Source organism: Martes martes, assembly GCF_963455335.1.
Source record: "Martes martes genome assembly, chromosome: 4".
Taxonomy (NCBI): domain Eukaryota; kingdom Metazoa; phylum Chordata; class Mammalia; order Carnivora; family Mustelidae; genus Martes; species Martes martes.
The window spans coordinates 158,649,019-158,718,042 of NC_137891.1; the positions used below are offsets into that span (position 1 = coordinate 158,649,019).

Sequence of the window (69,024 nt, forward strand, 5' to 3'; positions counted from 1 at the left end):
AGCCAACCAAGTGAGCCTGCAGACCAGTTTCCACGCCCTCTGTCTGTACCCCTTGCCTATAGTGCAGACCTCCCTCCAGCCCATGTGGTGAATTCTATTCTATTCTTTTTGAATAAAAAAGAACGCTGGGGAAAGGTAACCCTCTCACCCCCCAGGAGTAGCCCAGGGGGAGAGGGTCCCTGACGGGTAGAAAGCCCAGAAGAGATGGCTATGGAGTCAGCCTCTTTTGTCCCGCCAGCTGCGCTCACTCCCTCAGGACAGAGCTGCTGTTGGGGTGCCCCAAGGTCCTGTTCTAACAGGCCTCAACCAGAACAAGCAGGCCCAGCTCCCACAGAGGAAGAGGTGAGAAACAAGAAATGAACGTGGACAGCATAGAACGTGGACACCACACAACGTGGACAGCATAGTGGATAGTTCACAAGCCCCTTCCACTGTGTTCTCTCTCCTGATCCTGACAACCTCAGAAGATGGTGCTGTCATGATTTTATGGATGAGAAAACTGAGGTTCAGGGAACTGAGACATTGGCTCAAAGTCACGTGCTAGGTGCGTAGAAGGTAATCCTGCCGCTGGGTTCTTAGTCTGGTGCTTCCTCGGCTCAGGGCACAGCTCTGGGCAGGAGGAGCTTTGTGGGGTAGGAGACCAAGGAGGAGCTGGGTTGGCCAGCCCTGGAGGGCAGCATCAGCCTCCCCCTGTGGGAGCAGCCCGGCCCAGGGCTTCTCACACCTCCCAGGCCCTCAGAGCGGTGGGGAATCAGCTGGGCCTGCCGATTCTCACAGCCTGGCTGGCTCCGCTCTTCCTCTAAGACCAAACATGCACTCAGTACACACAGACTCCTTGTGACACGAAGTCTCTTTGGGAGAAAGAGCCCCGGGGCTCTCTGGAACAGGGAGGCCCTGCTGGTTGCTGCCAGCATGCTACCCACAAACAGTAATCCTGCCCCCCGAGGAAAATATACAAGTTCCAAGGTGTTTTCAGGACCTCTTCCTCATTTAATCATCAGTCATTTGAGAGGGGAGGAAGTTGATCCTCTGCCTCCACTCAGCCCGTGTCTAGCCCTGGGCCCTTCTGGTCTGGGCAAGAGTTAAGACAGAGTAGGGTCCTTTCCCATAAACCCCGTCACCGAGATGTTAGAGGCTGGGAGGGGCTGGGTTTGGAGTTTGGAACTGGGAGTTTTTCAGGGCAGCCTGGTGGGACTCACTGCTCCCCCAGGCCAGTCTCATTCACCAAGGCCCTCCGGACTCCTGAGACCCTTTCACTTCAGGGCCCCTCCAAACGCGAGACAGGAAGAATGCTGCCTGAGAAATCAGGGAGGGGAGGGAAGGAAAGGAGCCAAGGGCTGGCTGTGAACTCCCTCCCCAGGAAGCGCCTCTTCCCGGGCTCTCCTGGGCCTCTGGGCTGACCCCCACAAGAGGAAACACCTCAGCACCCTGCCCAGCCCAACCCTGCCTGGAGAGCAGCAAGCCAGCCTCTCTGCCCCCGAGAGGCAGTCAGCACATACCTGGGGCACTTCTGCCAATTACCAGACACACCTCAACAGCACTACTTTGGTTACTTTTTTAAGTTAATGGTCAATTATCTACTATATTATCCCCTTCATTCAGGAAGCACTTTCACATTCATGGCTTCCATTGGCTTCATGAGGTTGACCAGGTGAGGGTTACTATCCTTACTCACAGGGTAAGGCAAAGAAGACTCAGAGAGGAGAAGAACCTTGCTCAAAGTCACACCAGAAGTGGCAGAACAGGACTTACAATGTCACCTTAATTGTTCTTTCCCTCCTACTCTGCACTCTGCTGTCTACCAACCAATAGAACAGAGCATCATATTCCCTGTAAGCTCAGACAAAGCTAGGTCCTGGGGAAAATGTTCATGGCATGTCCAGTCTACCCAGAGAAACAAGACTCATGCATGCATGTGGGGACTCCCTGACTGTTCGTCTTACAGGTGAGGAAACTGTTTTCAAGATAGTCAAGTGACTTGTTCCAGTGAATGATGGAGCCAGGATTTGAATCTGGCCTCCTCTTTTCCAATTAAATGCCATTTTCAGCATACTGCACAGGTCTTGGGTATGAAAGGATGTGGACCTCAGAGTAAGGGCTCTAGAAATCCAGAGAAAAAAGGAGAAATCCATTCATTCAGCAAACATTTGGTCATGAGCAAGATTCAGTGCCTGGTGCTTGGGACACAGAGGAGATTAAGACCTGGTCTCAAGTCCCAGGGAGCTACGGAAGGCATTCAACCCCTGCACAGAGAAGGAGAGGTGGACAGACTGCCAGGGGAGCACAGAGGAGGGGTCCAGCCTGACAGGGGGCTTAGAGAAGGCTTCTCGGATGAGGGGGTCTGAGCAGAGGCATTGCTAGAGAGTGGCCAGCGGGACTAGATCATGTCACTCCCCCCACTTTGTGCAAGCTGTCCGTGGCTCCCCGGGCGCCCGGGATGGAGTCCATCTCTGTCCTTTGATATATAAGCCCTTATGATAAGGTTGGCTCCATTGTTAGCCTCCTCTCTTGACTGCCCCTTGCACTGGCTCTCCCTCTGCTCTCAGGGAAGCCTGTGCCCCTCCCCTCCCCGGAGCCAGGCGCCCCTCTACACTGCAGCGTCTCTGTGTGCTCACCGTGTGACCCCCGGCACTCTGCATTGGCGCAGCCTATCCTGTCTTCCTCCTCTACTACAGGGGAAGCAACTGGAGCGCAGGCTGAAGTCCCCTGTGCCCAGCATGAGGCCTGACAATAGAAGTTGTTCGATGATTGTTAAGTTAGTAGAGGATGTCCCTCTGGTGCTCCCCCAACATCCTCTGGCTGCACCAGGTCACATCTCTCCCCTGCCAGAGTCTGTTCAGTCTATCCTCCAAGAAGCCTTCTCAGATGAACTCTCAACCATCCAGACCCTCAGCACACCCAGCATCTACCCAACGCTTACAATCTTCCATTTACTCATTTTTAAATACATGTGTTCATGCCTGCTCCGAGCCAGGACTGTGTTCTGGGGACAGAGAGAACAGAGCTCGGCTGCATCCTCAAGAGGCAAGGAGTCTGGTAAGGGAGGCAGATCCGTGTAGGAAAGTCAAGGCAGCGTGGCAAGGCTCCTGTGGGACAGGGGACGTCCCCTTGCTGCGGTGCGCCAGGGAAGACTAGCCTATGTCTGCTGTGGCAGCAGGGGAAATATCCAAGGACGAAGGGGGGCCCCTCCTGGCAAAGCGAAGAAAGGTGCCAAAGCACAATGAGGAGGCTGGATTCCGGGGAGTGGGGGGTGGTGACTGGAGGTGCAGTGGGCAGGGAGGCCGCAATTGGGGATATGCCCATATCACCCTGTATCGTCGCGATGTCTGGCCAGGAGGTGTCTGGGTCAGATATGGCTGGGAGTGCAGGGGAGAACGGGAAGAAAAGGAAGCCAGCCCCGAGGGCAGCGAGGGCGGAAAAGCCAGCAGGAATGGCAGACCGCGAAAACTGTGGGCACCAGAGAGAGGACAGGCGTACTGCCCCGAGGCCCTGCAGCTACTGTGCCTGAAAGCCGGGCGCAAACTGGAGTGCGCATGCGCCCGGCGGGCGACACAGGGCGCAGCCACTCCAGTTAGAGATGCGCGCACGCCCCGCCCCGCAGGCCGCCTCTCGCCACAGATAGCCACGCCCCCTCCCCGCCTGCGGTTCCGCCGGCGGGTCCCGGCCCCACCGGGCTATGGCGCCAGCCCTAACGCCACCCCGCGCCGGAAGATGGAAGAGAGAGAGCCAGGCTGGCCTCCAGGACGGTTCCCCCCCCCCCCACACACACACACCCCCGGGGGCCTGGTCTCTGGGGAGGGACCTGCGCTGCCTCCGATGCCTACCTGGGGACCAGACATCCCTGGAGGGGGGTGAGGGCAGCACTCTTAACCCGCTTCCTGTGCGGTGGAGCAGGCCAGCCGGGGCCTGGAGGAGCCGCACAGGTCCCAAGCCTCATACCCCTGGCTCTTAGCTCACAATCCCCGAGAGGCAGGGGAGGGGCAGGGGGCTCTAGTTGGCAGAAAGAGGGGCTTCAATTTGCAGAGGAGCCTAGGCCACCCTGTGGGCGCTTTGGGGAATGGAGGGATCGGGGAGGAGGGGACTGGTCTCTCTATGGTGGCCAGCAAGGGGAGGCTTGGGAGGTGAAAGCCCAGAGTGCAGGCAGGGCGTGTGGCAGGCGGGCTGGAAGGGCTTTGGGGAAGGTAGGTGTCTGGCTGGGGTCCAGACCGTGAAGGGCCTCCAGGGCAGGGCTTTGGTTGTCTGGTTCAAGGCTGTATCTTTGCACCTGTAAGAACTGCTTAGGCATATGGTAAGTCCCCCTTCCCACTCCAGTATTTGTCGGATGGATGAATGACAAGCCAAGTAATTTACACTTAGTCCTGAAAGTAGTTTAAAGTAGGGAAGTGACATGGTCGGGATGGTTCAGAAAGATGACTCTGGCAGCTACTGTGGACGCAGGCTCTGTAAAACTACAGGAGAGTTGAGGCAGCCCAGAGCAGACATACTGCGGGACCGCAACAGAAGGGAATGGGAGGAAGTAGCTGGACTAGGAGCGATTGTGAAAGCATCCCAAGGGTGTGGGAGAGAAATGAGAGGGAGAAGGTAAAAGCCTCTCTGAGGGGTCTCAGTTTGGCAGCTGGATGAATAATGTGCTACAGGAAGAAGCTTGGGTAGGTTCCCAGACACAAGTTCTGACACCTGCCCCACATCCTCCCACCTGCCCTAATGCCGAGTTAGCGCAGCAGTGGCTTCCAGGACCCCACAGGAGAATACGCAAGAGAAGAGATGGAGTTGGGTGGTCAAGTGACACTCTGCTTCTCCTAGCAACCTGGAGGGGAAAGAAGAGCGTGCTCTGAGTGGCGACTAGCCACCTGCACTGTGCTCAGTGCTCTGCAGACATCATCATCATCTTCCTGGCCGTTCTCAAATGCTCTCGGCATTAGTGTTAGCACTCCTGTTCTCCAAAAGAGGAAATAGAGGATTTGTTGATTTTCATAAATGATGGAGCTAAGACCTGAACACAGTCCAACACTAAAGTCAGACCTAAGGTGTCTGAGAAAATAAAAGAGAAAACGAGGATGGAGACGAGAACAAGAGTCAAGTCAGCTTCTTTCTACCCTTTGTACTTACCTTAATTTGTCCATGCCACATGGACCATTAGTGGCAGATTAAAAATTACAGCATATGCATTCTAATGCTGGCTTTAATGATTAATCAAGTTCATGTGGCCACCCTAACACCACCAGATGTGTAAATCTGAACACGTTACTTTGCTTTCCTGAACCTATTTCCTAATCTGTAATATGGGATTGTTGTGTGAACTAAGCAAAGTGCTCGGGACGGAGTAGAAGCTCCATCATTATCATCATTATTACTATTCTAAGGACTCGATCATGCCTCTGTTAGCCTGGACATCACCAAAGCTTCCTTCTGAAGAGGGAGAGGAAGCAAGGACAGCTACAAAAGACATGTGTCCCCAGCTGTCAGAAGTTTCTAGCTTCCTTCTGTTCTGGATCTCACAAGGAAGTAGAGGACAAGAATGGTAAAGTTAGACTGGTTACACTTGTACTAATATGGTCGCCACTAGCCACACATGGCTAGTCCGAATTGAGATGTGCTGTAGGTGTAAAAAAACACCAGAGTTTGAATACTTAGTTCATATATACATACATACATATATAAAAATTATATATAAATATAATTTTTAGTATTATTTGTTGAAATGTTAACATTTAGGATATATCAGGTGGACATCAAATATATTATTAAGTTCACCTGTTTATATATTTTTTAATTTTATGTATTTACTTGACAGAAAGAGACACAGCGAGAGAGGGAACACAAGCAGGGGGAGTGGGAGAGGGAGAAGCAGGCGCCCCACTGATCAAGGAGCCTGATGTGGGGCTCAATCCCAGGACCCTGGGATCATGACCTGAGCCAAGGGTAGATGCTTAATGACTGACCCACCCAGGTGCCCCACCTGCTTGTATTTTTTAATGTAGCTACTAAAAATTTAAAATCGTTTATGACTTCCATGATATTTCTATTAATTTCTATTTATGACACTGACTTAGATCCCTTGCAGGATATAAGTACACAGACATAGGTGTCCATGCACTCATACATTATTAGAGTATTTTTTATGTCCCAGGCACTATTTCAGGTGACAGAGCTGTGGACAAGACAGGCACTGTTTCTGTCCTTACAGAACTTGTGTGGAGAAAAGGCAAGCAGTATGTCTGCTCAAAAAGGGCGATGGAAAACAAAGCAGGCCAAGCAGTCACTCCAACGTGGGAAGGGTTGGTATTTCTGACAAGGTGATCAGTGAAGTGATATGCGAGCAATGACCTAAATGACGAGAAGCCGCAAACTATGCAAAGATCTTGGGGGCAACTTTCTAGGCAGGAACGCAAAGCCTCAGAAGCAGAAATGAGCTTGATTTGTTGAAAGGACAAGATCATCGGGAACAGGGCGGGTACGGAGAATGCCCCCACAGAACCTTGGCCAGAGGCTTGGATTCTATTCAAGTGTAATGAGAAATTGTTGGGTCATTTTTAAAGAGAGGGGTTATGCCCCGAATTCTCTTTGTAAAGGACGATGTCTCCAGTCTCTGTGGAGCTAGACTGAAGCAGGGGGAGAAAGAGGGCAGGGAGCAGAGCTAGGAGGCCGCTGCACTAGTCCAGGCCAGAGTTACCGGTGGTCTGGCCCCAGGGGCCGGGGTGGAGGTGGTGAGAAGCTGTCAGATTTGGGATAATATTTTGAAGACGGCTGAGAAGACCTGCTGACTACTGTGGGAAGAACAAGCAGAATCGAGGATAACTTAGACTTCTGGCCTCAAAAAACAGAGGGAGCTAGGTGGTGATGGCAGGAGAGGGGCTCGTGATGAAACACGTCTGGGGCAGGATTCAAGACTTTGGGTTTGGACACGTTGGGGTTGTAATGACGTCAAGTGGCGCCGTTGATAGACAAGGCTGCGTGAAGCTGGGGAGAGACGGGGCTGGAGGCAGGCTAATGAGTCAGCAGGATAGGGGTGGCGTGTGATCCCTGGGGACGGATTAGATCACCCAACAGGGAGAAGAAAAGAGGGCTAAGGAACAGGCCCCAGAGCAATCCAAAAGCTAGGTGTCAGGAGACAGAAAAGGTGTAGTCAGCAAAGTGGGAAAAAAAGCAGGAGATCCTAATATCCCAAATGAAAATGAAGAAACGAGCTTTCAAGTAGAGGTTGGTCCACTGAACCAGAAACCTCTTTAGAAATAATTACTCCAGACACTTGTAGCTCCTTCCTCCCAAGCCCCAGCTCCTTAAGGGCTGAGCCCCATCTTGTGCGTGAGGGTTTTGCACAGGCTTTAGTGCCAGAAACATGGGCTCCCCAGCTTAGGAGTTGCATGACCTTGGGTAAGTTACTTAACTTCTCTGGGCCTTGATCTACAGCCCATCCATGCTCATCACTACACACCCAAGGCAATGCCTCCAATAGCATCCCATAAGCACAGCTTACTGTCACTTTTGTGTTTTAACTTCCTTACATGACTATGTTGGGATCCCCTAGGACTGGTTATAGGCAGACTTGAATCAAACAGGACTGTTCAATCTATATAACCATGGGCCTGTTGCTTAATCTTTGGGTAGATGTTCCCACTTTTTAAAACAGAGATACTGGGGCGCCTGGGTGGCTCAGTGGGTTAAAGCCTCTGCCTTCGGCTCAGATCATGGTCCCAGGGTCCTGGGACGGAGCCCTGCATAAGGCTCTTTGCTCAGCAGGGAGCCTACTTCCCTTCCTCTCTCTATCTACCTGCCTCTCTGCCTGCTTGTAATTTCTGTCAAATAAATAAATAAAATATTAAAACAAAACAAAACAAAACCAGAGATACTATTGGTGCCTGGGTGGCTCAGTCAGTTAAGCATATGCCTGTGGATCAGGTCATAATCCCAGGGTCCTGGTATCGAGCCCCATGTCAGGCTCCCTGCTCTGTGGGGAGTCCACTTCTCCTTCTCCCTCTACCCTTAGCCCCCATTTGTGCTTGCTCTCTTGCTCTCTCTCAGGCTCTAATAAATAAATAAAATCTTAAAAGTAAAACAAGGACACTATATACCTCATAGATGGTTATTATATGAAAATTAAATCTGATAATGATATGCTTGGCAGAATAAAAGCTCACTAAGCTGTATTTATCATCTTGGTATCTACAACACCAATATTCTCAATGCCTGTGGACTGACAGGTAACTTGAGAAGGTAAGGACATAGCAAACCCTCCTTCCAGACAGCTAGGATGGAGAAAGGGAGGTGTGTAGTCAGCTGCTACTCACACCCAGTGAGCCTGGACAGGGCCGGCATGGTGAACTAATAAAGCAAATATAGATCGCTCATCATTCTGGGAAATATCAGGGATGTCTCCCCCTTCCATATTTTGTTGAGTGGAACCCCACCATCCATATCCGCATTCAAGCTAGAAATTCAAGCATTATCTGAGAGTCCTTCTTGTCAGTCATCCCCCACCATCTTATTAGTTAACAAGATGCAGTCTATTGTGGCTTCAAAATGCCATACTTTGGGGTGCCTGGGTGGTTCAGTGGGTTGGGCCTCTGCCTTCAGCTCAGGTCATGATCTCAGGGTCCTGGGATCGAGCCCAGCATTGGGCTCTCTATTCAGCAGGGAGCCTGCTTCCCCCTCTCTCTGCCTGTCTCTCTGCCTACTTGTGATCTCTCTCTGTCAAATAAATACATAAAATCTTTTAAAAAAAAATGCCATACTTCATCAAATCCAAGACGCCAACCCTTCTAAGACACGTGAGACACACCATTATGTTCTGCGGTTCTAAGAAAGAAAAAAAATGCTGCCACTGAAACTGTGACACGCCACTGACTTTTAGAAGCATCCAAGTTCCAGAGATATTAAAATGTGGGGGAAGAAGAGTACATCTTACAGTTGATGAAATTGTACGTCTCATTCCATCACTGCTCCCTTAGCTCAGACCTCCACCATTGCTTGCCTACTAGGGATGGAAGCTCCTACTCATCTTCCCTCCTATCATCCTCTGATGTCAAAAGAAGTTTATACAAGGCCAATATTACCAACTCCCTACCCCAAATCTTTCAATTAAGCCTTCTCCTGTGGCCCCTGGCCTGCATTCTTCACTTTAAATTGGCTGCAGTTCCCCAGATGTCATATTGCTTCTAGTCTGGAATCCCTTTCCCTCCCATTCTTCAACTACTTCTCTCCTAGCTATTAGAAGTAAGAGTTTCCTAGCCAGGGCTTACCTCACCCCAACCCTCCTGCCTGCCGGGACTGGTTTGGTTAACACGGCTTGTTAAATGGAGATCCCTTTCTTCACTCACAAATAAATGAACCCTACTCCAAACTCCAAAGACAACTGTCCTGCAGAGGACAGTCAGGGTCTCCAAACAAGCTCTAACTCTTGTTTTTCTTTCTTTTTTTAAGATTTTCTATTTATTTGACAGACAGAGATCACAAGTAGGCAGAGAGGCAGGCAGAGAGAGAGGAGGAAGCAGGCTCCCTGCTGAGCAGAGATTCCCGATGTGGGGCTCGATCCCAGGACCCTGGAACAATGACTTGAGCCGAAGGCAGAGGCTTTAACCCACTGAGCCACTCAGGCGCCCCTCTTGTTTGTTTTTCAACACCTATGGCGTCTGCTCTTCCAAGAAGTCTTCCCAGATTCTCCAAGCTGGGTTAGGTACCCCGACGTGGTGCTGCATATCCCATGCATACCACTGTCATAGCCCTTTTTATTCCACATTGTAATTGTTGACTCGGTTTCTCCCCCACTAGGCTGAGAGCTCCTTGGACACAGGTGCCTGCTTTACTCAGCTGTGTTATTCTCCAAAACCTGGATCCTAGAAGGCACTTAATACTTATAAAATGGCTGAATGGGGCGGGGGGTGGGAGGTGGGGCGCGATGCCTGGGTGGTTCAGTTGGTTGAGAGTCTGCTTTGGCTCAGGTCATGGTCCCGGGTCCTGGGACTGAGCCCCATATTGGGCTCTCTGTTCGATGGGGAGTCGGCTTCTCCCTCTCCCCCTGCTTGTGCTGTCAAATAAATACATAAAATCTTAAAAAATAAAAATAAAATGGTTGAATGGGTAGATGGTTGGGTGAATGGAAAATGTTTACTGTCTATAGCCGGTGGGTGCTAGTTCCTCACTCTGAGATGCTACCTCCAAAATCACTTCGCTTTGCCATGGACTTTGCTGAAGCTTGGTAACTGGCGGAAAAGCAAAGAGCAATGGCACTACCTGGTGGTCAGTGCGGGAAGCGCACCTTACTGAACGGCAGGATTTTTTTTTTTTTTTTTCTCCTCCAGTAGTTATGAAATGTCCAGTGAGGAGGATTTGTATTTTAAAAAGCTCAAGCTGATGACTGTGTGCAGAATGGATTGGGATCCATGAGGAAGCGGGGATGCCAGCTGGGGAGGTGATTTTGTCAGAGCTGAGTCCAGGTCCAGATCTGTGACTTGAACACTACCATGCTTAGCCACTTGGTAATACTGCCGCTTTTCCCCAGGACTTTCTTTTCTTCCTCAACTGAGCACTGTGGCAGGGTTTCCAATGATTTCTGCCTTCTGGCATTCCTGCCCTTGTGTAATTCCCTCCTTCGAGCATGGGCCTGCCTGTGACTTGCTTCTAACAGACAGAACACAGCCAAAGGATGAGCTGTCACTCCCGTGAGGAAGACTACACAATACTGGCACTTCCGTCCTGCTGGCAGACTCGTCCTTGTTGGTTTTCATCAAGTTGCCATGTCAGGGAGACCCATGTGCCAAGGAACTGAAGTCAGTTTGGGGTTAATAAGAGTCAACAACCTCAGTCCAACACCCTTGAGGAACTGAAATTCTGCCAACAGCCTAAGTGAGCTGGGAGACAGACCCTTCTCCAGCCTTCAGATGAGAACCCAGCCCTGGCCAACCATGGGATTGCAGTCTATGAAAACCTTGAAGCAGAGGGCCCAGGGAAGTGTGCCTCAACTCCTGATCCAGAGAAACTAGGAGATCATAAACATGTGCTGGTTTGAACTACCATGTTTTCGGTCATGTGTGCAGCAACAGACGACTAATAAGCACCGGCTCAAAATGTGTCATTAGCATGCAGGTCAGGAGCTTATGAAAACCTCGGGAACCTTCTGCAGTCAGAATCAACTACTGTACCACTAATGTGTGTGTGTGTGGGTGTGTGCGTGCGCACACGTGCACATGTGTCCTCAAGGCCATACCCAACAGAGGCTTTTCCAGCTGACTTGTCAAAGCGTTGTCCTGTGAAATGAGTGACAAGAGTATTACCTGGGTGACCCTATCAGGTTCTAGCCCCATCCTGGGCCAGAGCTGCACTAACGGCTAACTAGCCTTGACCCAACTTTTTTTTTTATTTTCAAGTTTCTTATTAAATTTTAGTTAGTTAACATATATGCAATATTGGTTTCAGTAGTAGAATTTAGTGATTTATCACTTACGTACAACACCCTGTACTCATCACAACAGATGCACTGCTCGGTCCCCAACACCCATCTAGCCCATCCCTCCCACCTCCCTCCAACAACCCTTAGTTTGTTCTTTTTTTTTTTTTTTTAGATTTTATTTATTTCTTTGACAGAGAGATATCTCTATCTCTCTGTAGGCAGAGCAGAGGGCAGAGGGAGAGGGCAAAGGAGGCCCCCTGCCGAGCAGACAGCCTGATGCGGGGTTTGATCCCAGGACCCTGGGATTATGACCCAAGCCGAAGGCAGCTGTTTAACCAACTGAACACCCAGGCGCACACCTACCTTGTTTTTTTTTTTAAGATGTTATTTAGCTCAGTTTGTTCTTTACAGTTAAGAGTCTCTCTCATGGTTTGCCTCTTTTTTTCCCCCTATGTTCAACCTCAACCCAAATTCAAACACTTTCAGGTACAAAAAGATTAAAAAAAAGTCCTTTCTGGAAAATGTCTCACCAAACTTTATGTGAGAAAAAGAAACTCTTCTTTTTCTAATACTCTGACTTGGGGGAGAACAGCTAGAGATAAAGGAGAAGGAAAGTACATTGGCCAATACTCTGAAAGTGACTTGCTGGGTACCTGTGACCCAGAGAGGATCCCAAGAGACTGACAGGATTCATTACCATCCTAACTAAAAGTAATAATGATAGCATTTATATTCACACAGGGTCTCTTTTCTTTTTTTAATTTTATTTGAGAGAGGACAGGTGAGAGAGAGCGCGCGCAAGACTGAGTGAGTGCACGCGTGAGATGGGGGAGAGGCAGAGGGAGAAGCAGATTCCCTGCTCGATCCCAGGACCCCAGGATCATGACCCGAGCCAAAGGCAGACACTTAACTGCTTAACCAACTGAGCCCCCCAGGCGCCCCACCCAGGGTCTCTACTCAACAAGTTCATGATTCACCCACAACACCTTAATGTGCATGCCACCTCCCATCAAGGTGGAGAGTAAGGGCAACCAGGAGGTGACAGGACCTTGCCGTGAGAGCTGTTTATGAGTGTCCACTCTCAAGTCAGTCCCTGGAAGGTGGGTTCAGTGCTTGGAGGCAGAGCTGCTGACTGGCTTAGCAATTTGTTCACTGTGTTGATTTTGGCATCATGTTTCTCAATGTCCTCATACGGAGTCCAGGACAAGTCATGCTGTAGCTTGTAGGCACCAAGGAAGTCATGTGGACAACCCATCCCCCATTCCTAGAGAAGGCAAAGGAGTCAGTTCTCATCAGGGTCGGAGGTAAAGAAATTAGATTCGTTTCCTCATTTTATGCCACGAATATCTTTTTTGGTTTTTCCCTTCGGACCAGTCAGAATCATCCTCATTGCATCACACATCAGATACCTCTCTTAACAGAGATAATGACTGTAAAATAATTTAAGTGTATTTTTCATGTATATTTTTTCTAAGAGTCATGCCTGGGCTCACAACACCTCTAATTTTCTAGAAGACATTTATTAACCCTATGCCTACATTTTCTCAAAAACCAGAGTAGATTTTTATGTAAAAATAAACTTTTTTTAAAACCCTTGAATAATTCATTTTATTTCTGCTTATTAGGAAATTAATGGTCATTACTGGTTAGCCTGGACATATTTTGTTTCAAAAGTATATGCCATCCAGTTATAAACATGGCAGGAAAACATGAGATTTTTATATAACTTTCAATATCTCAATTGAAAAGTTTTGAGATTATTTTATAAATATGTAGACCCATATGCACGTGATCCTTTTGGATAATTCTCAATATATTCCAATCATCAGTTAGTTAGCAAGATGAAGCTTTTTTTTTTTTTTTCCAAACAGACACATCACCAGTTAGCAAGATGAAGCTGTTATTTTTTTACAAACAGAAACACTGCCTGATATTTTCCAAAGTTGAGAATATATATATTGTCAAGTAAAAATGTACTTTATTTCATCCAAATTTAAAAGAATCTTATTATTAGTTGTTTCAAAATATTCACTGTAAAAAAAACCAAAAACCAAAAAACAAATAGGGGGGTTATTTTTTTTCACAGACAGTAAGAAAAGAAACATCCTCTGCCCTCAATTTGATGTATCATATTCATTTGAAAAAAATAATAGCTGGATTCCTCAGTAAAAAATTCAATAGTATTCAAACCCAACTTATTTTATTAATTGTCTTAAATACTGTCTTACTATCTAAAAAAAATCTTTGAAATATAAAATGTCACTGGGTACTTGTTGATGTTTCAACAGTGACAAGTTTCTCATAATGACATATTAATACTGTGATAAACAAAAGCTAATGACAGGGGCGCCTGGGTGGCTCAGTGGGTTAAAGCCTCTGCCTTCAGCTCAGGTGGTGATCCCAGGGTCCTGGGATCGAGCCCCACATCGGGCTCTCTGCTCGGCGGGGAGCCTGCTTCCTCCTCTCTCTCTGCCTGCCTCTGCCTACTTGTGATTTCTGTCAAATAAATAGATAAAATCTTAAAAAAAAAAAAAAAGCTAATGATAGCCATTTCTACCAGTAAAAAAATAAATGTTCTTACCTTTGGAGAAATAATAGAAAAATACTGCTGACCACTGTCCCGTTTATAAAGGTAGTAAATGTTGCCAGGTTTTTTTACTATATTACAAGCTACGTGGTGTAAGTCGGCGTCTCTCTGAGCATCTTCCAGTATCTAAGAACCGCAGGGATGTAAAAAGTTAAGTATTAGCTGTATCAGGCACTCACACTTGGTGATTATCCCAGCCAAAATCTGGAAATTCCTCAATGCTTAGGAATTGCTCCCCCATAGCAATTAGTCACTACTAGGATTCAGATGGTTCTGAAGACACAAAAGTTAAGACTGCTACTAAACTGTAAAAATGCCTTTAAAAGAATTATATTTCAAAATGTCAAACATGACGGGCTATGAATGGCTTTTCCATTTCTTTCCTATTTTTCTGTGGTAAGTACATTTCTTTTATAACTGAGAACCTATCTTCCCCCTCAAAATGCTTCATCTCACTGAAACTGACTCCCAGTGAAAAAGCTTATCTTGAACATAACCTCTTGAGCCTGTTCTAGTTCACTCAACACTTCTCTATTTCTAGAAGGTACTGAAGACATAAATAAGTTAAATGATTATAAGCGAGATCAGTCAATCCTGTGAATTAAATGAAGAAAATGATTGCCTGCCTAAAAGCTGTTACTTACCTTCCTGGCTTGTTCTTGTAAATGTTGGATTTGTTCAGCTATGACTGTCAGTTTGTTGGTGGCATTTGCTCGGATGAATTCATCAGCCTAAAGGTGAGACAAAGGCAAAGGGTGGGTGGAAAAAGGATAAGACTTCTACAATGTTCTTATTTAGAGCCCAGCATGGAAAGTCATCTCAACATCTTCGCTTATGCCTCGTATTCTTCCTGTCCTCCCCATTACCCCAGAAGCGCCTACCCCTCTCTTTCATCAGCACTGCTTATGAGAAGTCTCCCCTGACATGGCCCCACACCACAGAAAGGGCCTCCTTCTCTTCTATGTCCCGTAGCTTTCTCCCGTCTTCACTCTGTATTCTAGTCACCATTGCACTTCAGTCCTCCTCCATGTCCTACTCCCATGTGCTACCACATATACTGAATACATGTAACATGTTCTCCTCCTTACTCTTTGCCTGATTAAACCCACTCATTCCTCAGGCCTCCCTCTATTTGCTCATGTTTAAGTGTTTCTGAAAGCAGGGACAGGTCTTACAATAAAAACCCAAAGATACTTGTGCTCTTATCACCTCTTATGTAGTAATTTATATACAGAAACTACCTATTAATCTGACCATTACCTCGGCTGAATTATTTACATCAAACCTAGTTATATTTTAACTTATATTTGAATTCCTAATTGTTACTTCAAATGTATTTTTAAAGACAGCACTAGTATGTAGACCTGAAACAAAGTTATAATGTACACAGGAGACTGCCTGTCATGTGCTAGGAAATGCAACTGAAGCCAACTGAAATTACTTAAAATAAATAATTTTCAAAGCCAGAGAGACAGGTGTGACCAGTTTATGTACTGGGAAGGGTCATCACTCAGGCATCAGAAATCTGTCAGAATTCCAGTTTACTTTTAAAAAAAGCTGATTAATGTCCAGTGGTATACAATTAAGTTAAGGAGAAGAAATTAGGAGGTTGAACTTGAACTAAAAACTATCAAGAGAATTTGCTGGTTAGTTAGGGACGCTCAAGGTAAAAGTCAGGTATAAGGCAGTACCTGACTTATCATGCGAAAACACAACTTAATAAACAGGGTCAATCATTTATCTGTTCCACAAATACAGATTGAGCAACCACTGTGTGTCAGACACCATGCCAGGCCCTGAGTGCACTGGCAAATCAGAGAAAGAGGGCCCACCTCTGACAAGATTACAGCCTAATACACTAGCCTTTAGAATATGAATCAAGTAACATATGTAATTTTTAATTTTCTAGCAGTTGTGTTAAAAGTAAAAATAAGTAAAATTAATTCTAATGATATACTTAACCCAATATATCAAACAACTTTATCATTCCAACATTTAATCAGTATAAAACAATTTTAATGAGATATTTTATTATTCATACTAAGTGTGTTTTTTACACCATACTATGAACTCAGATGCCAAATTTTGATTAGAAATCCTCAATCTGTATAAAATTATAGTTAAAAGAGTAAATTCACATACTCAGCTTGTTCCAAATATACTTAAGAGTGTCCAATAACTGAATCAATTATCAGGTTTTAAAATGCAAATTAGTTAAAATTACATAAAATTTAAAATTCGGTTTCTCAGCTGCACTAACCACACATTCCAAGTGCTCAACAACCATATGTGGGTAGAAGCTACCATAATGAACACCACAGTTCTGGTGAGTAATACAGACACCAACAAGAAAGACAATTAGAGCTAATATTATATGGATTCAGAATAATGATACACTATTATGAAGGAAATAACTCTAATTATGTGGTAGAAGGAGATCAAAGGTAATGAGTGAAGTAACTGGTTGAGTAACAGGGAGTGAAGAGGACTGTAGGGATTGGAATATATGTGTAGCCTAGAGGCAAATTCAATTTAATAATACTTCATTTGGATGGGGTGGGGTAGAGCCATTCTACAGACAAGGCCTCACCAAGGATGTGACATGTGACTTAGGTCTGAAAAAAAGGAAAAGGCCAGCCAGGCAAAAACTGAAGATGTGTCTGAAGAGTAGTTAGTGAGGGGGATGTCAAAAAGGGGGGGGGGGCCAGGGGGGAGCCTGGGTGGCTCAGTGGGCTAAAGCCTCTGCCTTTGGCTCAGGTCATGATCTCAAGGTCCTGGGATCTTTGCTCAGTGGGGAGCCTGCTTCCTCCTCTCTCTCTCTGCCTGCCTCTCTGCCAGCTTGTGATCTCTGTCTGTCAAATAAATAAAATCTTTTAAAAAAAGGGGTGGGGGGCAGGGACCAGATCACACAAGACCTTAAGGCCCATGGTGAAAGTGCTGCATTTTGTTCCAAGGAGAATGAGGCACCTTATGGCCAAGTCGAGAAAGTAGGTGGTTTCTAGAGCTAAGACAATTCTAGGTTATGAGTCGAGTGGCCTCATTATTAGTCTTTTTCTTAAGGGGGTTAGCAGCAAATCTTTTCCTTGTAAACAAAAGAGCCTAATTCAAACAGAAATGAAGAGAAAAGTACTGATAATTACTAAACACAAACTCTGGTCCCAATCATTGTGTCTCTTCAAAAAAATTATCTAATTTAGTTTTTTTAACACCTTATGAAGTTGGAGATTATTTCAGTCTCATTTTAGGAATTATACTCAGAGAGGTGAAGCAATCTGTCCAAGGGTTCACAGCTAATAAATGGCAGTTGAAGATCTGAACACAGATCAGTCTGATTCCAAATTTCATGCCTTAATACCAGACCTTGAGTTTTCTGAACACACATTAATACCAAAATGGCGTTATCAGCTGTCAGTCCTGCTAGAAAGTACATTTCAAGAAACAGTAAATATGCTTGATTCAACCTGTTTGTCTCTAGTGTTTTTAATTCAGCAGCTCAATATCGGTAATATTGGAAAAAAACAGGCAGCAGAATAATGCAGCCTCTGTATTTCACTACATTATATGCTGTAGGGCAAAAACAGTGTTCCGTCTCTGCTTTGGGCTACTCTAATAAACACGATGGTCACTGGGTAACTTATGAAAATGGTTGCCTAAGCTTTGGGCCTGGTTGCCTCCCTCCCAATAAGTGATCTAATTAAACAGACACACGAAATTCTCCTAATCCATCAAAGTTATACTTTGCTCCCCACTTATATAGATAAGAGAAGTTTGAGTCAAAGGCACTTTCCTATGCATTTGAATATGTCTTAATTAAAAACAAAACAAAAAACAAAACACCCAGGGGGTACCGGGGGGACTTGGTTTCAGCTGACTGGTTTCAGCTGACGTTGTGATCTCAGCGTCATGAGATGAGCTCTGCGCGGGGCTCCAGGCTCAGTATGGATGGAGCCTGCTTGAGAGTCTCTCTCTCCTTCTCCCTCTGCCCTTCCCACTTGTGTACGTGTGCTCCCTCGTGAGCTCTGCCTCTCTAAAATCAATCAATCTTAAAAGACAAAACAACAACAACAACAACAACACCCTGAAATACAGAGATGTATATGTGAGGGAATTTGAGCACATTAGTAATTAAATATTTTTAAGACTTTATTTATTTATTGAATAGAGAGAGAGAGAGATCACAAGTAGGCAGAGCAGCAGGCAGAGAGGGGGAAGCAGGCTCCCCGCTGAGGAGAAAGCCTGATGCGGGCAGATCCCAGAACCCTGAGATCATGACCTGAGCCAAAAGCAGAGGCTTAACCCACTGCGTCACCCAGGCACTCCAGTAATTAAATATTTTTAAGCAAAATAAAGATCTTTGAATATAACCAAGGCCAAATACAATAGTGCATACAAGGATGAAGGGATATCAGAAGCATTAAAGCAGCAGGCCTATATCTCTACATTCTAAAGTGGGTTCTACAACTAAAAGTTTTGACAAAAATTAGATGAAATTTGTTTTTTCACAGTTTTGGCTCTAGAAGTTCTCCTAGTTGAAACCCTGCATTTTACAGATAAACTGAAGTCAAAGGGTGCATGGGTGACTCAGTAGGTTAGCATGAGATGCTTGATTTTGGCTCACATCATGATCTCAGGGTCCTGGGACCCACAATGCACTCAGCCAGCCACCCACCCCCGAGGAGTCCCGCTCACCCAGCTCCGTCCCTCCCTTGAGTGGAGCCCCACCCCCCACTCACCACCCCCCCAGCCAGGCAGCGCATGCCCAGGAAGCTTGCACCACCTTTTCGGCCTTCCACAAGCCTGGACCCCACTCCTCAGCGGAGCTCTGGGCCTTGGCCAGGGCCCCGCCCCCAGGCCAAGTTTAGGTGTTACATGCATAGTTTAACAGACCTTCAGTTCCATCTAAAGATTCTCTCCCTCTCAAATAAATAAATCTTTTTTTTTAAAGATTTTATTTATTTATTTGACAGAGATCACAAGCAGGCAAAGAGGCAGGCTGAGAGAGAGGGGAAAGCAGGCTCCCAGAGCCTGATGCCGGGCTTGATCCCAGGACCCTGAGACCATGACCTGAGCCAAAGGCAGAGGCTTAACCCACTGAGCCACCCAGGTGCCCCTAAATAAATCTTTAAAAAGAAGGTGAAGGCCAAGAAAAGTAATTTGCTTCAAGTCACATGCAAGTTAATATCAAAGCAGAGGGTAGGAGGCAGGTAGCGCCTGTGTGGCTCAGTTGGTTAGGAGAAAGATTCCTGATGTCAGTTCAGGTCTTGATCTCAACTCGGTGAGTTCAAGTTGCATGGGACTCCACACTGGGTATGGAGCCTACTTAAAAAACAAAAAACAAAAAAAACAAAAAGAAACTCTAAAGTGGGATTAACACTCATGTGTCCAAACTTCCAATGCTTTTTCTGTTATTTCACATTACCTCTTTTTTTGTTTACTTTTGGCAATGAATGTCTAAGCACTGGGCTTGGGAATGTTGTGTCCAGTGAATAACAGCACAGGACAAAACTTAAGAGTCCTTGTCCTTCTAGAAGATGTTACGTTCTAAAAGCATTCAGGTCACAGATAAAGATTTTACGGGAGGCAGTTTAACGTAAGTGGACTGTGCATCCCTGCAGAATCTGCGTTAGAGTGATCCCGAAACTTCCACGGAAACTTCTCTTCACCCGTAAAATGGGAAGAAGAACCTATGTACTTCTTACCTTCCAGGACTGTCCTAGGGCCCAAATGAAATACTGAATATTGGAAATGCGTGCAAAACTTCCCGCCAAAGATTACGGGCACTCATGTTGCAGCTGAAGGAGCCTTTGGTCTCAGTAGTTCAGAGTTCGAGTCAAGGGCAATAGATTTTCCCGTGTTGTAAAATGCAGACAAAACAAATGCTACCCCACGCTAGGTGGCTGTTGAGGTCCCAGTCCTAAGACGCAGGGCCAAACGTGAACGAAGACGGTAATTTACTTCCCCAGTCGCACTTCCTCACCTTCTGCACCTGCTCTGCGAGCGCCACGAGGTCTAAGGGGTCCCCGACCCGGTGGGTGTGGTAGGGGCTCACCAGGGCCAGGCCGCCGGGGGTCGCGGTGCGCTCCACCAGGGCTCCTGCGACACATACCCAGGAACACAGCCCGTGAGCGCCCGCCCTCGGCCTCCCGCGCAGCCCGGGAGACTAGCTGCTCCGTGAGGGCTTCTTTCCCCGGCCGGACTCCCGCCCTGCCTACCTCCCCGACCTGTCGCCGGCTGAACTCTTTGGTTTTCGGGGACCTCCTCCGCCTTCCCCAGCCTCCCGGCGTCCTCCATGACAACACCTCAAAGCTCCCTACCACCCTCTCGTCAGGAGGCGGAAGAGCATGCGCATAAAGGCCCGTGGGCGGAGCTTCCGTGTTCACCGGCCATTGGACATCACGGCCGAGGAGCGCCTCCTGAGCCTTGGGGGCGGGGCCCCGGCCAAGGCCCAGAGCTCTGCCTAGGGGCGGGGTCCAGGCTTGTGGGAGGCCGAAAAGGTGGTGCAAGCTTCCTGGGCATGCGCTGCCTGGCAGGGGGGCGGGGCTCCACTCAGGGGCGGGACGGGGCGGGGGGGGCGGGACGGGGCGGGGGGGGCGGGACGGGGCGGGGGGGGCGGGACGGGGCGGGGGGGGCGGGACGGGGCGGGGGGGGCGGGACGGGGCGGGGGGGGCGGGACTCCTCGGGGGTGGGACTCCGGCCTCCGTGGCGGGTGGCCGGCTGTCCCGTTAGGTCAGAGGAGGCAATGGCTGCACGCGCTTTGAGGCTGCTGACCACACTGCTGGCCGTCGCCGCCGCTGCCTCCCGGGCCGAGGTCGAGTCCGAGGCGGGATGGGACATGGCGGCGCCTGACCTGCTCTTCGCGGAGGGGACTGCGGCCTACGCGCGCGGGGACTGGGCGGGAGTGGTACTGAGCATGGAGCGGGCGCTGCGCTCGCGGGCCGCCCTGCGCGCCCTCCGCCTGCGCTGCCGCACCCGCTGTGCCGCCGACCTCCCATGGGAGCTGGACCCCGGCTCGTCCCCGAGCCCGGCACAGTCTTCGGGAGCCAACGCCCTGCACGACCTGCGGTTCTTTGGGGGCCTGCTGCGCCGCGCCGCCTGCCTGCGCCGCTGCCTCGGGCCGCCAGCCTCCCACTCGCTCAGCGAGGAGCTGGAGCTGGAGTTCCGCAAGCGGAGCCCCTACAACTACCTGCAGGTCGCCTACTTTAAGGTGCAGACCTGCGGGGGCCTGGGCGGCGGGGATCCTTCTGGGCGCGGTTCCAGATGACCCGGGCGAACTTGGGGGGCCGGGGAAGTGTCCGCGGAGAGGGAAGGTAGCCTCCTGGCCGGAGACCTCCCCTCGGACCCGGGGAGAACAGGGACCCTGCCGGGAGACCTGCTTCGCCCGGTTCGCATAGGCAGATGGTAACCCCAAAGGTCCAGCTTGGGGTTAAGGCATGGACCAGGCAAAACTTGGCCTTGTATTCCCGGGGAGGCCTCCTAGAGGTAACTAAAGCGGCAGCTTGGGCCTCTCATCCAGATTTCATTGTAAGTGCCCGAGTGAGAAGCTAGGACCTTTCTACAATATCTTCCTTCCGGTTCGCTGTTCAGTGATGCTTTTCCTGCTGCCCGAGTCCAGCAGCTCTTTCAGGACGTGAGGTTGCCACGTCGCCAGTAGGGGCTGTCTAGCCACTCCCTGTAGCGGGACCCTCCAGCTATTGTCAGGTTTTCAAAGAAAATGAGTATTTTTAGGAACTCCAGAGTGGCTTAAGTCCAAGTGCGTACATAGATTTGGAGTGCCCCTGGCATGCATGATGATGATGATGATGGTGATGGCGATGGTGATAACCAGCACATACTTCCAGGCACTATTTTAAGTACTTTGTGTTTATTGATTTATTTGCCCAGATCCTGTTAATGTCCTGTAAGGTAAGTGCTATTATTAGCCCCATTTTACTGCGGGTGGGGGGGTGGGGGGTGGGGGGTAGGAAGAAGGAGCTGTGTTGCATATTGTTACATCCATAGTTTAACAGACCTTCAGCTCCATCTAAAGAAAGACTTAGGGAACTGTGGGGACCACAGACTTCCGCCTCTGCACAAGCATTTTGCTTACACAGTTTGCTTACATTCCTCCTTGTTCCTGGAAAAAGTACCGTATTTGAGACCAAAACACATGGGTCATGTCTTTGATCTTGTCACTTAACAGCACGCTCTCAGATTCTTTGACTAACGTTTCCTGAATACCTGCTACATTCCAATTCTTGTACAGGTCATTAAAACACTTGACTTTATATTGTTTTGTCTTATATCACTTCCCTAGTAAGAATCACTGTAGAAAAGGCTATTAAAAGAGTGTGTACATAGGCTGTGGGAGCACAAAGGAGGGAGAATCTAGCTTCGTCTCAGAGAAACAAGGGAGACTGAAAGAAGAGGTGACAATTGAAGTCGATCCCAAATATCACTAGAGGAGAGGAAGGATGGCCATTCCAGGTAAAGTGAGGCCAGACTGCTAAGAGAGTTCTGCAGGCTTCAGTAGCCTGTGTCAGACTCAGCTTTTAGAATGCTAGTTCTGGAATGTGGACTAAGCCTTGGGAGAAGGAGAAAGTGGTGGCAGGGCTAACCATTAAGAGATGAGCTGGTTGTCCGTTTGAGAGAAGGAAATTTGGTGCCTCGGTGCTTAGGGAGTAAAGAAGGACTAGGGTGCAGAGAGAAGGTGGGAGAGACCAGGGAAATGCATGAGCAATGCACAAAGATAAGGGCAGGAGAATAAATCCATGAAAGAGACAGACTTGTGAGGATTTCTAATTGTACAGTTAACAAAACAGGTACAGAGATGGGGATTATTGATGTGGGGTCACTTAGCTATTCTAGGGTCATAGCCAGGGCTGACTCCTTGTTTAGCATGCATTTACTAGTACTGATGGAAAAAGGAAAAGGAAGAAATTCTTTTTTTTTCCTTGTTTTTATTTTCAGCATAACAGTATTCATTGTTTTTGCACCACACCCAGTACTCCATGCAATATGTGCCCTCCCTAATACCGACCACCTGGTTCCCCCAACCTCCCACCCCCCAAAGGAAAAAATTCTTGGCATATTAGTAATACCAGCTAAGATTCGTTGTGCACTTGTAGGTGCCCAGGACCAGGTGTTAGAAGCTGCATGTCTATTGCCTCGGTTTAACATTACAAACAAGCCTGTGAGGCAGTGAGTGCTCCAGATGGCAGATTAGGGAACTCAATTTAGAGAGTAAGCTTTAAGTATCTAAAGCCCCAGCAAGTGACTAATTAAACCTAGCTTTGCCACAGGTCTGTCTGACACTTAAGCCCGTGTTAATCATTAGATCATCAGTGATTTATTTTGGCTTCTACCTAAAGAACCCGTGTAACATTGATAGGCTGGAGTCCATTGCTGAGGTCATTGTGGCGGGTGGGATGCTTTTTTCTCCTCAGATTTCATAACCACTTGTGGGGTTTTTTCCTTTTTAATTGACATATAATGTATTTGTTCCAGGGGTACAGGGTTCCAGGTCTGTCAGTCATCAGTCTTACACAATTCACAGCACTCACCATAGCACATACCCTCCCCAATGTCCATCACCCAGCCACCCAATCTCTCCCAGCCCCCTCTCCTCCAGAAACCCTCAGTATGTTTCCTGAGATTAAGAGTCTCTTACGATTTGTCTCCCTCTCTGGTTTCCTCTTGTTTCATTTTTCCCTCCCTAACCCTAGGATCCTCTGTCTTATTTCTCCAATTCCTCATATCGGTGAGATCATATGATAATTGTCTTTCTCTGATTGACTTATTTTGCTTAGCATAATACTCTCTGGTTCCATTCACGCCATTGCAAATAAAACCACTTGTTTTAACCTCATGAGCCCTGGGCTTTGAGTCAGAAGATGCCATATCCCGGGGCACCTGGGCTGCTCAGTGGGTTAAAGCTGCTGCCTTTGGCTCGGGTCATGGTCCCGGCGTCCTGGGATCGAGCCCCACGTCGGGCTCTCTGCTCAGCGGGGAGCCTGCTTCCTCCCTCTCTCTCTCTGCCTGCGTCTCTGCCTACTTGTGATCTGTCTGTCAAATAAATAAATAAAATCTTGAAAAAAAAAAAGATGCCATATCCCGATTTTGTATAAGACCTTAGGATTTTTCCATCACCCATCCATCTTTTCCTTGAATGTGTCAAAAACACTTGATTATATTTTATGCAAAAATTAAAAAAAAGTATCTTCTAGGGAAATCCTTAGGCACAGTCTAATCATTAACTGCTCTTTCCTCCCTATTTCTTAATTTTTAAAGCCTTAGACTTTTTTCAGTGGCTCAGTTGCCACTTCTTAATCTTGAGAATATATTATTTGGGCAGTCAGTCTTCTATAGCGTTCCCCCCAACAATATGACCTTTGTTTAAAAATAGAATGTTTACACTGTTGAAAGTTTACCTCTTATGATTTCGGGAATTGCTAAGCCTGATTTGGGAAATGGCTGAAATTCTGCTCAGGGCCCTGTGCTCCTGATTTCTGGTATGTAGTTTCTGCAATAGGTGTGTTTTCTGGGGCTGGCAAGGTCTGGAGCAAACTGGGGAGTGGAAGGCTCAGGAAGTCTGGGATTTCCTGTTTACTATGGACTGCGCATTTGGACACAAATCTTCAGGGTTTGGAGGTGAGGCTTATGGTCTTGTGTCTTATTCTTAGATCAACAAGTTGGAGAAAGCCGTAGCAGCAGCACACACCTTCTTCGTGGGCAATCCTGAACACATGGAGATGAGGCAGAACCTAGACTATTACCAAACCATGTCTGGAGTGAAGGAAGCCGACTTCAAGGATCTTGAGTCCAAACCCCATATGGTGAAAAAAACTTTGTTCCCCCATTCTCTTTTTATTCAAGTGATATTTACTTGGCTTGTTTTCTTTTTCTTCAAGATTTTATTTATTTATTTGACACAGAGAGAGAGATCACAAGTAGGCAGAGAGGCAGGCAGAGAGAGAGATCACAAGTAGGCAGAGAGGCAGGCAGAGAGAGAGGGGGAAGCAGGCTCCCGGCTGAGCAGGGAGCCCAACACGGGACTGGATCCTAGGACCCTGAGATCATGATCTGAGCCGAAGGCAGAGGCCCAACCCACTGAGCCACCCAGGCGCCCTAGGCTTGTTTTCTGATTATAGAAGTAGTAGACATTCATTGTACAACACTATAGAAAAATGCAGATAAGTATAAAACAGAAAGTGATTATCTATAATACTGCTGCCTTAAGAAAACCAGTAATTCATATTTTGGCCTTTTTTAAAAGATTTTATTTATTTATTTGTCAGAGAGAGAGAGGAAGAGAGGTAGACAGAGGGAGAAGCAGGCTCCCTGCTGAGCAAAGAGCCCGATACAGAACTCGATCCTAGGACCCTGGGATCATGACCTGAGCTGAAGGTAGATGCTTAACCAACTGAGCCACACAGGTATCCCTATTTTGGCCTATTTTTAAAACTCTTCTAGATCTTAATTTTGGTGTTACATTGACACTAATTTGGTGTCATATTGTGTGTGTATTTTTCATCATCCTCTGAACTAACACTATATCATGAGTCTTCTCTCATATCTTCAGATTTTCTTTGAAAATACAATTTTTTAAAAGATTTTATTTATTTCACAGAGAAAGACAGCGAGAGAGGGAACACAGGCAGAGGGAGTGGGAGAGGGAGAAGCAGGCTTCCCACAGAGCAGGGAGCCCAACGTGGGGCTGGATCCCAGGACCCTGGGATCATGACCTGAGCTGAAGCACTCGCTTAACGACTGAGCCACCCAGGTGCCCCTGAAGATACAATTTTTCATGGCTGCATGATAGTCCATTTTATGCATAATTGTATTAATGTACTGTGTAGGTTTTTGCTTTCACTACTATAAGTGGTGCAGCATTCCTCAGTGTTCTTACTCTGTTTAGCAGAAGTCTGTGTTCCAAGAGAGATTTTGTCTGTGATGATATGGCATTTTATAAAGAGCTTATGTTCTCATAAGTTTTAATAGTTTAGAAGTAGAGATATCAGAAGCAAATAATATCTAAATGACTTTTCTGTAAGATTTTTATTTATTTATTTGACAGAGAGAGAGCACAAAGCGGAGGAAGCAGCAGGCAAAGGGAGAGGGAGAGGCAGACTCCCTGATGAGCAGGGATCCCTACGCGGGTCTCGTTCCCAGGACTCTGGGACCATGACCTGAGCTGAAGGCATCCGCTTAATTGGCTGAGCCACCCAAGTGTCCCTCAAAATGACTTATAAAAGTAAATTGTGTAGGGACACCTGGGTGGTTTAGTCCATTAAGCGCCAGACTCTTGATCTAAACTCTGGTCTTGATCTCAGGGTCCTGAGTTCAGGCTCCTGTTGGGCTCCATGCTGGCTGTGGAGACTATTTAAAAAAAAAAAAAAGTTGGGGCGCCTGGGTGGCTCAGTGGGTTGAAGCCTCTGCCTTTGGCTGGGGTCATGATCTCAGGGTCCTGGGATGGAGCCCCGCGTCAGGCTCTCTGCTCAGCAGGGGAGCCTGCTTCCCCCACTCTCTCTGCCTGCCTCTCTTCCTACTTGAGATCTCTATCTGTCAAATAAATAAATAAAATATTTTTTTAAAAAAAGTGGATTGTGTACATCTAGTACATGACACAATCACACACAGCATTTTTAAGTGATTCTGTGACAAACGGAAATGGTTATGTTCACAAGGATGGAGGCTGTGTCCTACAGATAGCAAAACCCATTCTGTAATCAGTGGCAGTCCTAATTCCCCCTTATGCTGGAAGGATTGCTCCCATCAGCACAGACCTCATTCTAGCATCTAAGAGTTCTTTTTAATTAAACTTTTATTTTGAACACTCTTATCCCTACAGAAGTGCAAGAAAATTACAATGGACTCCCATGTATCTTTTATCTAGATTGAGTTTAATGCTTTTGAGTTTCCAGAGAAACCTGTGGAGATCACTTACAGAAGGCCTTCACTAGGCAGTGGCCACCCTTTTCCATCCCTAACCCTCACCGGAGACAGAGAGACAGGCCATGAGGACGCAGTTGCAGGTTGCGGGGTGTGGGGAAGCGAGGGCCCAGGTTGTGTGCGGGCGGGCAGTTGAGTCCACCTTCCTCCCAGTAGCACGAGTTCCGGCTGGGAGTGCGGCTGTACTCGGAGGAGCAGCCGCACGAAGCCGTGGCCCATCTGGAGGCAGCGCTGCGAGAGTACTTGGTGGCCGACGCAGAGTGCCGGGCCCTGTGCGAGGGGCCCTACGACTATGACGGCTACAACTACCTGGAGTACAATGCAGACCTGTTCCAGGCCATAGCAGGTGCATGGCGGCGAGCCAGCCCCGAGTGCCTGCCCCCCTCCCCGCCCCTGCACCCCTGCCCACCCCCCATACCTGTCCACACCTGCCCTCCGCTGCTAGCCTGGGCTCCTGGGGCCACGTGCAGACAGTACCACCTCAAACCTAAATTTAGTACATCTGGGAATCCGACTGAAAATTCCTTGCACTTGAATTTGCTCCCCTCCCCCAGAATTTGCATCCTGAAGATCGACCTGGTGGTTATTCCCTGTCTTTGCTTCCTTTCAGATCATTACATCCAGGTCCTTAGCTGTAAGCAGAACTGCGTCACGGAGCTGGCTTCCCACCCAAGCCGAGAGAAGCCCTTTGAAGACTTCCTTCCATCACATTATAATTATCTGCAATTCGCCTACTATAACAGTAAGGCCTACTTTCTTCCATCTCTGCCGCTTTCCAGCAGGAGGCCAAAAGCAAGGGAGGCAGGGCTGATGGGTGCTGTGCATATCAGCGTGTTTGGCTTCTCACTGTGACCTGGAACTCCGGGAGGCACGGTGCCAGGTAACCCCTGCCTGCTTTGTGACAAGCCACTGGCCCCAGCAGCCGATGCCAGCAACCCAGAGAGCTGGGAGACGGAGACCTAAGACCTCTCTCCTGTCCCTTCTAGAACACTGATAATCTGACTCTGCATCTGAGTTCAGTTAGACCAAAGGCAAGGGTGTACTACTGTTTAAACCAGCTCCTGGGACATTTTCCAGCCCTTCGTCCCAGGATAGCACTGATGCTCTGGGTGGGGGGCTGCCAGGACCCAAACCAGCAACAAGTCAGCAGGTGCTTACCGAGTTCTGACTATGTGCTAAGCATCACTGCATATTCGAGAGTGTGAGGTGTTTATTGTTGAGTTGAGACAACACATGCGAGTGAGCTCTGCTCGCTCAGTGGAAGAGGCCACTTGCTGTTGTAGTGTCCCCTTCTCCTGAAAATCTGTGGGGAAAACAAGGTAGGAGATGGGGCCCTTCCTGAAATGGGTCTACTAGGAGGCCAGTGTTTAATTGTAAATTGTGAAATTGTGAAGATACGGGCACCCAGTAGTAGGCAGGCCAGAGGACCCTGTGTTCCTTACATCAGTTCTGCCTTCTGTGTTCATGTAATTCCTATCCTTCTCACTCTTCTAGAACTTCTCCCTCAGATCAGGCAGCTATGGTAGGTAGCAGGACCACAATGACACCCGTGTCATCACTGTCTTGGGCTGTGCTGAGACTCGAGACAGTGGATCCTGGCACCCAGGATTGGACGCTCTCTTCTCAGCCACGTCTTTTTGGCTTTGCAGTTGGGAATTATACGCAGGCTATTGAATGTGCCAAGACCTATCTCCTCTTCTTCCCCAATGACGAGGTGATGAACCAGAATCTGGCCTACTATACAGCCATGCTTGGAGAAGAAGCAGCCAGATCCATTGGCCCCCGTGAGGTGAGAGACTTGCACTAGGGCAGCTGCCAGCTGAGCCCAGACCAGCCAGAGGGAGGTGGTGGGATGGGTTGGCAGTGCTCAGGCAGGGGGCGGGGCCAGGCGGAAGTGCACTGACACACATGTCACTTAGGAACTGGGGAGCAGCCTTACTCCCACCATTGGGGTCCAGACGTCTGCTGTCTTGAGTCGTAAAGGAAAAACAGAACTGCAGTGCAGGCACTCCTTTCCCCCCTTTTGCCGCACCTCCGCTTTGAGATTTGATACCATTTGGCCAAGAGCTATCATTTTTTACTTCCAGCTAAATTCTTTTTTCACTCACCTGTTTCCTTGCCCCTGTTTCCTCCCTGTCCCTTCTCTGAGCTCTCTCTCCCTCAGCATCACTCCCAGTTCAGTTCTCGAGCAGACCCAGTGACCAAAGTGAAACACACTGACATGTTAACAGTGGTTATTTCTAGGTGGTGGAATATGGGTGATTTTTTGTATTTTGCTCATTTATGTTTTCTAAATTCCCTTCAGTGGAATTACAAATTTTTTTAAAGGTTTTAGTTACTTTTTTGAGAGAGAGAGATCACAACTAGGCATAGAAGCAGGCAGAGAGAGAGGGGGGAAGCAGGCTCCCTGCTGAGCAGAAAGCTATGCGGGGGCTCAATCCCATGACCCTGAGATCATGACCTGAGCCAAAAGCAGAGGCTTAACCCCCTTGAGCCACCCAGGCACCCTTACAAATTATTTTTTGCAGTTAAAAACATTAAAAGTTCTGTTTTTTAACTTAGTGAAATGTGATACTACGAACCACGATATTTGTACGTACGTCTTACGCAGACACTAGACCCTCTCCTTCTTGAACCTAGAACAGTGAGTTGGATTTGAAGTCACGGGTGTGGACTCAAGCCATGGCTCCTATGCATATGAGGTTGTATGATCTTCCGCATGTGGTTGCGGGGGATCTCAGGCACCCTGTACTATGCCTCTGAGTCTCAGTTTCTCCCTCTGTAGAATGGGAATATGGTTCTTACTCTTTCTTCAACACAAGATGAGCATCAGGGTTAAATGACATACCAAGTAGAAATGCACTTTGTAAGCCAACAGGCGTGGTCCAAGTGTGTCCTGAGAGTTGTGTGGACAGGCAGCAGCCCGGACATCTTGCTGATGGTACACAAGTAACCAGCGACAGGTTTCCTTGCCTCTGACCTCAACCACCTCCTAGAATGGGGGGTGGCCTATCATGGCCGCAGTGATCCCTGACATCAGAACAGGAGACTGTGAATGAGAGGAAGGTGAGCCTCAGTCACCCGGGTCCTGCCAGCTGCTCTCACACCCTGCCTACCTTCTATGTAAAAATGTAGCTTTAGACCCGGTTTTCATTTTGACGGAGGAAAAATATGGTAACTAGAGATAATTAGAGGCAGCCCATCCGTTTATGAGACAAGTATTTGGGACAAATATGGGTGCAGGAGCGGACGCACTCCCACGCTGCTGATGGGACTGTGCGTTGGACCGTTCGTTTAACCGGCAGTTTTTTTTTTAATTTTTTTAATTTTTAATTTATTTGACAGAGATCACAAGTAGGCAGAGAGGCAGTCAGAGAGAGAGAGGGGGAAGCAGGCTCCCTGCTGAGCAGAGAGCCCGATGCGGAACTCGATCCCAGGACCCTGAGATCATGACCTGAGCCAAAGGCAGAGGCTTAACCCACTGAGCCACCCAGGCGCCATAACCGGCAGTTCTGCCGCCGGCAAGCCGCCACAGTAAGCGGTGTCGCACAAGGATGGGAAGGCAAGCGTCCTGGGACACGTGTCAGAACCTTTCTCCTGACAGCAACCAACCGAAGCAAGCTAAATGCCACCTATTTGGGAACCAGCTAAATGAATCGCAGTAGATCCATTCCATGGTGCACAAGACAATTGCATGAGTCGATTACTATGCACCAGTGTGAGATGGTTGGTCTCTGTGTTACTACTGTAGGTAAAGAAAAAAAAAAGATCTAGAACTGTAATTCTATTCTATCCTACTTAGGTTTTTAAAAATACATATGTACCTTTTAAGTCGTCAACTCTGTGGACAGATTGATAAGAAACTGTGCCTCCTCTTACCCCTGAGGCTGGGGCCTACAAGTCAGGGTGGGGAGGGAGACCTAACTGTTTCTATTTATGTCTGTTGATACTTTGTGGATCTCTTTTAGCTATATGGGCATGACCTTCGTGTCTTTTTGAGTGCCATCTAAAGCACACCTCAGGGACTAATGATGCAGAAGGGGACGTAATCCAGACCTTGGAGAGTACTGTAGTGAATCCAAGAGTGGCCATGGAGGCCAGCTGGAGTGGAGGAAGGAAGAAATCGACTGACTGGCAAGCCATGGGAGGCTTTGCAAGGGGAAGCGCTGTTGGCATTTGGTTTTAAAAGCCTTCAGGTGGTGAATGAGGCAACGGAGGGCCTCTGAGATGCAGGACAGCATGTGCAGACGGCCTGGGAAATTGTCCCATATACCTGCAAGCTGATATGAGGAGTTACAGGAGATGAGACCCAGGAAGTTCAGATATGGAAGGGTCTTGAGTGCCCTGCAAGGACTTTGGTCTCTGTCCCATAAGGCAGGCAGTGGTGGGCGCTCAAAGGGTTTTAAGCAGTGGCTGAGCCAGCTGTGCAAGGCTCAGAATGGAAGGAGCTAGAAGCAGGGAGACCAATGCAGGGCTACTGTGGCGGTGCCGAGGGGAGCCGCTTGGGGGGGGGGGGACACTGGCTGGAGGAGGGAACTGACTAGGTGGGGTAGGAGATGGCCTTGGCAGAACGGTGCGGGGTTCACACCTCCCTCTTCATGTCTAATGAGACACGAGTCTCCTGCTTGGGAGACGCAGACATGGTGTTGCCCACCCAGCTCAGGACCGCACAGGGGGCGCAGGATGCTCTCGTCACAGGTCTACCCTGCCTGTACTCCAGCCCTGGGGGCTAAGCTCTCCTCTGTTCGCCGAGAGAAGGAGGTAGCGGATGGGGCAGTAGTCCACTTCCCGGTGTGGTTGTTTTCTGAGTTTGCTATTGAGCATAGCCACCTTTCACATGTGTGGGGCATCTCGTCTGCAAAATTCTTCCATAGCTTCTATTTTATTTCATTCGATTCTTATTACAACCTGCCCCGAAGGGAAGGACCCAGGTTCCGCCTTCCCAGCTCTGGAACCCCTAGTATCCACTAGAAATGATCCAGCCCTCTCCTTGCCTGTGAGGACATTACCTTGTAGTTGTCCTCTTTGGCCACTAGATGGGGACAGTCTGCCTTTGAGAATGCACTTCTTGATGTCTCTCTGGCTTGCTGAGTTAAGCGCCTCCCCCGCTACCCCTCACTTAATGGTCATAGCAGTGAATTGGGGCAGAGAGGGAAAATAAACCACTTTTAACTGGAACCGCCCTTCGCGAAAGAAAGTAACTAGCATTTGTGGAGCCCTGTCCCTGTCTACATGTTGTGTGGTTCAACCCCCATCATCTCATTTCCTCCCCACAGGGGCCGTGGTAGGGGACACTATTCTCCCATTTTAGAGATGAGAACATCTGGGCTCCAGGAGATGGGCTAGCTTGCACAGTGGCCTGTGGCCGAGAGTGGCGACCCGGGTTCCTCCCATTGTTGTCTCGGGGCTGGCGCAGTTCCCAGCTCGTAGCTCCTACTCCATGAATCAGTGCCGAGCAAATAAACGTGGGCATGGGATTTGCTTCGCAGCTGCCTCAGGGCTGTGGGAGAGGGTTTAACTAGAGAACGCCCCGAGCGTGGTGTCTAGCACTTGGTGAATCACTTACACGCCGCAGGAGAAAATTTTTATCTCCCTGTTGGGTAAATATGCCAGATGATGTAGGACTCACTGAGGTTCTGCTAACATCTTCCTTACTGCCTTCATCTTTTATTTCAACTGATGATGTCTTCTTTTTCTTTTCTTTCCTCCTCCTGCTGCTTGGAGACTAGCAGGGCACCTAGGGAGAGCTGTGGCCCCAAAAGGTACTTAGTCTCCCAGCCCTGGGTCAGCCCTACCTGTGAGCACGTGTGGGAAGGGCCAGAGGGCCTGGGCCAGCAGCTCCAGATGCCGCAGCCCGACTCCAGGAGGGGCCCATCCAGTCTGTTCAGAGTCTCAGGGGAGGCAGGGGGCCTAATGAAAAAGCACCCAGGCTTTGTCCCTTTCCTGTAGCGTCAACTATGCCCCCTGCCCCCCAGTGTCTCCATCTGTAAGACAAGGAGCACAGTGTCAACGTCAGAGGTGGCTGAGAAGGTTCAGTGAATAACACATGGGTCACCCAACCCCTGGGTCTCCCGCCTCCACCTTGAACCCCTACGGAAGTCAAGAAAGAACGCTCCTTCTTTGAGGACTGTTTCCACGTCTCCTGAGAGCCTCAGCTCTCCTGTCTAGGAGATTCATGGGGGACACGGTGGGGGGTTAGGTCACCCTCAGAGGTGTTGCTTGTGCCAGGCCAGAGCTACCCTTAGCGCAGGGGTGAGGCTGCCGTCCCGCACTGGAGAATAGACACAGCAGTGGTGGTGGGAGAGGAAGCTCAGGTCACACTGGGAGCAATAGCCCAGAACGTGGGGCTCCCCCCAGCCACAGTTAACAGGGCTGAATTCCAGGGCATCCCTTCCACTTGGTTTTCCCAGAGTGCCCAGGAGTACCGCCAGCGCAGCCTGCTCGAGAAAGAGCTGCTCTTCTTCGCGTACGATGTCTTCGGAATTCCCTTCGTGGATCCGGTGAGCCCGGCTGCAGGAGTGGGGGGCCGGGGCTAGCTGTGTAGCTCTGTTTGGGGGCTTGAGCCAGACACAGGATCTGTAAAACCCGTGGACGAGAGGCAGAGGAAGACAGAGGGGAGTTCCGGGCAGCCAGAGGTGACTCCAGTTTGGAGACTCACTTTCTCTCCTGTCAGGAGGCGGCTGATAAAGCGGATTCTCCCGGAGGCCCGGGTCTGTGCGCAGAGATCCGGAAGATGAAGCAGATCACCCTATAGCATTGATTTTCCTCCTGATCTGCTTTTAGGATTCGTGGACTCCAGAAGAGGTGATTCCCAAAAGATTGCAAGAGAAACAAAAGTGAGGACCTTGAAGAGGCTGCATGGCCGGAGCGGCTTGATGGAGCACCTGAGGCCTCCTGAGCCCAGGCAGATGTGTACTCCTGGAAGTGGGGGGGGGGGGTGTTGGGGGGCAGTCCAGGCTGGGAAGCTGGGGAGGGAGCCGGGGTGGCCCCAGAACGCAGTCCTCAGAGCGGCTGTGCGCGCAGGTCCGAGCGGGAAACAGCCGTCCGCATCTCCCAGGAGATCGGAAACCTGATGAAGGAGATTGAGACCCTGGTGGAGGAGAAGACCAAGGAGTCACTGGATGTGAGCCGGCTGACGCGGGAAGGTGAGAGGACAGAGCTCCGGCATCTGCAAGGCAGGCGTCCCTGCGCTAGCTGGCTGGCCCCTGAGGCAGGCTTGGCCTTGCCCAGCGCCCTTCCTGACTCTCCCGGGCTTCCACCTGGAGAAGGCACTGAGATTGGCCTCCGGTGAAGACGTAGGACTCCTGGGTCACAGCAACACTAGTTTAGCTCTCTGCAGTTCTAGCACAAACCTCATCCATCTCCCCACGTCCATCAGGTATCCTGCTCCCAAGCCTCCAAATCGGAGGTCTCTTCCCCCGGTCTGCCCACTCCAAGCTGCACTGAGACCGCTTCTCCTCGCCTCTCTCTCCAAGCCTCTCCTCTTCCCGTTGCTGCAGGGCCCCCCGCCCCCCTCCCCACCACTGCACCTGCTGTCTGCCCTCCTGTCCCTCCTTGATCTGTGCTTCCCCTTCCCCTACGGTGGCTAGAAAAGGCTTCCAAACACGGAGGCTTGGCCCCTACCCGCCGTGCCTGCTCCTCCAACCACCTGCTTCTACCTTCTGTTCATCTGCCCCGGGATGCTCCTGCTCTTTGGGCCCATCTGTCCCCAGGCCAAGCTCATGCCTGTCCTTCCTCCCTGTACCCTCCCATTGCTTCTGCGCACGAAGCCTTGCTTCATCTCCCAGTCCGGGGGATTCCCTCCCTCTTTCTCTGAAACTTCCACGGCAGCTTTCTCTGTGCTTGCATCCTTGCTGGGAGAGATGCCCTCTGCAGGTGTGAGACCCTCACCTCTCTCGGGCAGGGCCTGGAGCCCACCGTGGCCTCAGTAAGTAGACGGAGCTGAGCTGAGTCTCCTCCAACAGGTCCAGCACAGAGGGACACCATGAGAAACAGAAGAGAAGGTTGGCTTAAATGAACGGTGGTGAATCTAACAAGATGAGCACTTGAAAAGAATTTGTCTTGCATACTTTGGTTTTCAGGCAGCTTTCACTGTGTTGTTTCTCTTCTCTGGGGGAGGTGGGCTGGGTAGATGGAGGTCCTCATTTGAAATAAGGGCTGCTGGTGACTGGTGCGATGGCAGCTAAGATTCTGAGCCTTTCCTGTGTGCCCAGTACTGTGCTGAGCGTTTAACTGGCGTCATTGCTTTTTATGTCAAACAAGCACCCATCTCAGGAGGTACCTGCTGTCTTACAGATGAGGAGAGGAAAGCTCAGGGAGGTTAAGTAATTTGCTGAGGTCACACAGCTAATAGATGGAGGATTCAGGAGTCAAAGCCCTTCCTTTCTGATTCTGGAGCTCAGGGTTTTAAAGAATTTGTTGGTGATGTTTCCTCAGCAATTGGCGGAGGCCCAAGAACCAATAACTGTTCTGGAAGGGAGCTAGGACTAGGGCGTGGCTCTCCCACCTTGTCAGCTCCAGGTGCTGTCATGTGGGCCACGCCACCTTTGGAAGTGACCGAACAGGAAGTTTCTCTGGTGACCTGGAAACAACTGGAATTTCTATTCCCATTTAATGGAGAGTGTCCGGACAGAGCTGCCGCTGGATTCAGCCCAGTCTTGTCATTCGTTGCTTTGCAGGTGGCCCCCTACTCTACGAAGGCATCAGTCTCACCATGAACTCCAAAGTCCTGAATGGCTCTCAGAGGGTGGTGATGGACGGTGTAATCTCCGCAGATGAGTGCCGGGAGCTGCAGAGACTGACCAACGTAAGGGGGGCCCACCCCTTCTCCCCGGGGCCCAGCCTCTCCTTCACCAAGTGCCTCCGGGTGCTGAGCTCACCTGCCCCTCGTGGCACACCGGCGACCACCTCTCTCATCGGCGACCACCTCTGCAGGCCCTCAGCTGCCCTGGCTAAGCACCCCTGTGTTTTGGACCTTGCAGGCCGCAGCAACCTCGGGAGATGGCTACCGGGGTCAGACCTCCCCACACACGCCCAGTGAGAAGTTCTATGGTGTCACGGTCTTCAAAGCCCTTAAGGTAGAATCAATTCTCAGCACTCTAGAGTGTGAGGAATGGGGAGAGAGGAGGCTCAGGCTTTGGGGGGCATTCGGGGGTCGGAAAGATGAAGGTGTCTGCTGGTCGCATTCCAGCAGCCACGGAGGGGGATGAATTAAGTTGAGGGAGGTTGACTTTTGCATCCTGGCTGGTGAAGCAAGTGTGGATCAAAGTGAGGCAGGCGAGACAAGACTGATGTCCAGAGTGCTTTCTGCCCACAAAGAGAAGCATGGAGGAGGGGCAGGTGTAACACAGGAGGGCTGTCATGCATGGGAGCAGAGGCGGGGGGGTGGGGGGCGATGCCTCAGCGGGTTCTGTTGGCCCGCAGCCGGGCGTTCAGGGCGGCTGACCGCTGGTCTCTTCGGCAGCTGGGACAAGAAGGGAAAGTTCCGCTGCAGAGCGCCCACCTGTACTACAATGTGACCGAGAAGGTGCGGCGCGTCATGGAGTCCTACTTCCGCCTGGACACCCCCCTCTACTTCTCCTACTCCCACCTGGTGTGCCGCACTGCCATCGAAGGTGGGCCTTCTCTCCGTCCCTGGCACGGGTGCTGAGGACATGGAAAGGCACAGGATACGGTCCTTTTCATCTTAGCCGAGGAACCAACACAGAATGTGGCAACCCTGTGCAATCAGTGCAGTGGAGGAAGTTCTAGTCAGCCCACAAGGGAGTCAGGAGGACTTCCTGGAGGAGGTGGTGACCATTGTGGAGGATAAATAGGACTGACTGGTGGAGTGTCCAGGTGATGAGAGAACATTTGAGCCAGAAAGAACAGCACATACAAAGAAGGGCAGGCACTAGGCAGCCTGGTGGTGGGGACTAAGAAAGCGGCCGGTTTTGGGGTGTGGGGTTGAAGTTTGGGGCATCAAAAGGCTTTTAGAAGCTAAGCTGTGGAGAGCTACATTCCGGAGTGTGTTTTCATCCTGTAGACCACTGGGTCTCAGCGATGCTCTTGGGCATCCAGGTATCTGGACCAGTCATGAGTGATGGCGGGTTCGCTGTCACAAACCGCTCAATACCAAACCCGTGAGAGATGGACTTTCACAAGTCAGAGCCGAGTCGAGGTCCTTCCTCGTCAGCTGTCCTGAGGAGGGTGAGGTGTGGCCAGTGCCCCAGGGGTCGCAGATGGCCCACAACTGGATCTGTCATGCCTAAGCCTTCATGGGCCCCCGGCACTGATGCGCCACTAGGTGGCAGAAATGAGAGGGCTTGACTGCCCCCAGAGGTTTGGAGTTCTCTCAAAATCTGGACACACCCAAAGGAATGTGTCAGACACGCCCCCGCACGTGCCCCAACCTTTCCAGGTGGGGGCCAGGCAGTGGGAAGCCAGGAAGGGTCCTCAAACACGAAGGACTCTATGAGGCCTCTGTGTTCCCAGGGTTAGTTCTGTCGCTTTGTGGCGAGAGGTTTGGAGGGTGTACATCAAGCCCGAGGGAGGGAAGCTGGTCAGCGGTGAGCCGGGTGGACAAGGACAAAGGCCCGGACCTGGCCAGTGGTGGTGGGAGTAGAGAGGAGAGAGCAGGTGAGGGACATGGAGGAGGTGAAGGACAGGGCCTGGCACCTGGCCAGACAGACGGGGACAAATAGGAGGGCTCTACCGTGACCTGATGGTGCCACGGCCCGCCCCGGGGGGTGATGGTTCCGTGTCACGAGAGGCTTGCCTGGCGTTACGCAGTACACACTGTCTGTGCCCTTTCACGGCCTTCCTCCTGCGTGGCTTCCCCCGCGGAGCCCCGCGGAAGGGAACTGCTTACCTTTGCTCCTGTCCGTTCCCCTTCATGCCGTCCCCACCTCGTCTCCCGCTGCATAGTGAGTCTTGCCGGGCCCTGCTTCTGGCCACCCTCCTGACCGCTCAGCTTCACCTCCCTGGGATTCCTGGTTTATAAATTTGAAACAGAAAGCCGAGGTCCTGCCACTCAGACCTGAACCCGCCCTCGCTTAGAGCCTCACGGCCCCGCTTGCCCCACCCAGAACCTTCCTGGGAAGCCTGCAGATTCTTCCTGACCCGTGGGCTGATGGCTTAGCCAGAGACCCCATAGTTCACTGGCCATTCCCACAGACCCAGGTGCATTTTGGGAAGCACCCCCCCACACCCGGAGCCAACAGGAGAGCTATGGTGTCTCCTGAGGTGTTCCCACACTAACGTGCATTACCTCGGCCCCAGAGGCACAGGCTGAGAGGAAGGACAGCAGCCATCCAGTCCACGTGGACAACTGCATCCTGAATGCCGAGGCCCTTGTGTGCATCAAGGAGCCCCCCGCCTACACCTTCCGGGACTACAGGTGCCAGCCGTTCCTCTGAGGCTCCCCGTCCCCTGCGCCTTGCCCCATCCCCAACACACACACACAGGTGTGGGACCAGCTGTCCCCAGAATCCAGTCCCCATCCCCACGCCCTCGGGCTAGAAGGTTGGACAGAAAAGGAGTCATTCTGGTGTGGTGTGATGGACAGTGGATTCTCTGGAGTGAGGGTGGTGTGCTGGGAAGACCCTTCCCGTGGCAGGCCCTGTCCAGCTGCTGGAGGAGAGCACCTGGAGACGCGGGCACAGGAGCTGTGGACTGTAGGGGAGCGGGGCAGGGGGAGGCCCATGGCGAGACCGTGTCTGTCATTCCCAGTGCCATTCTTTATCTAAATGGGGACTTCGACGGAGGAGCATTCTACTTCACTGAACTAGATGCCAAGACAGTGACGGTGAGTGTGCCCTCGTGCCTGTCCCTGGGAGACAAACCCTCACAGCACTGTGGGCAGAGTGGCCAGGCCTCGCCTCCTCAAACCTGGGGGGCTCTGAGCTATGTCGCTCACTCCTCTGACTGGCTGCCTTTTCTCTCCAGACCGTAATGACCCCATGTCCCCTCTGAAGGCAGCTTACAGTCTCCTGTGTCCCCCGTACTTTGTGTCTCCTTCAGGCAGAGGTGCAGCCCCAGTGTGGGAGGGCCGTGGGATTCTCTTCAGGCACGGAGAACCCGCACGGGGTGAAGGCTGTCACCAGAGGGCAGCGCTGTGCCATCGCCCTGTGGTTCACGTTGGATGCGCGGCACAGTGAGCGGGTGAGAGCCCTCAGTGGCACTGGGATCTGCCCCTGGAAGGGCCCCGCTTCTGCTTTCCCCTCCCCCAGTCTCACTGCCAGCAGTTTAGACACGAGAGGAACACCGGGCCTGGCGTCCACAGAGACTCCCCCTGGTCGCATCGCCTTGTCCTCTCTGGCCCTTCTCCTGTACTTGTAAATGGGGCTCTGGGGTGCGGTGCCAAGATGGGGAATGGTGCCGGCACTGGGCTGCCATGTTGGGCAGCACCTCAGCTGTCTGCCCAGAGAGGAGGACCTGCCGGGAAGCAGAGGAGCTCGGAGGCCACGGAGGAAGAACTTGTTGCTCTCCAGGAAGCAGCACCCGAGCAGAGCTGAGCGCCTGGTCCAGAGGCCTCTCTGAATAGGCGGGGGTTTGTCCTTGCAGGACCGGGTGCAGGCGGATGACCTGGTAAAGATGCTCTTCAGCCCGGAGGAGATGGACCTCTCCCAGGAGCAGCCCCAGGAAGCCCAGGAGGGGCCCCCCAAGCCTGTAGAGGGGTCTCTGTCCGGCAGTGAGGTGGGACACAAAGATGAGCTCTGACGGCATCCAGCTCGCTGTGGATGGGTGAGCGGACTCACCTCGAGGAACTGTGTCCTCCACCGGCTGGCCCCCGGGGGCTGCGTGTCTGCTGCCCAGCCAGCGGGACCCTGCTCGCGGCCGTCCGCACGGTGCTACCGCTCCCGGAGTGGACATGGCGGGACGGCCCTCTCGCCTCTGGACCCGGCTGAGGGCTCAGGACGCAGGCCAGAGCCGCCCCTGGGGGCCTGGACGGGCAGCCGAGTGACAGCACTACAGTATTTAAGTGTCTGTGTAGACAACCAAAGAATAAATGATTTGTGGTTTTTTACTCAGGAGTTGGTTCAGAGAGTAGGAGTACAGCCACCTGCTGGCCCACTCTCACCGCAGCCTGCACAGCCTCGGGCCCCGCACGGAACCCCAGGCGTCTCAGACTTGTCTGTAGAACGGGGACCCAGTGCTCACTCGGCGCCCCTTCTGGGTGGATTCGGGATCGGATGTGACGGCACTCTGTCAGCTGGAATGCTCTGGATGGAGGGCGGGGATCATGACTAATCCCTCGCTGGCAGCCCCTGGCCGGTCAGCAGTACTCTGGCATTTCGCCCCCCTGTGTCGGTCCCACTCCGTTGTCCGGTCTTGGAGGCCCTGGGCCCCAGGAGAACACACACTTCTGGGAGACAGATCAAAAGTGAAGGTCCTACCCCTCTGGCCACAAGCCTGTCTCCCCTCCCGGGCTCCAGATGCTGTGCAGTGCCGAGTTCGAGAACCTGCATTCCGGGCCCGCCTCTGTTCAGCTGGCCAGTGGCTGTTGACAGAGCACCAGCTCAGGGCCCAGGGCTGGGAGCGCGGGAGCAGACAGAGCAAGTCCCTGCCGTCCCACAGCTGCTGTTTCAGTGGGGAAGACAAGTTAACACACGAGTGTGTGCGTGTGTGTGTGCATGCTCGCACGTAAGCCTTTGAGGTGGAGAAGGAGGCCAGTCAGGCCCCGAGGAGGGCCCAGCAGCAGGAAGGCCGACGGGGCACAGAGTGGGCAAGAAGGGGGACAGCCAGGGCGGGTGGGGTCTCCGGGGCCTCGTCGGTCACCGTGGGCACGTGGGCTCCACATCCCTGAGCCAGGAGCGGAGGAGTGACAGCCTCAGAGAAGAGGCTTTAGGGCAAAGACCAGCTGAGGAGAGGTGAGAGGCGGCTGCGGTCCCCAGTGGGCGGGGAAGGTGGCGTGGAACAGGGTGCCGGCAGGAGCAGTGGTGGAATCCATTTCTGAGGTAGAACCCACAGGAGTTGCTGATGGGTCAGGTGGTGTGAGAGAAAGGAGCATGAGGAAGGCTTCCGGCCTCAGCAGTGGGGAGAATGGAGTCACCTGCCCTCTCGCAGAGGGACTGTGGGGGGATGGCACCGGGCATGGACGCCGGGACCCCAGTGTCACACGTGTCCTGCTTGAGTCCCAGGAGCCCGTTAGGCCTCCAAGCAGAAATGTCAGCTACACAGACAGCCTGACGTGTGGATCGGGAGTTCAGGGGGAAGAGGAGGGGGGCCCAATGGAGGACAGGGGCCAGCCACAAGCAGGGGACCCAGCGTCTTGGCAGCTGATGGCAGCAGCTCACAGAGGACTGGGGAGCAAGAGGTCAGTGCTGCTGAGCCTGAACCGAGGACAACTGAGGAGCTGCTTGGGACCTGGTGACACGGAGATCCATGAGAGCTTCGGCAAGAGATGCTCTGGAGGGACTGCATGGACGGAAGGTGGCTGGAGGAGAGTGAAGTGGTGATGGCGGTGTAGACGGCTTGTCTCAGGAGCTCAGCCCTATGTGGGGACAGAAGGACAAGCTGGAGGGACATGCAAAATGGAGGAGCAGCTGTTCTGAGTGCTGGGAGACAGCAGCACGTGTGAGCACGTTCAAGGGCAGGACCCCATAGGTACAGTCACTCCTCTGCTAGTCACCTGCGATCATGTCCTACGTGGTGATGCACTCGCCATAAAAAGAGAGAATGCACTGATGGAAGGAGTGTCAGCTTTGCCCCCAGGCTGAGCTGGGCGAAGATCACTTCCGCCCTTGGAGTCCTGTGGGGTCAGAGTGCGTGTCCCCCACAGTAACATGGTATCGTGGCCCTTACCACCAGGATGCCTGACTGTGGTAACGAGGGAATGCTCAGAAAGCACCTGGCACAATGCTTGGCCCGTAGGAGATACTCCACAGAACAGAAAACTCCATCAGCCTGATTCTGGTCCAACAGAAGTTTCCACATCAAGGCAGATGACCTTTACTATTTCAATGTATGCTAACCACACAGAGCCAGCCCACTGTCTCCGCTGAACTCTTGAAAGGCCAAACGTTCTCAGTGTCCACAGGGACTGGGGATATGTGTGTGTAAGGGGGGTGGGCTACGGGTCCAGGGAGATGGCAGGGCTCTCTGCAGGGGTGCCAAAGACAGCCTGTGCCCAGGGTTGTTTGGGGAGAAGGGAGCACCCCAGCAGCCACATAGGTTGCACAGACCCTGCCCCAACCCCACCCTGGGTGACACATGTGGGATCCTCCAAATGAGGCTGGGGTCTGGAGGTGCTTGCAGTCCCGGGGAAGGAAGCAAACACCACACCAAATGCTATGAGTGGAGAGAGGTGCAGAGCATTATGGCTCCCGGCGCTTGGCCCCGCAGGGACACCGCTGGTGGCCTGAGGCAAGTCCCCTCCATTCCACGGGGGAGTGAGTCTGAGTTGCAGAGGGGAGTAAGAGCAGCACCACCTCCTGAGCCCCCAACATTTCAGGGGCTGCCTGCCAAGCGTGCTGGATGAAAACCATCTGAATCAGACCCTCCCAATGGGCAGAGGGAGGGGGCCAAGGAAACCGCTCCAGTATGTCGCTGGAAGGGAGGCAGAAACACAGAATCCCCAAACCAGTCAATGATCAACACGCAGCGGCAGAGCCTGGCTCTCTGCCAGGCACCACTGGGCAGGGTCGGGGGGCATGGGTCTCCAGCCACAGGCTGCGCTCACACCCAGGATGAGCGGGCACTGGGTCTCATCCAGGAGGGAGGCTTTTGGGAAGACCTTTCATTAGCCGGCCTCATTTCTCCAGGCACAGTACGTTTTCCAAAAGCGTTTTTGCCCATTATTTGATCCCTGTAACTCCCTCATGACCCAGACAGGGCCAGTGCCATTATCCCTATTTTATCTCAAAGAGGCTAAGGGACTTGCCCAATGTCACATAGGTTTTTGGTGGCAGAGGTAGAGCTAAGCTTCTCGTCACATACGTGAAGCCACTTGTTAGGAAGTGTGGCACCCCAGGGCGGTTTCTAGTTAGCTCCAAACAGAGGCTGGGCAGGGACCCTGAGCCATCCCGCTCTCCCCGCATGCCTGGGAGTCACTGGACTGCAGGGGACCATCGGGGGTGGGGTAGGGAACTCCCCCCAGGACTGCGATCTGCGGATCTGAAAGGATTTGGAACCTTGGTGAGGGAAGGACCTCGGGGTAGGAGAGGATATTCTGAAAGAACAGACTGGAAACCTCAAATAGCAAAGAGGAGGGTTACCCAGAAGAGCTTCAGAGGAGACGTGAGCCTCATTCTGGACCACAGAGTGGCTCTGGGGCCCCAGTGCAAGGGAGGGAGGCCCTGGACAGAGGGGCATGCAGGCATCCCGGCATCTCTACGGCCTCAGCACCCCTAGACTTTGCTTCTGGGGGCAACTGTGTGACCTTAAGTGGCTCACTTCCCTTCTTTGGCTCTCAGCCCCCTCGTTCGTCAGAGTCCTCCTCAGAAAGCAGGGTGTGGCACTAGCACACGGATCTGCTGCATCCTGGGCCCACGTAGGTCACCTCTTGGCCTGCCCAATGCCAACAGCTGCCTGGAGGACCACAGAGTTCATGCGCAGAAACTGTGCTCACTATGTCCCCAGGCGTCCTGCTCTGGGCTCTGGCCAAGTCCTGTTTCCCCTGATCGCATGGTCTCCAAACTGCCTGTGGTAGAAGAGGGATCCCAACTCAGGACTGACTTCTCCACTCTTCTAGGCCCCCTTTGAATTCAGGGACCCCTGGTCCATCCCAGGAAGCCGGTCTGTGCGTCTTTGGATCCACGTGGCTCTGGCCTTCTCAGCACAGACGGGACCCAGTGTTGGCCCCGTGTGCAGAACTGCAGGCCACACAGCGCCCACCCCTGCCCCCCAGCTGCTGGAGCTGCAGGCCATACCAGGGGCCCACGCCCTGGGCGGGTGCATAGGGCAGCCATTGTCTGCTCAGTGCCTGGCACCCTCTCGTTTGCATAGCCACGTGAAGAATGTGAGGGAGCAGGCTGGGGACAGTCCCTGCAGAGCCCCCCCCCCCCCCCCCCCCCCGCCTTCCGGCTGCTGTGGGGGAAGAAGCCTATGGGGGAGGGTGAGGGGTCGGCAGCCAGACCCTGCTTTCCCCCAGTGCGGTCCAGGAAAGGCAGGTGGGCTGCTGGGGACGGAGGCGGCAGCCTGGGGCTGGCAGGAGTCAGAGCAGGATTGTGACATTCCCCTTGCACCCACGCTCGCTGGAGCCCAGGGGGCCAAACTGAACGTGAGGGGATTGCTAATGAGCTAGAGGAGAGTTAAATATTCCCCCCGCTCCAGAGGGCTGAGCTGGGATGGGAGAGAGAAGGGGGAGGTGGGCCACTAGGAGGGGCAGCCTGAACCCTAGGAATGTGCAGAGGCCACAGCTCCTGGCTCCCTGTCAGGCTGTTCTGGAGCAGGGGGCCAGGGCCCGGTGCCTCCAGCCCCAGCAGGAGCTGCTAAGCCAGCCAGCAAAAGGATTAGTGGTGTTGAACAGTCTGCCTTCCCTCAGGCTGATGCCAGATGGTCAGCGCTATCTCCCACCTCCCTGGCCGGGACCCTTGCTGGCTGGCCACCAGGTCTGGCCCAGCCTTGGTGGGGTCCCTCTTCTGCCCCCCTCAGATCTCAAACAGACCCCATAAGTGCATATTCCCTGACCTGGCCTCCCCTGCTTTTGATACATATGGTCCCCCACCTCCCTAACATCCAGCCCTGTCTTTCCACCTCTGGCCTCAGACTCCTCTCCAAAAAGTTCTCCCTGCTGTCTAACTCTAGTCTTACCTGCTGCAAAGTAGAATTCCATTTCTGTCCTACAGTCAGAGGACTGTACCGCGCCCCCCCAAGGGTCAGTTCAGCCATGCAGTAGCAAAATCCATCATCTCGGGGCTGGCGCTTGGGCAGGAACTAGAACTTGCGTGGTTCCTAAAGGGGGTTCCCTAGCAGGAAGGCCCTGAGGGCAAGCAGGGTCACCCCTCCCAGCCCCTCCCCTCTCTATCCCTGGGAGGTGGGGCAAGGGCACCCACCTGGGCCATGGCCCCGCCCCCCGCCCCCAGGGGGCTGGCAGGAGCTCAGCTGGGGACCCTGTCCTGGCTTCAGCAGCTGCTGTGGGCGGGCCCCTGGCCTTTCCAGCCCCTGGGCCTCCCCCTGCATTCTAGAGCCCAGAGCCGCTGCCTTTGGCTCCGCAGCTCCTGCTGGACTAACACCTCTCCTTCTCAGCCTCTGGCCACTCGCTGCTCCCCCGCCCTCCACTCAGCAGCTCCTTTCACCTGGCCATGACCCCAGCCCCCCCAGGGACCCTGGCCCAGCCCTGAGCCCTGGAACCTCCAGCTCCCTCCCCTGGGCCATGGCCAACTCAGGCCTCCAGCTCCTGGGCTACTTCCTGGCCCTGGGTGGCTGGGTGGGCATCATCGCCAGCACAGCCCTCCCACAGTGGAAGCAGTCCTCCTACGCGGGTGATGCCATCATCACGGCCGTGGGCCTCTACGAAGGGCTCTGGATGTCCTGCGCCTCCCAGAGCACCGGGCAGGTGCAGTGCAAGCTCTATGACTCCCTGCTCGCCCTGGAAGGTAGGCCTCCCTCCAGCTGGGTTGGGAAGGTGGGGTGCTGGGGAAGGGGAGGTCCAGAGCAAGCTCACCCACAGGCTGCCACCTGCATTGGGGCTCCATTCTCCACCCCTGCCCCCATGTGCTTTTGAAAACCCCGGGCCAGCCTGGTGCTCCGTGGAGGGCAGGTGCTCCAGGCTCCAGCCACCATGGGCCCAGATCCCAGCTCTGCCACTGTCACCTTCAAGGAGTTGCCAAGTCTCTCTGTGTTCTAATGTCCTCATCTGTAGAGGGGAGCACTAAGACGTCACAGGACTGTGGAGGGTTAGACGAGATAGATGAGTGCCCGAGTGCCTGGCACTCGGGCTCCCCTCCACCTCCCCCCATGCTCTGTATGCAGACACACTGTGACACACACCTTCATGCCAGGCCTGCCATCTGAACAAGCATGCTCCATTTGGGTGTGCCAACACACATGCACACACACGCGCGCACTTATGCACACAGGTCCTTGGGTACATAGGTCCCTCTCCTCCTGGGATGTGCATTTGAACCTGACAAACTGGCTTGCAAACAGGCCCCACTGCAGCTCTAGCCTTGGTTCAGGGCTGACCCACCCACCCACCCTCTGCCCAGGGCGGCGCAGGCCTGAGCTGGGCAGCTATCACGCGACACCCATCCAGGCGGATCACCTGGTCTCCTTCAGGGACCCAGCTCCCCCGAGTGGCCCGCGGCCCAGGACTGAACTGTTCACGGGTGTCCGGCTGCTGTGGGTGACTCAGAGGGCAGAGGGGAAGGTGACCAGGAGCCAGAATGGCTGATGGGGAAAATGTCCCTTTCCGAGAGCCAACTTGGGGCTGAGATGGGCCTTAGACGCCCTCACTCCCTCCTGCTGAATCTGCAAGGCCCCATTGCTTGGGAGGTCGGGCCCCAAAGGGAGTCTCACCGCCAGGGAGCAGCAGATGAGAGAAGTCCTTCAAGTACCCTGGCATGGCACACACCACCTGAAGGAACCTGCAGGGGGAGTGAGTGGCGGGGAGGCAGCGGTGGGGGGTGTAGAGGGGAAGCTCAGCCCCACAGCCTGTCCACAGGGGCCCCTCACACCTGCCACTGGTGCTCCTGGGAGGCGCTTCTGGCCCCTGCCTCAGCCCCTTCCCTGCCAGGCTGCTCCCACCCGCCCGCTTCTCCCGGCGCCTGCTCAGTCCCCCTGCTCTGCCCAGGTCACATCCAGTCAGCGAGGGCCCTGATGGTGGTGGCTGTGCTTCTGGGCTTTGTGGCCATGGTCCTCAGTGTGGTCGGCATGAAGTGCACTCGGGTTGGAGACAGCAACCCCATCGCCAAGGGCCGCATCGCCATCTCTGGGGGTGTCCTCTTCCTCCTGGCAGGTCAGTGTTCCTGGCTCCCTGTCCGCCATCTCAGTCATGGCAGGTGGCCCCGCTCTGGTGGCCGGCCATGGGCCGGAGCAGAGCTAAGCGCTCCCTCCTCCATCCTTAGGCCTCTGCACCTTGACAGCCGTCTCGTGGTATGCCACCCTAGTGACCCAGGAGTTCTTCAACCCCAGCACACCTGTCAATGCCAGGTGAGTGCTGGGGCGTGGCCTGGACCAGGAAAGGAGCTGGGCCTCCCACTCCACTGCCTTTGTTTAGCAGGACACATGGCTGGGAGAAATGGGGGGGGGGGAGCCAAAGGTGCTGTCGGTGAGAAGGTCTCTGGAGTGGGGGGGCCAGGCAGGGTGTGGCTGAATCCTTGGAGGAGGCGAGAGTCCTGTGGGGAACACCGCAGGAGCTCAGCATTGAAATCCCAGCTCTGTGCATGCTGGTTGTGTGAAGGGCGAGTCCCTGTCCAACGGAGCTGGGACCCAAGGGCTCGGGGAGATGTTGCAGGGAGGACTCAGCACAAGGCCGGGCCCCGGAGAGCACTCAGTGAACCCCTTGCTGTGACTCCTACCCAAGGCGGCAGGTGTCCTGGGCTGGGAGATGGCGATTGGACAAGTGGTCAGGGCAGATGTGGGGGGCCTTACAGCCAGAGGAAGATTTGGTTCCCGATCCTAGGGTGGAAGGCAGCCAACAATCCTGGCTCTGGCACGCGGCACGGTGGGGCGAGGATAGGACCAGGAAGGGGCAAAAGGTCTGGAGCAGGGCTTGGGGCCCCAAGGCTAGCAGTGCAGAGTAGGCTCAGGGACATTCAGGAGCCAGAATGGGCAGGACCAGGAAGGCCAAGGCTGGAGGGCGGAAGAGGGGGCTCGGTGGAGAGCCTGGACCCACCAGGCTCCACCCCCACCTCTCAACTGTGCCAGAGCAGAGACTGGGACGGTCTCAACCCCAGACATCCCAACAGACCTGGGGCCCTGGGCCTGAGGGAGCATGAGAAAAGATACCCAAGCTACTGCAGTCAGGAGGGCTGCCTGGAGAAGGCAGAAGTGTGGCCGGGGAAGAAAAGGAGCCCACAGGCATGGTGACTGCTCCCTGAGGTGGGCAGCTGTCGCCACAAAGATCTCCAAGCAAGAGGCAGCTCGACTCAGAGACAGACTCCGTGCTGGCACCCCTCCCTACCCCTCCAGCACTCCCCAAGGCACCTGGTATGCAGGCCCCGGGCCGGGCCCTGGGGAAGTGGAAATCTGGTGCTGTCCGCCCTCCGGGCACTCCCAAGGGAGCCAGGCTGAAGCCAGAGCTGAAGGCCACCCAGGAGGTGTCAGCAGGAGGCACAGCTGGAGGGGTCAGGGAGAGCCCCCGGGAGGAGGGGGCCATTGAAGTGGGCCCTGAAGTCAGAGGAGCATAGGAGGCGCAGAAAGGGGGACTCTCCAGTAGGGGGCGCCTCCAGCAAAGGCATGGAGGCAGTGAGCCCGGGGGCAAAGCCGAGTGGGAGTAGGGGGTGCGCCGGCCCGCTGCGGCCCAAGGAGGGGAGCCCTGAGTGCCAGGGGGAGGGCCCGGTGTGCCCCGGGAAGACAGCGGGAAGCCTGGGCTGGGCGTTCTGTGGGCTGGAGGGGCACTGAGAGGAAGATGGCAGGGATTGCCCTGCTCCTCCCCACGGGATTCAGCAGCCCTCCTGGACCACCACCTCTGGCTGGGGGGGAGTGGAGGGGGAGGAAGGGGCCCAAATCTGCACCGAGCAGACCCACCCTGGGCCTGGGTCCCCCTGGGTGGTGGTGATGTGCTGGCTGGAGGTCGGGAGGAGCGATGGGCACGCCCCAGAACTTCTCCGGAGAGACTGAGGAGGCTTGGGAGGCCCCCAGTCTCAGCTCCCCCTACCCTACAGGCCCCCCACCTCCACGTGGGGATCGCTGCTGGGGGGAAGGCTCTCAGCCATCTCTGATGCCGTCCTCCCTACCCCTTGCAGGTACGAGTTTGGCTCGGCCCTGTTCGTGGGCTGGGCGTCCGCCGGCCTGGCCTTGCTGGGGGGCTCCTTCCTGTGCTGCACGTGCCCAGAGCCTGAGAGGTCCAGCAGCAGCCCGCAGCCTTACCGGCCCGGCCCCTCGGCTGCAGCCCGAGAGTATGTCTGAGCCCCGTCTCTGCCGGCACCTGCGGCACCCCAGGCAGGGCCAGTAGGGGCACAGCACGCCCCACGAGGACTCTGAGCAGCTTGTCCCCACACAAGCACCCACCCTGCGCTCTGAGACTAGACCCAGACACTCAGAGGGAGGCCGGAGGCAGGCCCCAGCCTGCAGGTGCACACACGTGTCCCGGTCCGGGCGTGGACCCATCTGCACAGCTCACGGGCACCAGCCCGTTTCCTGTCCAGGCGCCGTCGCTTTCCCCCTGCGGCTTATTTACTCCCTGCAGGGTGACACAGGTGTCTGCTCTGTGCTGGGCCCTGGGGACACAGCCACAAAGATGGCCGTTGGTGCCCCATGCCCTGGGATGGCCAGAGCCTTTCCCCTCTGCAGGCCGACAGGCTCCTCACAGCAAGCCCAGACAGGGGCCAGTGTGCGGGGATGAACATCCCCCTCACACACCAGGAAACAGGTTTGGGGGGACTGAGAGGCTTGGCTCCACTGTTCCTGAGTTCAGGTCTCGGGCTTTTTGTGGACGCCACCCCGCATGGCTAGGCCAGCCTGCCCCCCCCCCACAGGAACGGGCCCCAAGAAGGGCCACTGTGGGCACCCAGGGCCAACTGTGCTGGTCAGTCCCTGCGTCTGGGCCTGCACCCCACATCCCCCGCCCCACCCCACCGCTCACCCCACTAACCAGCTCTCCTCTCTTTTGACTTTCAGACCAGTTGTTAAGTTGTCCGCCTCCGCCAAGGGCCCCCTGGGTGTGTAATGTCCGGGTCCCCAACCTGACTCTGTCCCCCTGCCACACCTAGACCGTGTGTTCGGTATTTTTTGGAAAGAGAAGTGAACATCCAGCCCTGAGTGTGGTGTCATTTGATGTGTCCCTGGTATGACTATGGTGGGTCCTGGCTCGGAGAGGTCAGAGTTGGTCCCTGGGGTCTTCGGGCGTCAAGATGGGGAGACAGACCTGCAGGGTGAGCCACACCCACATCCTGGGCCAATCGGGGTTCCAGAAACTTCCCTAGCCTGACTCTTACCTCAGAGCTCGGGTGAGGAGCTCATTACATTGAGAAGGAACTTAGGACCTTCCTGCCATGAAGACTGTCCCGGACAAGGTTGCAAACCCCCTAATGCTGCCCCTTCTTCCACATTCACCCTTCCTCCTCTGCAGTCTGCCGAGCTCCCCCTACCTCCCTGCCCTGGATCTAGAGTAGAGAGGGGTGGCCTCAGGCTGTGGCCAGAGCCCCGCTCCAGGCAGAAGACTGCAGTCCAAACTGGAGGGGCTTTCGGTCTTGAAGTACAGATACCACCTTAGTCTAGAAGAAGAAGACATCCTCAGAGAGACGAAGGAAAATTAACCTAGATCAGCACCTCTCCTCATGCTCAGGCCTCGCCCACCCCATGGGTCTGGCCCCTGACTGCCCTGTGTCTCCCATCTGGAAGGAGCCTACCGTAACTGTCCCCGCCTTCCTCAGGCCCTCCTCAGCCGGCTCTGGCTGGCTGGCTTCCTCCAGCACCTGTCCTGGGACCCCAGCTCTCACCAGCTCACCGAATCCCAAGGAGGCAGCTGGGCCTCCCCCACCCCCCAGTGTGGCTGGAGGGAGGTGCAGTCAGATAGGATGACCTTCCGGCAAGCTCCCTGGGAGGTCGGGGACGGGAGGAGGGGAGCGAGCTGCGGAGCAGCTGTGGGATTATGGACTGGGGCCCTGGCCTGGCAGCTGCTGGGCAGCCACGGGGTGCCTCAGGGGTGGCCGTGTCCTGTGGCTGGGCCAGCCGCTGGCTCCGGGGGTGGAACCCCGCATGGGTTTCCCAGAGCCCTGCCCGTCGAGCTCTGAGTGAGGACTACAGAGGAGTCTCTGTGGGGGCCAGGAGCTGTGACGCAGCGGTTCTTGCCCCTAGGTGAGCTTTCAGATCACCCGGGGAGCTGGGGCCCAGGCTCCACATCCCGACGGAAGGGGCCTGGGGCCGACCCGGCCCCAGCTCAGGCCCTTCCTGAGGGACTTCGATGTGTGGGCACCTCTATGAGGCCTGCAGCTGGGGGCTGTTGGGGCCGCATTTCTTGCCACTCTGCAGGGGTCTGGGAGGGAGGAAGGTGCCTTCCTGAAGAGGTGAGCCTCGGAAAGAGGAGGGGAGGGCCCGTCTCCCTCTGCCTTTCCTGAGACCAGGCTGCTCCTTGAGGCTCCCACTTTCTCCCAGTACATAGCCACCTTTTCGCCAAAACAGTTTGGAGGTTGACTTCTGTTACATACAGCCAGAAGAGCCCCGACTGACACCACCAAATTTGCAACCGGGAAATTGAGAGTCTGGGTGCGGACTCCTGTCACAGGCACCAGCGGAGCAGGCTGGTGGGGCGGGGTGGGGGGAGCAAGGAATGTGGGGCCCAGAGCCTGGACCTCTGCTAGTCCCCCAGGACCTCCCTCCTGTCCCCAGCTGGGGATTTGGCCAGCCTTGCAATCTGGCCACAAAGCAGTTGGCCAGGACACCATGTGTATTCTCTGGATGTTCAGGGTCCACCAGAGGCTTGGGACTTGGGAACACTTTGGGATAGAATGTGCTGGCTGTCCCCCATGGGTTTCGGGGACAGACTGCAAGAGAGACGAGCTCTGTGCCAGTGGGTGGGTCTGACGGCTGCAGGAACAAGCTTCCCTCTGGTCCTTGGTGGAGGGATGCCCTTTCTGCCTCTAACCAGGGCCCAGAGAGGGGCAGAGTGAGATCACTGCATACAGCCCCACACACTAACAGCCTAGCAGGAGGCTGGCCGTGGGAAGATGTCCAGGGGAAAATCAGAGGAGTTCAAGGCTGGAAGAGTTTGGGAAGCCTGATTCCCCAGTACTCTCTTGAAGCAGCCGTTTTCAAATACCTACATCAAGGTCACCTGGGCTGCCAACGTGAGGCGGGGCCAACTTTCCAGGCCTCCTGACCGTGCTGCTGTTTACGGTCCCAGCCTCCAGCCTCCGGGCTAGAGGACTGGGCAGAGACCCAGGAAGGGGGTCAAAGGGCACAATCCTCAAGCTTTTGCTGATGTTTATTAACAGAGTTCTCCCAAGAATGAAACTGGCCGGCCATAAAACACAGTTTGGGAAGGAAAATACCTGCGTTCTCAGCCAGTGAGGAAAAGCATAGCGTAGAAGTAGCTGTGCTCGCAGAAGGAGCTCAGCAACGGGAGGTGCTCCCAGAGGACGTGAGCTTGGGGCTGGGGAGGCAGGGACCGGGGACCCATCCAGTGCCTGCCTCTGAGAATATGGATTGCACTGAGTAGTACATGGTGTCCAGGAGTTAACCTTTTTGTGTTGTATGTATTGTTAATTCTGTGTGATAATGACACTGTGGTTTGCTTGGTTTTTTGTTTTTTGTTTTTTAAATTCCTGTTAGAGAAGCACACTGAAATGATAGAAGGCTGGATTTGCTTTAAATGCTCTAAGAGGGGCGCCTGGGTGGCTCAGTGGGTTAAGCCTCTGCCTTCCGCTCAGGTCATGATCTCAGGGTCCTGGGATTGAGCCCAGCATCGGGCTCTCTGCTCAGCGGGGAGCTTGCTTCCCCCTCTCCCTCTGCCTGCCTCTCTGCCTACTTGTGATCTCTCTGTCAGATAAGTAAATAAAATCTTTAAAAATGAATAAAATGCTCTAAGAACGAAATGGTCAGGGGCAGGGAAAGTTTGGTAAATGCCAGCGATATGTAGGGGTTCCCTCTGTTCTCTGTGTTTGTGTGTAGGTTTGCAAATGAAAAAAAAAAGTTAAAAATGCCTGTAAGTTTTGCTGGTCGTGCCATGTAACCACGCCTCACTGACCACTAACTGGGACAGAGGGGATGAGCGATCTAGAGAGTCCTGGTACCTGGAAACTTGGTAGAAACATAGCCTGTCAGGTTCCCCCCCACACACTGGGTAACACAGGCTCGACATTTTAAGGAGCTCTCTGGGTGACTGGCATAGACATGAGTTTGGGAAACGCTGATCTAGGCTCGGGCAGGAAAAGCTGTGTGGTGCATTGTCTTCCTCCATCATTTGAATACCCATGCAAGGAGGGCAGTTCAATGTATGATTTCGTCTAGAGTTGGCAAGATTACAGGAAGCCATGGCTACATGGGATCCGAGCGAAACGGAAATGAAGAAAGATAATGCCCAAAGTAGTGCTTCCCAACTATCTCTCCTACTGGGCACAGAAAAATAATATTTGGCTCAATTTATGAGCACATTACAGGCATTTTCTTGACAATGCTCTTGTTCAAAACAATTAAAACTGTCGGGGAGAGGGTGAAGAATTCTTTATAGGCATCAAAGGAAAAGGCTGATACAACGCTCTGAAATCACTAAGTTAACACCCAAGAAGCACTCCCTTTTGTCTACGAAGACCACGTGGTGACCACAAAACTGAGTGGCTCGTGGCTGCCCAGGTTCGAAGCTGAGTTACATAGAAGGGGATTGAACAAATAAATAAAATATTGAAGATAAAGTTTCCACTGCCAGAGGATAGATTTACAAAGACGAAATGGGGAAGATTCAAATAAATCCTGGGATGTTGGATTGGAATTGGACATATGTGGATGAACACCTGGCTTTTAATATATTTAGATGAATATTGAAATAGCTCTAGTTGTGTATGTGTATACATAGGTATGTGATATACACATGTCCATACGTCTAGGAGTTCTGCCTCTTAGAAAAGCCTAGAAGCAATGATAACCCAGTGGCAAGACCCTACCTTGATTTCTGAATACCATTCTCCATTAACAGGTACCAGGGCTCCATGGAGAAATGGCTGATCTGAAGGCTGAAAAGGGAAATAATAAGCCGGGAGCATCTTGATGTTCCAGAAAGTAAGAAAGTGGTCAAGGAATAATGGAGACACAGCTAAAGGATATGGAAGCCAGATTAAAGAGATTCCCACTCACTTTACTGGGACAATTTGGTATCAAAATAAATAATGATGGATTCTAACTCAATGAATAAAATAAGAATCTGTTAGTTCATACTGATACAAGTAATTAAATAAATGGGGGAGAAAAAAAGCTCTACAGTAAAATGGCAACTAATATAATTTATTAGCTAGTAAGTATAAAATATTTAACTTGACTGTGGTGAAACACTGAAGGCATATCTTAATCAAGTGACAAGAGTTAACACCACCGGCAATGGGGCAAGTCAAAATTGTGTGTCCCTTGACATAATACACTGAGAGGAACACAGCATCATTTCTGTGACATTTCTGCTAAATGTGTACAAACTGAACAACTTATGATGAGACAAAAAAGTCCAAATGGAGGTTATTCTACAAAGTAACTGCCTGCACTCTTCAAAACTGTCCATGTTATGAAAGGCAAGAAAAGACTGAAAAGACTGAAGAGATATTAGAGCTAAATGACATGAGTGATCCTGGATTGGATCCTGGACCTGTAAAAGACGTTCTTGCGACATCTGGTGACAACTCAATAGTCTGTGGTTTCTATGGGTAGTACTGTTTCAAAGTTAATTCCCTGAATTTGATAGTTTCCTTGTAGTCTTATAGGACAGTGTCCTTGTATTTTATTTTATAAGATTTTATTTATTTATTTGAGAGAGAGAGAGAGAGCGTGAGAAGAGAGAGGTCAGTCAGCGGGAGAAGCAGATTCCCTGCCGAACAGGGAGCCCGATGTGGGACTTGATCCCAGGCCTCCAGGATCACGACCTGAGCCGAAGGCAGTCGCTTAACCAACTGAGCCTCCCAGGTGCCCCTCCTTGTATTTTAGAAATACACACTGAAGTGCTAAGAGGGTAATGAGGCATCAGAAATAAATATACATAGATAAACACATGAAGAGTTACAAAAAATATCTGCAGTGTATTAATCGTGCGACCTAAGTGACTGGCATACTGGAGTTCTTTGAACCTTGCTTGTACCTTTTCTCTGAAGTTTGAAATTATTTCAAGATAGAGGGTTGGTTTTTTTTTTTTAAACAAGTCTAAGTGGAAGCTGGAACACTGAGACACTGATTTTCTCAGAAGGCATTTGAAACTCCAGACAAACGTAGATGTAGACACCTCCCAAGATGGCGGTGGAGAGGAAAGCTTTGGACACACCTCTGGTGAACACAAGCAGAAATCTTTATTTCACCATCATATTTAAAAGATGTTTTTGCTAGGTATAGAATTCTGGCTTGACTCTTCTCCTTTCAGAAATTTAGAGATGTTATCCTAGTGTCTTTGGCTTATATAATAATATCTAAACGAAAAGCCTACTTGACTCTTTTTGTTGTTGTTGTTTTTCCTTTGTTTTCTCTGTTGTTTTCCAGATTTTCTCCATCTTTGGTTTTCAGAAGTTTGACTATGAAGTGCCTGGGTATGGTTTTGTTTTTGTTTTTGTTTTCCTTTCTTTCCTTCTGTTCTCCTTGGGGGGTGTTCTGAGGTTCCTGGCTCTGTGGTTTGCTATCTTGTATTGATTCTGAAAAAATCTCAAGCTGTTATTTTTTCAAATGCTTCTTCTGCCATATTTTCTCTCTTCCTCTGCTACTTCAATTACATGCCTGATATTGTGGCACAGCTATTAAACATTGTTGTTTTATTTTTTCCATATTTTTCTGTTCCAGTTATTAATTTCTACTGACCTGTCATCAAGCTCATGAATTCTTTCTTCTGCTGTGTCCTTTGATAAGCACATCAAAGCATCTCATTTCTGACAGTGGGCTGTTGCTACCTTGTGCTCAGTCTAGACCTGTAATCCCGGGAGTTTGGGTGTACCTCAGCATTCAACAGTTCCTGCATGCCTGCACCAGAGAGGGACTCCCCCTCCAAACTCTTGCCCTTTCCCCAGCAGCAGCTTGCCATTGTTTATGATGCAAGGCTCATGTTGGTGGTAGGAGAGTTGTTCTCCTTTCTCCTGCTCCAGCCTTAGCTATAGACAGGTCCTGTGCACCTGAGCCTCCGGGGTAGGGCTTTGTCCTCCCCACATAGCATCTGACCTCCGCATGTAATGGTGGGTCTTGGGTGGCGGTCAATTTCCTGCCCTCCCGCCAGGCAGCAAGCTTGTTTTGTATCAATGCAAGTTCCTGGTTCTGAAAGAATTTGCTACTTTCCACTAGGGGCAGGCAGCTTTTGCTTCTACTCACCTCAGAAGTACACAACCTTTGTTTGGGACTTACTTCTTTCCTTTTCATTGCTTTTGTATCTCCTAATATCCCAATACGATTGTTTTCTTTTGCTCATTAGTGCAAGTCTGCTGCTTGCTTGTCAATGCTCTCCATTTTTGTCTCAGAATTTCTTTTTTTACCTTCATATCTTACTGTGTAAAGGAATCCTGGGTTGGCAATTATTTTCTTTGAGATCACTGAAGATATCATTCCACAGTTTTAAGGTGACAATTTTAAGATTTTATTTATTTGACAGAGAGAGACACCAAGAGAGGGAACAGAAACAGCGGGAGTGGGAGAGGGAAAAGCTGATTCCCCACTGAGCAAGGAGCATGACACAGGGCTCAATTCCAGGACCCCGGGATCACGACCTGAGCCAAAGGCAGACACTAATGAGTGAGATACCCAGGTGCCCCGTGACCATTCTTCCTGCTGTGAAATCAAATGTCAGCTTTAATGTCATTCCTTTCAAAGTAATCCTTTCCCCCCAACTCCTCTCTTGTCTTCTAAACATTGTGGTACCATTATTGATGTGGTTAGATGTGTATTTTTTATGTAAGTTTTTCAGCTTCTTGACTCTTTCTTTTGGTGTCTCCTTCCCTCTAATCAGTTCTGGGTTAAGTCTCAGCCATTCTCTCTTCAGTCCTCTTTTCCCTTTCTTCTGTGACTCCAATTATAGTCTGCTTGATTTTCTTACAATAGTCTCTTAGCTTTTCTTTTGTTTTCCAATTTTTAAATTCTCTGTACTTCATAATAAGTAGTTTCCTTCCACTATCTCCCAGTTAACTAATTTTATCTTCAGTTGTATTTAATCAGCTTCCGAATATACCCATTGATTTCTTTGAGGTATTCGATTTTTCTGTTCTCAGATTCCCACCTGGTTGATTTTAAAAAATCTGCTGGGTCAATTATAGTTTCTGGTTCCCTTCTTTATTAGTTTGCTAGGACTGCCACAATGAAGTACCACAGACTGGGTTGCTGAAACAACAGAAATTTACTTCCTCACATCCCTAAAGGCTACAAGTCCAAGATCTAGGTGTCAGCAGTTAGTTTCATTCTGAGGCTTCTCTTCTGAGTTTGTCGGAGGCTGTCTTCTTGTGGTGTGGTCCCTCAGCTGTGTGTCTGTCCATGTCCTAATTTCCTCTTTTTATAAGGAAAGCCAGTCATATTGGAATAAGACCTCCCACAGTGACCTCATGTCATCTTAATCACCTCTTTAAATACTTACGTACAAATAGTCACATTCTGAGGGAGCGGAGGTTGGACTTCAAAATATGAATTTGGGTGGGAGAGTGACACAATTCAGCTCATAACACCTAGAATTTTCAAGTTTCCCCTTGCATAAAGGTAACTGCAAAGGTAATTGCTTCACATTCTGTGTCTATTATCTTTGCTATCTGGGGTTTCTGTGGGTCCTTTTTGTCTGTTTCAACCTTGTTCATCATGGTTCCTTGTCTCCTTGTAAACCTAGTTATCTCTGAATATGTGTCTGATATGGCTTCTGTAAAATATGTGTAGTAATCATGTAAGGCCAAGGATTATTTGCTTTAGCCTGTGCCTGGGGGCCCTAGCTATTGTGGATCACCTTTATCCAAGTTCAGGACTTGAGGTTTCTGGCTCCCCATGTGACTCCAAGTCAGGCTGCAATCTGTGTGAGGGTTGGGTTAGTTAGTTACTATGGTACAAGCATTCCGGGTCCCCAACTCCAAGCATAACAGAGTTTACAAGGGCACCCACAATTGCTGGGGATGGACTTTACAAGTTTTTTCCTCCAGCCCTGTACAACTGCTTCTTCCAGGTCGACAACCACTTTCACATCAGCACTCAGCATATCGTATCAGAGGTGAGCACTTACTCACCTCTTCCAGATTTGCAAACATATCCAGGAAAGAAGTAACCCTTGAGCATCAGATTCAATTTTCTACATTATTCTCCTCTTCCTGGACCCAGCCTGGGACCCCTCAGTGTTTTGTTAATTTTAGAAAGATCCTGGAAAATATTTTGTCTAATATTCTTAGCTGTTTTCAGTAGAAGAGTTGGACCAATATTACCCCCAAGTGGAAATCAAGGGTCATCTTTCCAAAGGCTATCATATAATTTGAGAGAATATTTAAACCTTCTGATTTAAAGTAGAACATTTTTATTTCTTCTTCTGTATAAGTGACTGCTCATGACCAATCCAAATTAACAAAAGAATTATTAGATGTTAAAATATTTACCAGAGTTGGTGTAAAATTATATCACCTCATTTTTTAAAGTTTCAACATTTTCAAATATTTATCTTTTTTATTTGAATAATCTCTATATCCAATGTGGGGTTCAGACTCAAAACCCCAAGATCAAGAGTCACATGATCTACCAACTCAGCCAGACAGGAGCCCCTGAAAGTTTTTCATTAATTAATTTTTGAAAAAGTTTTTTTTATTTATTTGAGAGAAAGCACAAGCAGGGGAAGCAGCAGAGGAAGAGGGAGAAGCAGGCTCTCCGTTGGGCAGGGAGCCCAACTCGGGGCTACATCCCAGGACCCTGAGATTACAACCCAATCTGAAGGCAGATGTTTAACTGACTGAGCCACCCAGGTACCCTGAAGTTTTTAATTTAAATATGCTTTCCAAAAATTATCTAATGAGCACATGAACCTTGTTATTTGACGTTTTTACAAAAATGGAAAAGACGATATACAAATGACAAAGCCTCATAAAATGGCCTTTAAATATCAGTTGTTTCCACTAGTTTTTCTTCTTTGGACAGGCCATCTAACTTCTCCTTCTATAAAACTGACGATCACTGCAAGACCCTCACAAGTAGGCAGAGAGGCAGGCAGAGAGAGAGAGGGAGGTAGGCTCCCTGCCAAGCAGAGAGCCCGACGCGGAGCTCGATCCCAGGACCCTGAAATCATGACCCGAGCCAAAGGCAGAGGCCTAACCCACTGAGTCACCCAGGTGCCCCCCTCCCCAATTTTTCTTTCCCAATTTTTTTTAAAAGATTTTATTTATTTATTTGTCAGAAAGAGTGAGCACAGGCAGACAGAGTGGCAGGCAGAGGCAGAGGGAGAAGCAGGCTCCCTGCTGAGCAAGGAGCCCGATGTGGGACTCGATCCCAGGACGCCAGGACCATGACCTGAGCCGAAGGCAGCCACTCAACCAACTGAGCCACCCAGGTGTTCCCCCAGTTTTTTTTTAATGTGGTAAAATACACATAAAATTTACCACCTTAACCACTTTAAAGCACACAGTTCCGTGACATTAAGTACATTAATATGGCTATGCAACCGTTCAGTACCATTCATCTCCACAATTCTCCCCTTATAAAACTGAAACTCTATATCCATTAAATGATAACTCCCCACTTCTGCCAGTCTATTCTCTGTGCCTGGTTAGACTAATCTCAGTACCTCACATTAGTGGAATCATACAGAATTTATTTTTGTGATACAGGAGGTTGGGAGATCTGGCCACCGGGAGGGGCTGCCATTTTGAACAGCGGTCAGGGAAGGCCTTTCTAGTTAAAGACCTGAAAGAACTGAAAGAGAAAGCCATTTGGTTAACGGGGGAAATTGTTTTCCCATCAAAAGGCAGCTTATGAGGTTGGAGTAAACCAGGGGTAGAGCAGAGCAAATGGGAGACAGGTGGGGGTATGCGGTGAAGCTTCCCGTAGGATGCTGTCTTCTGCCCTGGTGAGACTGGAAGCCTCTGCAGGCTTCTCTGCTCAAGTGACCCTAGCCCTTATATTGAAAACTGACAACAGAGAGGTGGAGGATACAAAGGAAGGTAGCAGGGAGTTCATCTGGGAGACTGATAATCCAGATGAGATGCGGAGGCCTAGACCCATGTTGGGGGAGATGCTGAGAAGCGGCCAAGTTCTGGATGTTTCAAAGGCAGAATCAACAGGATTGGCAGACTCATTGGATGCGGAGTGAGGAAGAAAAGATAAAGTCAGGATGGACACTGAAGGTTTTGGCAGGGACCTAGAAGGCTGGGCCGGCTGTTACACCCCTTCCTGGGATGGAAGGCTGTGAGGGTGTCAGCCCTTCAACCGCTTCTGCAGCAGCCTGGGGTCCACCCCTCCGTTTCCACCGCTGCTCTCCCTAGCCACCTCCTTGCCAAGCCCAGTGGACACTTTCCCACCTTCCTTCTTGGACCTCTTGGTTCTGATGCCAAACGAATCATTTGTTATTTTGTGCTCTAGGATTCTGTGATGTCCTCCCTTTCTGACTTCTCACATCTCTTTCTGGCCATCACTTTTACATCCTTGGTCTTGTTCCAAAAGTTTGGGCCTCTACCCTCCGGCATCACAGATGCTCCTTGAGTGACGGGATTTCATCCATGACCACAGCTTTCAAAAGCCACCTGAGTGTCAAGCATTCTTCTTAGCCTACAGCTCACTCTTTAGTTCCAAATCTGCTTCCCAGACTCCCCGCAAACACCATATATTTAGAACCAAAAAGTCCCCTCCCCTTTGTGCATCCTCTACCCCAGCAAATGGCACCATCAGCATTGGTGTTCTGCAGTCATGCTGTACTTTCTCCTTCTCATCCTCACATTCAGCTAGCCACCTAGATCTGTCAACTCCCTTCCTGAAAACTTCTCCAATTTGACCTTTCCCACTGCCAGATCTAGGATATAGGTTTCATACAGGTTTAACTTGGTCTCTGCAACAATGTCCACACTGATCACTTCTTTTCTGGTCAAACTTTATTTCTCCCCTCTAGAGTATTATTTCTAAAATGAAAATCATTCTACTTAAAGATAATCCAGGCCCCCTATCAGCTTCTTGGCCCAGAGGAATGAAAGCGCAGGAGGGCTGTAGAGCTCACTGCCCTAGGAGAGGTGCTAAACCATCACTCCAGATGTGACTGTGGTGTGAGTGAACAGTCCACTCACTTGTATTATTTATAGCCTTTACAAACCGGCGGCCAGGTTGAAGGTCTATGAACAAGGCTCCCTCTACCACTCACCACTCAGCACCACTCAGAGAAGGGAGTGGCGGAGTTCCTAATCTGACTGCTCTTTCCCCAACCACAAGTCAACCTAACCCTTCCACTGACAGAAGCTCGGTACTAAGCCTGTCCTGTGTGACACTTTCTGGTTGAACTGTCTCTGCCAGATGTTTAAGCTCCCCCCACCCCGGGTAGCAGTTAAGCTCTCTCCAACTCCAAATCTGACCCATGTTTGCTTCCTCCCTGAACCTTCCACTGTGCCATCTGGATCTGTCCCCAGCATCCTCGGGGCCACTTCTTCGAACATTTGCGTTGACTTTCTTGCTCCACCTCTAAGCAGACTTACCCCCAGGACAGACTGCCCTGGGAGCCCTTTCAGGGCCTTTTTTCCTTCCCCTAAACCTGAAGCAGCAGGGTTCCCGGTGGCAGGCTAAGGTTCCTCTAGGTCACGCCATTGCCACTCCTAAACCATTGTCTTCCTTCGTAGGCCCTCAAAAGCTCAACCTTCTTTGAAGCCCATGCTTTTAGACCGAATCCATTAGCCAGCAGCATTTCTTTTTCTTTTCACTAACATTTAATGTATTACTAGCCCCAGGGTTACAGGTCTGTGAATCATCAGGCTTACACACTTCACAGCACTCACCATAGCACACACCCTCCCCAATGTCCATAACCCAAACACCCTCTCCCTACCCCACCCCCTACCCCTGCAGCCCCGTTTGTTTTGTGAGATTACGAGTCTCTTATGGCTTGTCTCCCTGATCCCATCGTTTCATTTTTTCCTTCCCTACCTCCCAAACCCCCCACTTTGCCTCTAAAATTCCTCATATCAGAGAGATCATATAATTGTCTTTCTCTGATTTATTTCTCAGTATAATACCCTCTAGTTCCATCCACACCATTGCAAATGGCAAGATTTCATTTCTTTTGATGGCTGCATAGAATTCCATTGTGTGTGTGTGTACACACACACACACACACAATCTTCTTTATCCATTCATCTGTTGATGGACATTTACATTCTTTCCGTAGTTTGGCTATTGTGGACATTGCTGCTATAAACATTCGGATGCATATGCCCCTTCAGATCACTACATTTGTATCTTTAGATGGGTAAGTACCCAGTAGTGCAATTGCTGGGTCAGAAGGTAGCTCTATTTGCAACTTTTTGAGGAACTCCATGCTGTTTTCTAGAGTGGCTGCACCAGCTTGCATTCCCACCAACAGTGTAGGAGGGTTCCCCTTTCTCTGCATCCTCGCCAACATCTATCATTTCCTGACTTGTTAATTTTAGCCATTCAGGCTGGTGTGAAGTGGTATCTCATTGTGGTTTTGATTTGTATTTTCCTGATGCCGAGTGATGTGGAGCACTTTTTCATGTGACTGTTGGCCATCTGGATGTCTTCTTTGCAGAAATGTCTATTCATGTCCTCTGCCCATTTCTTGATTGGATTATTTGTTCTTTGGGTGTTGAGTTTGCTAAGTTCTTTACAGATTTTGGATACTAGCCCTTTATCTGATATATCATTTGCAAATATCTTCTCCCATTCTGTCGTCTTTTGGTTTTGTTGACTGTTTCCTTTACCAGCAGCATTTCTTTAAGATTTTTTTTTTTTAAAGACTTTATTTATTTATTTGACAGACAGTGATTACAAGCAGAACAGAGAGAGAGAGAAAGTGAAGCAGGCTCCCTGCTGAGCGGAGAGCCTGATGCGGGACTCGATCCCAGGACCCCAAGATCATGACCTGAGCTGAAGGCAGTGGCTTAACCCACTGAGCCACCCAGGCTCCCCCTTTAAGATTTTTAACTCCAGAATCACCAGCACCAACTTCTCATGCCCACTACTTTACTTTTACCATCACTTGCAGCAATTTCAAAACCCACAGAAATCCACTGAACAGCACTGGTTGATTTTTGACATTTTCACTTCTAGTAATGTTTTCTTCCTCCTCCCATCTTGACTCACATGACCATCACCTAAAAACTTTGCTATTACCAGTCACTGCACATCTCAAGGTTGAGCATGTCTTCCTCTTAACTTAATACTTTTACTACAAGTCAATGTGGAACATACTAACTCCACTCAGCAGAGAATGTTATGCTCTTACTAGTTATGGCTAATCAGGATCCATCCCTAGGTAGGCATGGGGGGAGTGGATGCTGGGAACATTACTGTCAACTGTAATTTTGCGCCCACTTCTAATACCTTTGCACTTTTCTTCTTCTGTTGAATTCAGCTGCCAAACGCTCTACTTCCTGGCAATTCTATTTCCCTGGAACATTTTTTTCCCATTCTCCAAGATAACTATTTTACATTTTCTTCTTTTGGGGTCTTAAGGAATCTCTATACTCAACGTGGGGCTCAAACCTCACAACCTGAAATCGAGTCGCACGCTCCACCAACTGGGCCAGCTGGACGCTCCTAAATTTTTCTTTCATCAAACTTCTAACATCTTTTCTCCCTTTTCTAAGACCCATCAAAAACAAAACAAAAAACAAAACCCAAAACTTTTCAAATTTTTATTGAACTTAATTTGAAGACAAACTGACAAGCCTCAATATCCACTAACATGAAAACCTCCATTTTCTTTGAATACCTTTCAAGAGTTTTGCTCCTGCCCAGATTTTGAAAATGGTATATATTTTAAGATTTTTATCATTAAATGGGGCACCTGGGTGGCTCAGTAGGTTAAGTGTCTGCTCTCAGGGTCCTGAGATTAAGCCCCATGTTAGGCTCTGTGGGAAGTCTGCTTGTTCCTCTCCCTCCCCTCTGCTCATGCTCTCTCTCAAATAAAGCTTAAAAAAACAACTTTATTAAATAATCTCTACACCTAGCCTGGGGCTCAAAGTCACAGCCCTGAGATCAGGAGTTTCATGTATGGTTCTAAATACATTTCCTTGATACTACCATGAAGCAAAACTTTACTAGCTATTATATACAAATAGGTTTTAGCCATTTACTAACAAATTCTCCATCCTTAAACTGACAGCAAGTTTTTTGTTACCAGTATCATCCATGCTGCCTGCCACAGTTTCCTTTCCAATCTTCACATTTCCATCTCCATGTACTACCTAGGCCCTTAAGTACAATGTTTTTAACAGAAACCATAACAAGCATTGTCACCTTGTTCCTCATTTTGATTAAAACAGAGCATACCACAGGACTGATATAGGATACTTCATTTCTTACCACTCTTCCTATACTTACTCTGCTGCAGCCACATATTCTTGCAAAGGGATGAGATATTTGTAATTGTTAAGGCTGGAGCACTGGGCTCAAAGCTAAGTGTCAAACACTAAGGCAGTTATCAGATGAGGAAACCATTGCTGCTGCTTTGGCAAAACAATGCATCCACTGTCCCCTATAGCCAAGTGCTAACTTCTCCCAGGTCTCATGCTTGCACCATGTGACTGTCAGGCTAAGTTCTCACCTGCGCCCTGGCTGCAGAAAGAATGCATTCTCTGGGTTGGCTAAGAGACTTAGGCTATCTAATCCTTACACATGGTGAAGACATCCATCAACTGCTGGCCAACACAAGACACATGAAAAAGTACATTGGTAGTTCTGTTTGCAACACTGGCATCAAGACTGTATCACAAGTAACTTTCTTCCTTGCTGTGGTTTTCAAAATCACATTTTAACATTACAGGTCTCTCCTGCTGTCTGAAAGCACTCCATTCCTATGGAACCCTCTGTAAGCTAAATAGTGAAAGTGAAGAAGCAATTACCACTAACTTATATAGAAAAACTTGTGTTCTCAGAAACAAATTATCCCTTAGATTTTTCTAATACTTTGGAATGTATTTTGCTAATGGATGTAAAAATAGAATGCTTGCTTCAGCAGCACATGTACTAAAATTGGAATAAGAGAATATTAGCAGGGCCCCTGTCCAAGGATGACATACAAATTCATGAGATGTTCTTTATTTTTTACTTACTGAAAAGATTAAAAAATGCTGATTTGAAGGGGGCACACGCACCCTAGTGTTTATACAAGCACTATCAACAAATTATGCAAAGATCCCAAATGTCCAGGTGCACCTGGGTGGTTCAGTGGGTTAAGCCTCTGCCTTTGTCTCAGGTCATGATCTCAGGGTCCTGGGATCAAGCCCCGCCTCGGGCTCTCTGCTCAGCAAGGAGCCTGCTCCCCCCAACTCAGCCTACTTGTGATCTGTCAAATAAATAAATAAAATTTAAAGTAAGAAAAAAAAAAAAGCCCAATGTCTAGATGAATGGATAAAGATGTGGTGTGTGTATATATACACACACACATATATATAAAATGGAGTATTACGTGGCCATTAAAAAGGAATGAAACCTTGCCGTTTGCAACATGGATGGAACTAGTGTACTACACTAAGTAAGAGACATCAGAGAAAGGGGGAACTTGTTGGGATGAGCACTGGGTATTCTGTAATGAATCATTGAATTCTACTCCTGAAACCAATACCATACTATATATTAACTTGAATTTAAAGAGCATAGATGCTTACACAGTTCCAAACCATGGCAACTCGATGAATGCTACTTCTCAGGGAAGGAGCTTGGTGGTCCACTCCTGCCGCTCAGTATGCACTGCCCTCTGTATACAGTTCACTGCAGCCAAACCAACAACAAATGCTATTTTCATAAAAGTGGAAATTCTTGTCAGATTTCTTGGTTAGCAAAAGCAATAATGTAGGTCTTCCCTTACAGTGGAAAGGTATAATGCAGAATTTTGAAAGGTGGTGAATACCTGTATTGGATATCTAACCAATATTGTTTTTGCCATTTCCATGATACATACATATCCTAGGGATTCAATTATAAAAAGTATACTTCACATACCATCAACAGTATTCAAATCTGTTCTATTGTACTCTTGTCAGCATGGAGCATCTTTGAAAAAGGCAAAAAAAAAAAAAAAAAAAAAAAAAAAAAAAAGTTGGCTCCAAGCTTTGAAGGAGTTTGAAAGACACTAGCCTACTTAAACATTATGTTCCCACCTTATTCACCAGTCCCCTAGAATTAAAGGTACCAGGGCAATACAACCTTGGTTGTGAAATGTTCTGGAAAGGGGCACCACCACCTGGACTTACACAGAACTGCAAGAACCCTGGAAGTGCCACTGTAAATCCCCAGCACCTTTTCCCCCAGGGCCCAAAAAACTGGTCAGGATGATCCCAAATGAACATCTAGCCAGACACTGTACAAGAATAACCAGAACAGGTTTAGGTTAGAAGGGAGTTGAGACCACAGAATTATTTTCACCAACCTCCACATTGTTTAGTAAGCTTCCTACAGGCATTACATTTGTTGTTAACCATCTTGGATCAGCCACACACAGGAGTGAGCCTGTTTAAAGAGGACATCCAGGCTCTGCCGCTGGCTGAAGTAACTCTTCCACAAGGAAGGAAATAAGTGATTTGCAGAATCCAGTTGGAGCTCTCTCCCCTTTGCCACTGTCCCTCAGCAAAAACAACTTACAAAAAAGAAAATGGCCAAATCATCCTAGTAAATGTTTTCTTATGTTTAGTACGAGCCAATAGGTATGTCACTTAAAGAATTACACATTTTAAGGAAATTTCCGACTAATCCAGTGAGTACCATCTATTTGCAGCTAGGTTTAAGCTAAGGGTCCTATGGCCAGCTAAGGACTTAACAAACTAAAATTAAGACAAGACAAAAATATACACAAAGACAATTATTTAAGACCTTTATTAACGGGTGCTTGCCGTTTGTTGACTTTTTTGAAAAAATCAAGTTGTAAACTTTTATTACAAATTAAAAATGAGGTTCTTAAAAATCTCAACTTGACCAGATATGAAACAATTTAAAAACCTTTAAAGGTGTATTGAGAAAAACCAGGCTTTTTTTTTTTTTTCTTAAAAAACACGTTTGTCATTACCAAAAAGAGACGTCTTTAGGTAAAAATAATAAAAACCCCATGCTGCATAGATAATGCAGATAGTTCTATTTATCTGGTCAATGGGCAAAAAGCAAGCACTTAAGGTCTTCAGCTCCAATCTTTTGTTCATTTCTTATTGCTGGAATTTCATCTTCATTTCTTCGTGTTGGATGACTAAACTGAAAAAAAAAAAAAAAATTAAAGATTATCTTGCACAACTGACTGTTACAATGTTCTTTTAGTATACTCCAAATTGCTCCAGATTACATTAGCTAAGTAGGGAAGGCATTAACAAATCTATTTCTTTATCCCAAGACACTGATCTAACAGGGGTGAACAATGCTCTGTGACAAGAATGGCTACTGTCAGTTCTGGACGACCTTTTGCCACCCAGAATATAATAGAAGGGAAAAAAACAAAAGTATCACTGGCTAGAAATGACAATTCCAGAGCCAAACAGAGACGATTACATGCTTCTCAGTAACAAGTAAAAAACTGATGCAAAGGAATCCCTTAACTTTAGACCTGATATAATATCAAACCTGCCACTTTCCCCAAAGAGACCATACTGCTCATCACCATGCAGGTTATTCTAGTAAGCTATCCCACCTCTTTTTAAAAACAAACACAGCATAATCATCATATTTCTTAGGGTAAAGTTATATAGCAAGACGTAACTCAGCTTACTACTGAAATCACAGATTCCATTCAGAATAGTTGATAAAAGCTCTAATACTCAAGATTTTGATAGGCCAAGTATGGCCCTGATACTTGCCATTACCCAAACTGGATACTTAGGTAATTTGAAAAGGACTATGGCTGAAAGACATCCTAAAGAACATTGGCTCATCTTACCTGATGAACTGGGATTTTTCTCTTGCATGAATGGACACCACTCATGACTACTCAGAGGCCAGAAGGCCACCTATGCCTACTTACCCGGATGATGGTAGAGATGGTAAGCCGGCATTTACTCAGCCCCGCCCTGCTCAGCCTCGGGAGCGGACGAATTCTCAGCTGGTGGATCGGCTGCTTTTGTCTCTTTGCCATCTTGTGGTTTAGGGTTTTCTGGGCGTCTGCGTCGGTAATTGAAGTTGCGGCGGTACCGACGTTGAGGTGGCTGCTGACCCTGGGTCTCATCTCCTTGATTTTCCTTATCTTCCTCATTGCCATCCTCTCTAGGTTGTCTTTGGCGAGGAGGACCCCTAGAATGAACATTGTACAAAGTTGCAACGATAAAACCTTCATTCTTTAATCCAACCACCAGTGTTCTCACTGGGTCAGTCAACTAAGCATCACATCTGGCCTCTTTATCAAAAAACCAAAAAGCACAAACTTGGTTCCCATTTTACAAACTGGATGGGATGTCTGTGCAAGGATTTGAAGTATAAATTAGAGGATGTATATTTAAAACTGGTTTTAATGGACTAGCAAACTTACTCACAGTATAACCTATTATAAAATTAATCATGAAATGATGGAAGTGGCATGTAACACCAGACACTTTGATGTCATTTTAAATGGGCTCCATGATAGCCAGGTTTGGAACCAAGTGCTACAGATAGATGAGCACTTGCAAAAAAAAGCAGGATACCAAAAAGAAAAGATGCTCTATATAAGTCAAAACACACAGCAACCATTAGTCATTAAGGAAATGCAATTCAAAACAAAGAGGCCACTTCACACCTTCCCAAGATGGCCATAATCAAAAGATCAGAAAAGCACCAGCGCCAGTGAGGATGTGGAGAAATTGGGAGGCCTCATACGTTGCTGGTGGGAATATAATCACAGTACAGCAGCTTTTGGAAAACAGCCTGGCAATTCCTCAAAATGTTAAGAGTCACTCACTCACTATGTGACCCAGCAATTCCACTCACAGGTCTATACACCCACAAAGTATCCATTTCATGATTACCAGTAACAAAAATGTACAAGCAATCCCAAGTGCCCATTAGCTGACTAATGAAGATCTTCAACAAAAGAGGACATCCATATGGTGGACCCTGACTTATCCATGAAAAGGTAGACTGGTAGCAGCCAGGGCTTGGGGTATAGGTAAATGAGAGACTGTTAATGGATACAAGGGTATTTTTCTGGCTGTGGGTTGGGGGGAAGGAGTGAAAGAGTCTGTAATTAGAGATAGTGTGGTAATGGTTGCATAACTGTGTGAATACTAAAATCCAGAGTTGTACACTTAGAAAAAAGTTTAAA

The 69,024-nt window shown here is 50.3% G+C and overlaps 5 protein-coding genes across 12 annotated transcripts in view; 2 read left to right on the forward strand and 3 right to left on the reverse strand.

Annotated features, from left to right (window-relative positions):
* Nucleotides 1–159, reverse strand: part of TMEM269 (transmembrane protein 269) — an 11,320-nt gene extending 11,161 nt beyond the window's left edge. The window contains exon 1 of the mRNA XM_080800524.1: nucleotides 1–159. This exon is cut by the window's left edge and continues 357 nt beyond it. The gene's annotated coding sequence lies outside the window, so the exon portion shown is untranslated.
* Nucleotides 160–4,348: 4,189 nt separating this feature from the next.
* On the reverse strand, nucleotides 4,349–20,306 carry LOC308340986 (uncharacterized protein C1orf50). Of its 6 annotated transcripts, none has more exons than XM_080800527.1 (5): nucleotides 20,195–20,306; nucleotides 19,951–20,066; nucleotides 14,618–14,704; nucleotides 13,968–14,099; nucleotides 4,349–4,807 (listed from the first exon to the last, which is right to left on the reverse strand). In XM_080800527.1, the coding sequence occupies exons 1-5, from the start codon at nucleotides 20,262–20,264 to the stop codon at nucleotides 4,604–4,606; spliced, it is 609 nt and encodes a 202-aa protein (XP_080656653.1). In that variant the 5' UTR covers nucleotides 20,265–20,306; the 3' UTR covers nucleotides 4,349–4,603. The 6 variants fall into 6 exon arrangements, with proteins under 6 accessions (XP_080656653.1, XP_080656652.1, XP_080656657.1 ...); XM_080800526.1 differs by having other exon boundaries at nucleotides 20,186–20,296; XM_080800531.1 differs by lacking the exon at nucleotides 4,349–4,807 and adding an exon at nucleotides 10,256–11,243 and having other exon boundaries at nucleotides 20,195–20,299.
* A 372-nt stretch (nucleotides 20,307–20,678) lies between these two features.
* P3H1 (prolyl 3-hydroxylase 1) lies at nucleotides 20,679–39,906 on the forward strand. 3 transcript variants are annotated; one of them, XM_080800501.1, is made up of 15 exons: nucleotides 20,679–21,177; nucleotides 24,632–24,784; nucleotides 27,057–27,246; nucleotides 27,511–27,642; nucleotides 28,550–28,689; nucleotides 33,311–33,400; nucleotides 33,684–33,736; nucleotides 33,900–34,045; nucleotides 35,579–35,706; nucleotides 35,882–35,977; nucleotides 36,364–36,514; nucleotides 38,160–38,277; nucleotides 38,610–38,685; nucleotides 38,901–39,041; nucleotides 39,444–39,906. In XM_080800501.1, the coding sequence occupies exons 1-15, from the start codon at nucleotides 20,713–20,715 to the stop codon at nucleotides 39,597–39,599; spliced, it is 2,235 nt and encodes a 744-aa protein (XP_080656627.1). In that variant the 5' UTR covers nucleotides 20,679–20,712; the 3' UTR covers nucleotides 39,600–39,906. The 3 variants fall into 3 exon arrangements, with proteins under 3 accessions (XP_080656627.1, XP_080656625.1, XP_080656626.1); XM_080800499.1 differs by having other exon boundaries at nucleotides 33,924–34,045; XM_080800500.1 differs by lacking the exon at nucleotides 20,679–21,177 and adding an exon at nucleotides 21,797–21,875 and having other exon boundaries at nucleotides 33,924–34,045.
* Nucleotides 39,907–45,195: 5,289 nt separating this feature from the next.
* On the forward strand, nucleotides 45,196–49,653 carry CLDN19 (claudin 19; the record flags this gene model as incomplete). Its single annotated transcript, XM_080800533.1, has 5 exons — nucleotides 45,196–45,418; nucleotides 46,615–46,779; nucleotides 46,889–46,973; nucleotides 48,731–48,883; nucleotides 49,605–49,653. The coding sequence occupies 5 exons, from the start codon at nucleotides 45,196–45,198 to the stop codon at nucleotides 49,651–49,653; spliced, it is 675 nt and encodes a 224-aa protein (XP_080656659.1).
* A 16,951-nt stretch (nucleotides 49,654–66,604) lies between these two features.
* The window catches only part of YBX1 (Y-box binding protein 1), a 21,097-nt gene continuing 18,677 nt past the window's right edge, over nucleotides 66,605–69,024 (reverse strand). The window contains exons 7-8 of the mRNA XM_080800510.1: nucleotides 67,753–68,018; nucleotides 66,605–66,992 (exon numbers count right to left, since the gene is read on the reverse strand). Coding sequence (XP_080656636.1) covers nucleotides 67,784–68,018 — 235 coding nt within the window. The 3' untranslated portion in view covers nucleotides 66,605–66,992; nucleotides 67,753–67,783. The remainder of the gene's footprint in view (nucleotides 66,993–67,752; nucleotides 68,019–69,024) is intronic.

Excerpts from the sequence above, each read along its gene's own strand:
- P3H1 (XM_080800501.1), top strand. The coding sequence starts at position 20,713 with ATGGCTGCACGCGCTTTGAGGCTGCTGACCACACTGCTGGCCGTCGCC. Across the intron at positions 34,046-35,578 it reads GAGCCGGCTGACGCGGGAAG|GTGGCCCCCTACTCTACGAA; the intron begins GTGAGAGGACAG and ends GTTGCTTTGCAG. Across the intron at positions 38,278-38,609 it reads TACACCTTCCGGGACTACAG|TGCCATTCTTTATCTAAATG; the intron begins GTGCCAGCCGTT and ends TGTCATTCCCAG.
- LOC308340986 (XM_080800526.1), bottom strand. The coding sequence starts at position 20,264 with ATGGAGGACGCCGGGAGGCTGGGGAAGGCGGAGGAGGTCCCCGAAAAC. Across the intron at positions 14,705-19,950 it reads TCGCAGAGCAGGTGCAGAAG|GCTGATGAATTCATCCGAGC; the intron begins GTGAGGAAGTGC and ends TCTCACCTTTAG. Across the intron at positions 4,808-13,967 it reads TTTCTATTATTTCTCCAAAG|GTTGCTAGGAGAAGCAGAGT; the intron begins GTAAGAACATTT and ends TTTCCCCTCCAG.